At 39.2% G+C, this 72,089-nt stretch overlaps 2 protein-coding genes across 3 annotated transcripts; one reads left to right on the top strand and one right to left on the bottom strand.

The window, feature by feature from the left end:
• Positions 1 to 27,491: 27,491 nt before the first annotated feature.
• LOC113098322 (uncharacterized) lies at positions 27,492 to 32,780 on the top strand. The gene is made up of 7 exons (XM_026263350.1): positions 27,492 to 27,569; positions 29,217 to 29,268; positions 29,370 to 29,415; positions 29,913 to 29,959; positions 31,106 to 31,491; positions 31,946 to 32,077; positions 32,168 to 32,780. Exons 3-7 carry the CDS (start codon positions 29,405 to 29,407, stop codon positions 32,333 to 32,335), a joined length of 744 nt encoding a protein of 247 aa, XP_026119135.1. The 5' UTR covers positions 27,492 to 27,569; positions 29,217 to 29,268; positions 29,370 to 29,404; the 3' UTR covers positions 32,336 to 32,780.
• An 8,161-nt stretch (positions 32,781 to 40,941) lies between these two features.
• LOC113098323 (uncharacterized) lies at positions 40,942 to 45,475 on the bottom strand. Of its 2 annotated transcripts, none has more exons than XM_026263351.1 (7): positions 45,398 to 45,475; positions 44,654 to 44,697; positions 44,006 to 44,060; positions 43,789 to 43,835; positions 42,226 to 42,611; positions 41,640 to 41,771; positions 40,942 to 41,549 (listed from the first exon to the last, which is right to left on the bottom strand). In XM_026263351.1, exons 3-7 carry the CDS (start codon positions 44,014 to 44,016, stop codon positions 41,382 to 41,384), a joined length of 744 nt encoding a protein of 247 aa, XP_026119136.1. In that variant the 5' UTR covers positions 44,017 to 44,060; positions 44,654 to 44,697; positions 45,398 to 45,475; the 3' UTR covers positions 40,942 to 41,381. The 2 variants fall into 2 exon arrangements, with proteins under 2 accessions (XP_026119136.1, XP_026119137.1); XM_026263352.1 differs by having other exon boundaries at positions 44,006 to 44,055; positions 45,398 to 45,452.
• Between the last annotated feature and the right edge of the window lie 26,614 nt (positions 45,476 to 72,089).

Raw genomic sequence — 72,089 nt, 5'->3', positions numbered from 1 at the left:
TGCGAGATTTATCTGATAATCAGATGCATGAAAGTAGCGTTTGTTTCATTAGCAAACAGACATCTGGCGAGTTTTCAGAATCATTCGCTGATGGAGAGGAAAAGTTAAATAGAGATGAAGACGTTTTCACACTGAAAGAGAAGCGATCTCGCTCTCATAGACGTGCCAGGCTATATCTGCAGTTAAACTGAATAAAAGCAGAATGAACTGATGAAACTAAAACAAACCCACAAACAATTCATGAATGATGCAGTGGAGTTTGGTTTCTGAAGCACACTTTCCCATTTTGAAACCACTTGCACAGAAAGTGATGTCTTTCTTCATGAGCACATACACTTGTGAGTCAACATTTTCGAACATGAACACTATCAAGAGGAAACAGAGAAATCGACGGACCCTTGCTCATCTTGAATGTCTCACTGTGATTGCAACAACAAACTACAAATAAAACATGAAGAAAGTCAAGTACATGCATGCCAGCTTTCGCTCATCCCACTATTAAAGTAAATCTGGTCTTAAACGAAAATGTATTGGCTGTGTTATTTCTTTTTTGTGGGATGTCTAATTTATATGTAGAAATGCACATTTGCAAAGGTGACTTAGTATGTTGTCGTAAAAGTGGCTCGCCTTTTGATTGTGCTCTGCCAATGTGGCTCTTGTGAAAAAAAAATACTGAGGATCACTGCATTACACAATTCGTTTTCGTTTAAAAAAATTTCAAGCTTTCTGTAGATATATTTTTAATGCATGTGAGACACCACAATATCATGTTAATTAAAAAATTATACATTCATTAACATGTAATAATTAAAGTGATGAGACTGCACCTTCCTGTCATTAATGCACATGAATAATTTTTGCACAAACACTTGAATATGAGCGTTGTGGTTTTCAGCCATATAACTGCATATTCAGCAAGAATTCATGTTAAACATATTTAGCTTGATCAGAAGGTTGACTGCAAGAGTCGAGCGGGATGTTAAGAGTTTGTTTCTTTTACTGATTATTTTCGGGTTAAAGCATGATTTAAACAGATTCACACTCAATCGTTTTCGCAATAATGCATTCAAACAAATGTAATCTTACAGTGCTACTACATTATCAGCATGCTATCTGATTTTGAAATCTTGAAGAAGTTAATCAATCTGTTTAGATAAAATAACTGACAAAAATGTTATTTTCATCACAAACAAAATTTTCACAGCATATCCTCACAATTATATTCCTTCTTAGAGAAAAATGGTATATGTGAGGATTTCCAGTCAGGATTTAGACCGTATCATAGTACTGATACTGCGCTCCTTAGAGTTACAAATGATCTGCTCTTATCATCTGATCGTGGGTGTATCTCTCTATTAGTTTTATTGGATCTTAGTGCTGCGTTTGACACAATTGACCACAACATTCTTTTGCATAGACTTGATCACTTTGTTGGCATCAGTGGAGGTGCATTAGCATGGTTTAAATCGTACTTATATGACCGCCATCAGTTCGTAGCAGTGAATGAAGATGTATCATATCGATCACAAGTGCAGTATGGAGTACCTCAAGGCTCAGTACTAGGGCCGCTACTCTTCACACTTTATATGTTACCCTTGGGAGATATCATCAGGAAACATGGTGTTAGCTTTCACTGTTATGCTGATGATACTCAGCTCTATATTTCTACCAGAAAGACTCTGGAGATAAAATGATGTACGAAGCATACATTTATTGACAGCTCAGCAAGCACAATTATAAATTTTTTTGGCGGAAGGCCCCGTCCATGGTTCGTAATCTGAGGGTAGCGAATCTGCATTTCCTGCCTGAAGACGAAGGCAGGGGCGCAGCCGATCCCCCTGGAAGGTAAGGACAGGACCATCCTGGTGGTGGTGGGGAGGGTGGAGGTTGTTGTCGCGTCGGCATCTGCGAACTCAAACATGTGTAAGTACGATCTTTTATACAGGAGTATAAGGACGTGATTGGATAATGATGAAGGTAATTGGTGACGAAGTGATTGAGTCTTCCTGGCAGAACTTAGGCTAAAACTTCCATTTCTTCGAGGCCCGGTGAAACACACCAATTTGAAAAACTAATGGAATGCATAGTCGATATAAAAAATTGGATGACGAGTAATTTCTTACTGCTAAATTCAGAAAAAACAGAGGTGTTAATCATAGGACCTAAAAACTCTGCTTGTAATAACCTAGAACACTGTCTAAGACTTGATGGTTGCTCTGTCAATTCTCCATCATCAGTTAGGAACCTAGGTGTGCTATTTGATCACAATCTTCTTCCTTTCCTCTTTCCCTAGCATTTTTAAAACTGCATTTTTCCATTTCAAAAATATATCTAAATTACGGCCTATGCTCTCAATGTCAAATGCAGAAATGTTAATCAATGCATTTATGACCTCGATGTTAGATTATTGTAATGCTTTATTGGGTGGTTGTTCTGCACGCTTGGTAAACAAACTACAGCTAGTCCAAAATGCAGCAGCAAGAGTTCTTACTAGAACCAGGAAGTATGACCATATTAGCCCGGTCCTGTCCACACTGCACTGGCTCCCTATCAAACATCGTATAGATTTAAAAATATTGCTTATTACTTATAAAGCCCTGAATGGTTTAGCACCTCAGTATTTGAATGAGCTCCTTTTACATTATACTCCTCTACGTCCGCTACATTCTCAAAACTCAGGCAATTTGATAATACCTAGAATATCAAAATCAACTGCGGGCGGCAGATCCTTTTCCTATTTGGCGCCTAAACTCTGGAATAACCTACCTAACATTGTTCGGGAGGCAGACACACTCTTGCAGTTTAAATCTAGATTAAAGACCCATCTCTTTAACCTGGCATACACATAACATACTAATATGCTTTTAATATCCAAATCCGTTAAAGGATTTTTAGGCTGCATTAATTAGGTAAACCGGAACCGGAAACACTTCCCATAACACCCTATGTACTTGCTACATCATTAGAAGAATGGCATCTACGCTAATATTTGTCTGTTTCTCTCTTGTTCCGAGGTCACTGTGGCCACCAGATCCAGTCTGTATCCAGATCAGAGGGTCACTGCAGTCGCCCGGATCCAGTACGTATCCAGACCAGATGGTGGATCAGCACCTAGAAAGGATCTCTACTGCCCTGAAAGACAGCAGAGACCAGGACAACTAGAGCCCCAGATACAGATCCCCTGTAAAGACCTTGTCTCAGAGGAGCACCAGGACAAGACCACAGGAAACAGATGATTCTTCTGCACAATCTGACTTTGCTGCAGTCTGGAATTGAACTACTGGTTTCGTCTGGTCAGAGGAGAACTGGCCCCCAACTTAGTCTGGTTTCTCCCAAGGTTTTTTTCTCCATTCTGTCACCGATGGAGTTTCGGTTCCTTGCCGCTGTCGCCTCTGGCTTGCTTAGTTGGGGTCACTTCATCTACAGCCAGTGTTGGGGAGTAACTAGTTACATGTAACGGCGTTACGTAATTTAATTACAAAATTAATGTAACTGTAATTAGTTACAGTTACTGAGAAAAAAGGAGTAATTAAATTACAGTTACTTATGAAATTTTGAACGATTACAAAGGGGATTACATTTGAATATTTACACACATCCACATACAGATTTAACTGATTTCCCAAATTGCACTGACTATTCTGAGACATACGCCCTAATAATTTCTGGGATGCGGAAATACAGTCTGGTTAATAGAATCCAGTCATAAAAATGGAATGCCTAACGCGGACGGAATATGCCACATTTTGGATGACTAAATCAAAAGTAGGTCAGTACACTTGAATCAAAACATGATATGGACTAGTGTCTGTGAATATTAAGCCCCAAAAATGCAATATATGACTCCTGCACGTTCTGCGTGTCAGTTGAAATCAGGCGCGGACTGGACACCGGGAGAACCGGGACAATTCCCGGTGGCCTGGCAGCTTCCTCAGTCTTCCTCAATTTGGCCCTCTATTTTAATATCATTATTGTATAATTGCCTGCCGAATGTACTAAAGCGATCATTTGCGAATCCGCCATTTGATAATTAAATCTCGAATAAATCTGTTAATCGTGACTTGCGCGCTCTCCGCGCCTTCGCGCCTCGGCCAAACGGTTTGGATCAGACTCCGAGTAATCAATGCGAAAGAGAGAGAAAAGAGTGGACTGTGGAAGCGCACAGCTGGAACAGAGAAGCAGAACTACTGTTCAGGGTTTCAGGTCAGTTTCATCTGTAAAGATGCTTTTTTGTCTTAGTTTTTTCCTTTTTTTTTTTTAAATCAAGCAGCAGCACGTTGCTCATCAGTCATCACTCAAAATATATAAAGGACATCATTATCTGTTGTAATGTTACAGTAGTAATTTAGCTGAAAAATAATCAGAATTTTTGGGAAGCTGAGAAAATGGTTACTATTGTTTAACTGTGGTAACCAAAAATTTTAAGTTATTTTACAAATGTATTTATTTAAAAATAAATACAAATCCATTTGCAAAACAAAAAACAAAACAAGTTTATTGTACTTTTATATAGGCTAATAAAAGCATGGTAAATTTTTGTAAAGGAAAAACATGACTCGTGTACAGTATTAGGATTTTTCTATAAATATATTGTTGTATTGTAGAGTATTGTAAAGTATAGTTTTGTTCAATCTTGAGTATTAAAGTCATGAGAGAGATGGATAACAGGGCAAAATAAAGAGACTGAAGAGAAAAATGGAAGTGAAGGTGCAGTTCAGGAGAGAACTTTTAATTATTTGCATGTCCCCAATTTAAAGATTTAAACCTTTTTTATGTCATGGCCATACAAAAAATAGTATTGTCCATGAATTTGTTTGTATGAGTTTGAATTTTCCATTCTGAATTTTTTTCCCAGTCCGCCCCTCCTGTAAATTAATGGCAAAGACATGGTTTCATTTACTACACATAGGCCTACTGAAGCTTGCAGTGTTATCAACCTCTGCCATCTTAATATAGGAGTACACAAGCACATAAACATAATTTCTTGTAACGCCACGCCAGCAGAGGGAGCCCTCTCCCGAGTACTGACTGTGATCCGCTCCCTCTGCTTCACCTGTACTTCCTGTTTGTGCTATATATAAGCATGGCCGCCACCACTGTCACGTTGCGAAGTATTACCAGCCTGTCTGCCTTACCAAGCGTTTTCCCATTGCCATAGTTTGCCTTCTTGTGTATGATCTTTGCCTGGTTTCCCTGTCTCTGTCTTTGGATTTGCCCACTGTCTTGTTGTTTGGATTGGACTGCCTATCTGTGCATGATTCTCTGCCTCCTATGATTACGATTCCCTGCCTACTGTTTGGATTTGTCTGCTGTGGAAGTTATTAAACTGCACATGGATTCTAACGCTGCCTCCGCGTCATTACATTTCTAGAACTGCTCTGTCACTTCATGCGTTTTACTTATTTTGAGAAAACTATCATCATATCATATACAAAGAGACAGCAGTAAAAAAAAAACACCAATGTTTCAGGAGTTTATTATACAGAATATGACACATGCTTATTAGATAACTGTATTTGAGTTGATGTATATGCTTTTATTTATTATTATTTAATTTTCACAAATTTAGAAAAGTAATCAAAAAGTACTCAAAAGTAATTAGTTACACTATTTAAACTGAACAGAGATGACATCACTGAATTCAATGATGAACTGCCTTTAACTATCATTCTGCATTATTGACACACTGTTTTCCTAATGAATGTTGTTCAGTTGCTTTGACGCAATGTATTTTGTTTAAAGCGCTATATAAATAAAGGTGAAAGCAGAAAGCACTCTCCACTTTGAAACTCTCCTGTTATTTTATTTTATTATTATTATTTTCTATGCTATGCTATGAACATAACATTTCAAACATACTGAAATACTTTATTCACTGGGTGAAGGCGGAGCGTGTTTCTGGTATCAGTTCGCGCGGAGGGGAAGTTGTTGCTTCTCACAGACTCTGCTGCGAGTGAGAGAGATGTTTCACCTGACGAAACGAACATCCGCCAAAAATCAACCTGCAGCAATGCTCCTGCATCGACTCGCCAAACTTTACTTTTGTAGGTCGCATGGCAGTAAATAATTCGATAATATGACCATGCAGTCAATACAGATATTTAATAAAAACGTTAAAACAAGCAGGGCTGTAACATAAAACAATAAAAAACGCATGCCAGGTCTACACCGGTCTGGAGTGGAACGATCGAACCAAATACAGCAGAACACAGTGATGGATACACTGGACACGTTCCCCATCAGTGAACTGATGCTCGTTCTGTTTATGATGAAATGTTCTGACACTGTGTTCAGATGATTTGACACTATAGTGTGATGTCATCAAGTTTAGACACACTTTTCGCTGTGGGACACAGATGACAACTCTGGCTCCGGTGTAGACACAGACAGGGACTGCTCTATTTACAAATAAGTTCTATAAGAAAAAAAAAACTAAACCAGCGGCATAACGAGATGGAAATATAAACTAGAAAAAATATTAACAGGTCCTCCATCCATGACACTGACTCACTGCTGAGCTGCCAGTTTTAATCTGAACAGCTCTTAAAGCTGAGTGGATGAGTTAGATGCATGATGGGCTCATATTAAAAATAAATAAATAAATAAATAAAGGTCTTTCCAGCATTTAGGTATAACAGTACTGTTTTTTAAAATCATCTTGTTGCAGTTATGCATTTGAAAAATAAAAGTTCCATCTATATATCATTCAATATCTGAGAATCTTTTCTTTTGTTTTTCTTTCAGCCAACCTTGACCAAGATGCCGGTTGAGCAGGAGATGACATTGCCTTCCACAACACAGGTGATCATGCTAGGTATGAGAAATAATTATTGAGAATTCAATTACAAGAAACAATTTAGCTGAAGGTGCTTTTGTTTTAGGGAGTAGTCTGCTGTTTGCAACCCACTGGATGGTCAGCATTGAGGGGAAGGTCTTCTATGAAGCTAACCAACTTCATAACTTTGCCAGTGCTTTCGCTGTCTTTTTCGGCTCCTTTTATGTGTTTACTCCCACAGAGGGCGTCGCGTTTCCTGCTCATCCCTGTCAGTATCTGTGTCTGTGTCTGTGTCTGCATCTGTCCCTTCAACTGAGCCTTCTGCATCATCTTCCTCTTCTTCATCACTGTCTTCTCTCACTGGTTGAAACTCATCCTCATCTCTCTCGTCATCTGACAACTCTAAATCTAAATCTCCCTCGACTATTTTGTAAAGAATTATTTCTGCTTCAGTTCTGTTTCCTATAACAACGTGGAGTCATTATTTACATGAAGATAGTCCTGATGTCCACTATAATTGACATTCATAAAATGGCAAATTTTTCAAAAGATACATAATGTATTTGCTATCAGAACTAAATATATGATTCCTAACACCTTAATGAACAAGAAAATATATGATTATCATAGTAACAAAACCATAGAAAAACAATATTTTACTCACCTTTTATCTTTCCATAAAATGTGCTTGTTCCTATGCCGTCCATTTTGGAATGAAAGATTGAGGGGGTAACCGGCCTCCCAGCCAATCAGATAACATATCACTGAAAAGCCCAGGATGTCCTCTGTACAGTACAGCAGGAATTAAGAGACTTGCACAAAAGATTCCAAGGAGAGGGATGAAATTCAAATGTCCACTACAGTGGACATAAGTCAATGGGCTGGGTCTCAAGAGGGTAATACAAAAAGAAGATAATTTGAAGAATGTTGATATATATATCAGGTGCGACTTATTTATTAAAATTAATTTGACATGAACCGAGAGAGATGAACCAAGAGAAAACATTACCGTCTCCAGCAGTGAGAGGGCGCTCTATGCTGCTCAGTTCTCCTGTAGTCTACACTGAAGAAATAGAGCGCCCTTTCGCAGCTGGAGACGGTAATGTTTTCTCTTGCTGCTTGGGTCTAAATAAATAGGGGTAGTACCCCCCCACCTCCACAATGGTTGCATACGGGCACTGGAACAATCCTTCCTAAAATGCATTAAACTTTCGTTTACAAAGACTTGAAAGTCACCGAGTTGTCAGGGGTGTTCACTGATATGCTCACTGCATCTTTCGCACTGAATCACTGCAAAAGATGCTTTCCAACAGGTTTTATCGTAGTTTTTGTCCTACTCCATTGACTTGTATTGGATGTGCTATGAGGTACGGTATTACTCTGCCGCTGGAAATGGAAATGGGGTTGTTAGTATTCTTGGGCTGGAGTGTCTATTATTCCAGCTCTCAAATGAAGAATGTACGGGCATGAGGCGTTTGGAAAAATAGGTCCACAGTTTTACAACGAATGGTAAAACACTTGTTGGAAAGCATCTTTTGCAGTGATTTTTGTGTACACCCCTGACTACTCTTTGTAAACGAAAGTTTAATGCATTTTAGGAAGGATAGTTCCAGTGCACCTATGTAACCATTGTGGAGGTGGGGGGTACTACCACAGAAACCAAAATTACTCGGGCCAGCAGCATGTGTCCAAATTTCAATATTAACTATCTGAAAACAGGGCTTTTAGTGTAAAATACCGAACTTGTCCTTTAATGAATGTTAACTTGTTTTTAATTTATATTAGTTAGTAGTTTTAGTTGTGGTATCGAAATTGTAATTGAGAATTTCACTGGTATCTAAAATGTTGGTGTCATAACCTTGTTAATTACAATACAAACTTTTTTGTTATCAAAAACAATAACTATTCCATTAATTGATTACCTAAATAAAATGTTACGCACTACTTTATCTCTGTGTATGATTTAAAGTGGGCAGAATGCTGGATCTAACGTAACTGTCGAAAGTAACCTTCAATTTGTCCCTTCTGGTCAAATATGAAAAAAAAAAAAAAAGTGAAGTGACATTCAGCCAAGTATGGTGACCCATACTCAGAATTTGTGCTCTGCATTTAACCCATCCGAAATGCACACAAACAGAGCAGTGAACACACACACACACACTGTGAGCACACACCCGGAGCAGTGTTCATCATTTATGCTGCGGCGCCCGGGGAGCAGTTGGGGGTTCGATGCCTTGCTCAAGGGCACCTAAGTCGTGGTATTGAAGGTGGAGAGAGAACTGTACATGCACTCCCCCCACCCACAATTCCTGCCGGCCCGAGACTCGAACCCACAACCTTTAGATTGGGAGTCCGACTCTCTAACCATTAGGCCACGACTTCCCCTAAATATTGCGAACTTTCTGCAAACAGCAACAACAGTTTTAAGTTGTCAGTGCTGCCAAATGACCATGGTATAAGCGGGATTATCCATGGCTAGCTGTGCATTAAATGATTTAGAGTCATTTCGTTTTGGGTGGTTCTTTGCCTCCATGTCATTAAAATCAATAAATGCACAGGGCCGCTTTTAAAGATGACTACTGTATGTGTTAATATGAACATTTAAGACCTGTGTTTGTTTTTCGATTCTTTGTCAGGATCAATCCTGAAGAGGGCACAAAGTGCACTGCAAAATTCGGTACAAGCCGAAAGACAGGTGGAACTGTACAGAGAAAAGTTGCAGCCATCAACTCCCAGGTAGCAACATTCCTGCAGAGGCTTACGGAATTTGAATGGAAGACTGCAAATTAGGTAATTTTCTAATGCAGGGCTGGACTGGGATAAATATTTGGCCCAGACAGGCCACCACAATCAGCCAAACACCAGTACACAATCTTTGCAGTTCCATTAAATATTTGTCCCTACTGTACTCAGGGTGTCCGTGGATCCTTTAAAAGTCTTAATGTCTTAAATTTGTTAATGAAAAGATAAGGCCTTAATCAGCATTAAAATGTCTTAAATCCAGGTTTTCAAAGGTCTTAAAATGCAACCACAGAGAAGATTAACATTTTATTTGCATTTGTTGCTTTCTGAAATGTTAAATCCATGTCAATGCATTGCATGTCATGACTGCTTAAAGTTACTGATGCATTTGAGCGATAAAGAAATGTGGGTAAATGAGAAAAAGGCAAAATGCCAAAATGTGTGTAAGTTATTAAAATTCCAATAAACCATGCAAAATATCTGAATTAAGCACTTGCATACTGACAGGCAGCACTCTGTGCACACTCATTCGAAGAGTGAGCACACAGTCTGTCAGCACTCGAGCACCCATTTCAGTTCTGTGCTTTTACCGATCAAATACACATACGTATGTGTCTAAATGCATGACTTGACTAGTATTCAAGTAAGCCCAGAAATTGAATAGTCCACAATAATGTCTTAAGTGAACGTGAATAATAATAGGGAAAAAATTTGATACATGTCAGTAATTATTTCGGACTATAAGTCGCATTTGAGTATAACTCCTCAACTACAGTAGTGACCTGTTCCTTTGGAATGCTGATAAACAGTGTGTTATTAATGACAGCATAATTTTGACAGGAATATGAACGTGAACTTTCAAACTTTTGCACACAATGTACTACGGATACAAAAGGACTTTTTTTAATAAAAACTTTCTTTTTTATTCTTAAACAGTATAACCCAGTTAAATCAACAGCAATGCCTGGGAAGAGCTGAGAAGATATTAGTATATATACCATGAACTTTAACCCTTTAGAACCTAAAGCTAAAATAGGCCGTTTTCACTAATTCTGTTTTTTTTTTTTTTTTTTTTTTGAGTATAAAATTATAACACAATGTGGTAACTTCATGTGCAGGGTGTCATTTTTTCCAGAAAATTATTGACTTTCAGTGAATTACAGTTATTGTACATTATTGTGTGTTGTGTTTTAGTAAATATAATTTAATTAGCCAAAAAAAAAAAAAAGTGACAAAATTTTACTGCTTTTTATTTTAAAAAAATCTGAGAACTCATGAATGAAAGAATCTAATGCCTTAATATTGAAAAAGGCTATGAATTAACTATAATACACATATACAAGTCTTTTTAGGACACTAGATGGCACAGATTTTTTTGTTTTAATCCAGTTCTCCAGGCGTTTTTGGATGCTTCAGTCCGGTCATTTAGACGTGGTGCCCTCTGAAACAGTTCCTGTCTAACTGCAAACATGGTCCCACATCACATTCCTGCCTCTTCCATGGGGTGCTCCTTTTTCATCGTATGTAACTCTGTGAAAGGTCTTGAGTGTCAGTCACAGGAACAGGCAGATGATCGCATCTCTCTCTCTCTCGGGCTGCCATCCAGGGGAACACCTGTGAGCTGAGCAGCTAGCAGCTCCTGAAAGTTTTGCCGAGTCATGTGCTTGTCATGGTGGATGGCACACAATGCTTTGTTTAAAATTAAGCAGTTGGTCACTGCAATGTCCAGGAAGTGCTGGAAAATGGTTTTGTACCACTTCTGTGTTTTACAGTGCACTGACTTTGTTCTGAGCATGTTGTTGGAGGTGTCAGTTCCTCCCATGTACTTATTTTACAGCTCCAGCTGAGACCATGGCTCGTCTGAGATGGTGTTGTGTTCGATGTGGACGGTCCATGTGCTTCTTCCTAGGTAACTGGAGAAGACACATCGGGAAGAAAAATAGAGCATGTGTTACAAACTCACTATAAAGTCCTAAAAACACTTTTTATTATAAATCTAATTATTAGTAAGAGCAAAACTGTAAAAAAAAAAAAAAAAAAAGGTAGCTATAATAATAATACAATAACAATGAAATAACAATAAAAATATAGCCTGCAGTTGCTTACACACATATGCAAACACAAGAATATGCACACACACACATACATGCACATACACACATACACACCTTTACAAAAACATGCAGATATACTCATGCTTGCATAAATGAACGCATGTACACACACATACTGTACATAAATATCTTGTGTGCAAACACAAAAAAAGTTTGTGGTGAGAAATCTGGAGAGTAAGAGATTCTCATGGGCTGATGTATACCCTGAAGAAATAAATAAGTGACGTTATGTAGGTCTGCTTCTCTACATGGGTGTGATGGATCTGCCCAAAGTGAGGGACACTTTCTCAGCACTTCCTGGACATGGCAGTAACCAATAGTTTCATTTTACACAAAGACATGCATGTATACATGCAGACACATCTATATACACACGTACATACATACACAAATATACAGATATAAATGCATGCACGTACACACACATTCACATACACACCATCTACCGTATAAGATACACGCAGACATGCACACTCACCTTTACACACACACATATGGGTCATTCCTGGGATTCGGTAATATTTCCGTCCCCTAGATTTTTGAAAGTGGTGGTTCACCAAACTGAAATGTAAAAAGCTTTTCACAATACTTTGGTATGTCCCTTATAATGAATACAAATAATAATTGCATTTAAATAATTTGTATCATTTAAAAAAATATCTTATTTCTGTCTTACAGCAAGCATTTTGTCCCTGAGGTTCTTCGCTGAATTTATTACTTGGAAAATAATTTAAAAAATGTGTCTATAATTTTCAGCAATAATGCAAGTATTTATTTGTGTTATTTGCTTTTGAAAAGGAAAACATAAAGAAAAAGCAAGATATTTGGTAAAAAACAACTTATAAAGTTACATCCCTCAGTCTGAACTCAGCCCCCATAATAATTTAGACTCCACCCATATGTGACATCATTCACAGGAAGTTGGATCATTCAGCTCTCTTCAACAGCATGATTCAGAAGAAGCTGAGTGATATTACACTTTTTATTCATTTTTTGAGGTGTATTATAGAGAGTACTGTCAAGCTTAACAACTCAACACCAACACATACGATTAAATTGGAAAATGATTACTTTTCAAAATTTTGTTTTAATCCATAAAAATAGGAAATATACTTATTTAATTGGCTGCGATGTGGCCCACTCTTCTACACCACATTAAGAGCAGTGGCCATTTTGAGCAAAAAATTAAAACTCAACACCATCACATATGACATTGTTTCGGAGTTGTAAACTTTGTGACAGGGTTGAGTTATTCACTAAATTTAATCAATGATTTCAATTTTAAACATTTAATTTCATTATATAATATATTATTACCAAAATCATAACTCATATTTGTGTTATAGATAAAATATTTGATGTAATGTTTCCACTTCAACAGGCATTCTAGTCAGAAATGGCACCCACATCAACAGCAGAGAGGCAAAGACAGATTCGTGCACGCAGAGATGCTGACCCAGAAAAAAAGAGCACAGTACCTTGAGAGAGAGAGAGAGAGAAAGAGAGAGAGAGAGAGATGGAGAAGGAATGTTAAGACAAGAAAGAAAAAACTATCAGTGACCTAAGTGAGAGAGCACAGCGTCAGAGGCGTAAGAGTGGAGAGCAGCATACACAAGAAGCAAGGAAAGAAGAGAAGCGTTAAAGGGGGGGTGAAATGCTCGTTTTCACTCAATCTCCTGTTAATCTTGAGTACCTATAGAGTAGTACTGCATCCTTCATAACTCCAAAAAGTCTTTAGTTTTATTATATTCATAAGAGAAAGATAGTCTGTACCGATTTTTCCCCAAAAAACACGAGCGCCTGGAGGCGTGACGTGTGGGCGGAGCTAAAGAATCACGAGCGCCAGTAGGCTTTTGCGTTGAGAGCGTTTGGAAGCTGTGACATTACCGTGAGGAAAAACCATCATCCCAAACAAACCATAGCTTACAGTCAGATTCAGCCGTTTATTTATGATCCAGAATCAGATCCAGAGGCTGAAACTGAACGAGAGCAGCAGCAGCAACGACTCGCTCCGAGCGGGGCTCGAACCCGGGTCTCGGCATGGGAGGGGACGCACTAACAAGGAGGCAGAGATATTTGAAGCAGTTTTACTCACCGCCTGCGGTTCCAACACACGATCGTGACCCTTTTTCCTTGGGATTGCATCATCCTTAAGAAATAAACGATGTGCAAATCCGTCGTCAAACTGGGCCTTGTTTGTAAAACAAGCATCTTCGAAATGCAGGGAACAACCACAAACACTTGCACAACTCCGTTGATGCTCTGTAAAAATAAACTCCATCCACTGGTCCCTTAATGCTGTTTCTCTTTTGGTAATCTGTGCAGGGTCGTCTTGCCCTGGCAACCAAAAACACACTTCTTTTGTGACATTTCGTGACGCTCTCGCTCTGATCAGTGAAATGCCTATGCTCATTCCGCTCCATCTAACGTCACACAGAGCCATACTCGAAAAAAACTTTCCGAAACTTGTGACAAACCGGAAGGAGTATTTTGGGAACAAAAACATACAACTTAATTTTTGAAACTTTGTCCATGTTTAGCATGGGAATCCAACTCTTTAACAGTGTGAAAAACTCAGTATGCATGAAATAGCATTTCACCCCCCTTTAAGAAACATAAGCACTTCACCACAAAGTCCTGAACATATGCCAGAGCTGCCATGACAGCCATCATCAAGGTGAAGTGCAACAGGCAGAAGAATCATAAGTAGAGATTAGAAAATTTGTTTAGAGCATGTGTAATTGTCTAATGCAAGTTCCCCAAACTGTGGCTTTTAAACCCATGGGGTATGTGTATCTGTATCTGTCTGCCATGTGACTATTAACCAACATCAGAGAATCGGGGGGTTCTTCATATCAATATTTGAGGTCAAGGGGGTTCGGCTAACAAAAAAGTTTGTGAATCCCTGGTTTAATGTGCATTTTCATGCAATGTTGGACTGACTACTTCGATTGATTACTTGTTTTGCAGGCAAAGAGAAGAAGGCAAAAAACAATCACGAAAACAAAGAAAGAAGCTACATAATGAAATTAAACAGCTCCAGAAAGCCCTGGACAGGCAATAACAAGAGAGTCCAGCAACAGAAGAAGTCTTTCGAATCTCCTCAGTCAAAAGTGAAAACATTATTATTGAATTGCCCTGTAAAAGCCAGAATTAGGAAGACCGTGTTGTATCACGAAGCTCTTATTGCAGACATCAAACTCAAATATCATAATGCCAGAAAGTAAAAAAACAAATGCTGGAAACATCTGGAGAGTAAAAATATAACAGCCTTTGAAAGAAAAGCTGTTAACGACATTCCGATGACTTTAAAAGCAAAGTGAAGTCATTTTTTGTGAGAGATTACAACAGGGAAGAAACAAACAATCACAGTTCATAAGGTCAAGATGCAGAAAAGGTTTCTGCAGGACACCATGAAGAACCTTCACACAAGATTTTTGTCAGAGAACATTGGGAATATCTCTTATTCTCTGTAGTGGCTTCTTAGACCTTTTTGGGTTGTTCACCCATCTATGTCTGACCGAGACACATGCCAGTGTAAGCTCCATGAGAATCTGAGCTTTGTGGCTGACAAGCAGAATCAGCTGAAGGTGGTTGAGACTTCAAATGTAGAGCGATTGGCTGAGATGGTATCTTCTGATTCTTCTAGCAAGGCATGTATTTATGGGGAATGTGATTTATGCAAACAAAAGTGTGTCCCCCTCTCCAGTCAGTATGATGGGATGGCAAAAGCAGTGGGTCACTGAAGACAAGGCTTTAGAAAAAAAAGATCACATGAAGAAGAGTCCAACAGTAAAGATAACTGTCAAGAAAACTATTGAGGGTACACAATAGACTCTTACAGATTTGCTTCACAACAACCTTCTCAAGTTTAAGAAGCACCTGTTCAATATCAAACAGCAATATGCCTATGATCGTGAGCTAAAAAAAATCTGGCAATTGATGAGGCATTGATCCACATTGATTTTTCAGAGAACTGTGTCTGTAAATATGCATCAGAGATCCAAGCTGTTCACTTTGGGGCCTCACATAAGCAAGCCACTCTACACACTGCATGGGGTAATGCATGTAGAGCAACAAGAGCCCATGTGCTTCATCACAATCTCCCCTTCTAGATACAAAGGTCCTCCTGCTATCTGGAAATATCTTGATCCTGTGCTAGACCACCTTCAGGCTACTCATCCACAAGTTTCTGTCCTACAGTTTTGTAGTGATGGGTCTTGTACACAGTACAAACAGAAAGGAAATTTCATGCTTTTTACTACAGAAATTCACAAACGTGGATTTAAAGCTGGCACAAGGAACTTTCTTGAATCAAGCTGTGGGAAAGGGCCCCCGATGGTGTAAGAGGAGCATTAAAGAGAGCTACAGACAGGTTGGTGGCTAATGGCCATGACATCCAAGATGCACAGCAACTGTAGGAAGTCCTCAGAGAGACGAATACATCGGTGGAACTGTTTTTAGTGGAAAGCACTGAAATTGACAGTGCTGTAGAAATGATGTAGAGTCCTATAAAAGCAGTGCCCTCTTCAATGAGAATACATCAGGTTGTCACCCTTGCTCCTGGTGAGCTGATATGTTATGATGTCAGCTGGTTTTGTTCAAGAAAGAACTAAACTATACATGCTTTAACACACAGCCCTTCAGTTTTGGTCAGAATATACAAATGCATGCACAGCCACCAGACAATCAGAAAAATCCCCAACCCATGGAAGTGGAGAAATTAGTAAATCCAGATGTTGGGCAGTGTTGCATACTGAAATAAGATGATGACGTGTACCCAGGCATTGTCCTTGACACAGACGAAACAAGTGTACAAGTCAAGTGTAGTGCATCAAGTGTAAGTCAAGTGCATCGTGTTGGACCAAACAGATTTTTTTTGGCCTTCTCATGATCACATCCACAGGTACCAATTTGATGAAGTCATTGAGATGATTCCAGCTCCACAACATGTGACATCTCGCCATGTAGAGGTTCTGAAGGAGTTTTGGGCCAGACTCTCAAGATAAAAGTCTGAATAAAGTGCATCGGCCACACACTTTAGCTGGGAGCAGTTGGGGGTTCAGTGCCTTGCTTGAAGGCACCTCAGTCGTGGTATTGCCAGCCCGAGACTTGAACCCACAACCCTAGGATTAGGGATCATATTCTCTAACCATTAGGCCATGACTTCCCCAGACAGTTATACAGGTTCACTTTGAACTAAAACTGTGAACAACTGTAAAACATCAATTGCAAACCATCCCTATAGTGTGCATCTGAAAGTAATCTGTTCACAGTTAATGTAGAAATGAATGCCCACAGAAGATATTAAAAGCTTCGGAGATTTCGGGCAAATAACGTAATCCCCAATTTATTTTGCTGTTCTAAAATCCATGATGAATGACGTTGTATTCTCACATACATGAACTAGGAAAACTGCTTGCTGCTGCTGCTAAAGCCACTGCTGTTATATGAAAAAGACATGCTTAGTAATTACTCCTCATGCGAATAACCTGCGCAAAGTTTTACAACTTGTATGCTTTTTAGTTTTACAATGTAAATCTGACAAACACAATAATGCAAAGAAATCATAGTGAAAACCGCTTGCTAATATAGCTGTTGAGTTTTAGAGAATTCTGAAAGCACACTGCAGGAATCTCTACTAGTGATGGGAAGTTCTAATCTTTTTACAGACTCTGACTTTTGAGTGTCATGTTCTTTACCTGGGTCTTCAGTCTGTGATTAGCTCACCTCACCTCCTGTCTGACAAGTCTTCGGGTTCCATTTATTCCTTAATCACGTGACAGCCCCAATCGCTAAACCAATGCAGTCCGAGCTGGAAAGAGAATTGATTAGTTCATCTCATGAGTCTTCGGGTCGACATTTCTGTCACTGTGGTTTTGTTACTGTTTGTTCAGGATCTGTGGTGTGTTATTATTTTATAAATAAATAAAGCTCTGTTATAAATAAAATATTGATTAATTTATCTTCTTGACTGTCTATCAGTAAATACACTAGGCTATATACTAATATAATAATACAAGCCCACAATACAAAGTATTTATAGCCTAGTTATTTTCATTTTTAAACCAATTTTGAGTTTGCTGGTATAATAATTGCTTTTCCCAGGCAGACTTGACATTTTGGTCTAATATATGTACAAGAAGGTTGGTGAAAAAGGACATAACGTAATCATACAACAAGGTCATTTTTGAAGATTAGAATCCAATGTAAAAAAAAAAAAAAAAAAAAAAAAAACACCACATCTTTTCATCAAAGATAAACTAATCAATTCTCTTTCTGGCTCAATACTGCATTAGTTTAATGCTCTGGTTTAATGTATTGGGCTGTCACGTGATTAAGGACCGAGTCAAAAACCCGATAGACCCGAACTATGAACTAATCAATTCTTTTTCTGGATCAAGACTGCACTGACTGACAGGTGAATTACTACTAGCAGAACAGAACCTATAGAATATTGTGCATGCGCGACTGAACGAATCCCTCCCCGAGACGACTCGTTCTTCCAGAGTCACATTAACGATTCGTTCAAAATTAATAAATCGTTCAAAAACGACACATCTCTAATCTCTAGTGAATACTAGCCAGTCCTTTAAATTCAAGGCAGTAAGCTCATTGGCTGCTTGTTCCAAGTCTTTTAACTCTCTGAATATCTTCAGTTATATTATCACCCCATCAGCCAGCGCCATCTAGAGTTTCATGACTGTACTATATATTTAATGTGCAAGGTGATTGGAATCAAAGAATAACTTTTTTTCTCTCTCTCTCACTTCTGTCTTTACAAGTTTTTCGCTCTTTCCTCTTCTTTTTCTGTTGATTTACCTGCATCCATTACTCACTATTTGTATTTCCTTCACTAACATTACTCCAATCATCAAGCTCCTCCATCTCGTCTACATCGATCTCACTTCCTGGATTCATGTCACTTCCTGCTAATCTCAGATCACACCTCAGTCCTCCTGAATCTCACACCTCAGTCCCTCCAACACTGACACATTGTTTCCAAGGGCATTTGTACAGATCAGCGAAAGAGAGAAAAGAAAACCGTCAGCAAAACATGCAGTTTTTTTTAAAACAACCATTTTGCCTGCAATATATTCATTTATTTTTAGTTTCAAAGAATTAAATTCAGTTTCAATTTATGTTTTCAATTGTTCAATAATTACATTAATTTTTATTGGCACAAACATAATTCCATATAACTGTTTATTGTAGTGTTTGTTAAACCAAGAAAATAGAATATTTAGACATCAATAGACATGAATTTACATTTGATAAAAAAATTAGAATACCACTGCACACCACTGACATAAATTTAGATGGAGCTAAAATATGACTCAAAATAAAAAGTAATTGAGGTACTTTGCAGTCTTCTAAAAAACAAAAGCAAAAAAAATTTCCTCAGCCTCTGAAAAAAGTGAAGTGACATTCAGCCAAGTATGGTGACCCATACTCAGAATTCATGCTCTTCATTTAACCCATCCGAAATGCACACACACAGAGCAGTGAACACACACACACACACACACACTGTGAATACACACCCGGAGCAGTGTTCATCATTTATGCTGCGGCGCCCGGGGAGCAGTTGGGGGTTCGATGCCTTGCTCAAGGGCACCTAAGTCGTGGTATTGAAGGTTGAAGGCACTCCCCCCACCCACAATCCTGTCCGGCCCGAGACTAGAACTCACAACCCTTCGATTGGGAGTCCAACCCTCTAACCATTAGGCCACGACTTCCCACTGAAACAACCAGGAAGCACTGAAATCACACTGAAAATCCACTGTTATTTGTGTGTGGTTCAATAGCACACTCAGCTCAAATACATATTTTGGCACCTCTGTCAGCTGCAAAGAAGCCAAAAATATTATAATATATTCCTCATTTGTTAATAATACATAGCATGAATATGTGTCATATGCCGTAATATCATTCAATGATCGCAGAGCAGTCAAGAACAATTTAACATTTCCTGGATCTGTGCAATGACAGGCATATCACTGAACTGAAAAAAACCAACACCTATGAGGAAAAATCCCCAGGTGGGAAATAATCATACAGAAAACACTATGAGGAAGATAAGAGAGACTACCAGAATATAGTTGAGAGAGATGCTTGCTTTAAAACCTGCTCTCAGCAACTCAGTGATGAAAAATGAAGTCCTATGACTAAGCACGCTAAAGAAAATGATCCACATTTCTTGCATTGTATTCTTGTAGAAGTTTTGGTCACAGCTTTCTTGTCATGAGTCATAGAGTTTGGGCATACAATTGTCAGAACTGGAACCGGCTCTAACCGGTTTGTCGACTGTAGCCTTGACAACTTTTACATTTACTAATCACTTGCCTTGCAAATAAATGTTGACACACCTTGTTTTGTAGTTCTAGTTTTCTATTCTTTTTGGTTCTACTTCATGTGTATATTTCTCATTGTACAGAGAATGCTTTTTTTCATTTATGAAATAATTATGTATAAATAAACATTCTTAACTCTCTAAATGCTACACAGAACACTTTTATTTTTATTATTTATCTCAAATAAAGTTGATTCTTTAAAACAGCAAAAAAGAAATACAATTATTGGACATACAAGCCAATAAAATTAATCAAATTTGCCATATTTGTCTGCAATTAAACACATTTGGAGTTAGTAAATAAATTAGCTCTGTTCAAAAATTATAAATGCGTCCATGTTATCACTGAATGCGGATAAATAAAGGAGGGTGGAGCTGAAACAATGCAGCTGAAAATTTTGAAACACATTTCCTTGTTTTAGTCATTTTGTGCAAGATGATGGCTGCAAATAGAGTAAGAAGGTAAGAAGCTGATTTTTATCATTATTATTTTAACTAGCTATATTTTGTTTAGTTAATCTTTAAAAATGAAATATGCATGACATTTATATCAAATACAGTCTAGGATTCCATCACATAATAATGATAGTGATAATAATATATTATTATAAATTTCCTCAACCAGAAGAATGCCACCTGGGTTGGTGAATTTCCACGAGCTTAACAAGGAGAACTTGAAAACCTGTGGGCTCAAATTAATTAATCATGTAATGAAAGAATTTAAAAAAGAGCAAAACAAACTAAGAACTCATGTCAATGAGGTATGTAACATACACGGGGCATTGCTAATAGAGGGGAAGGGGTGACAAAGTGCACAGGGCCCAGGGCCCAGGGTTTTTTAAATTAAAGCACAAGAGAAATGAGGACATTGAAGGTTCTGTAGTGATGCTGCTGAAAACAGCCACGACAATGTGAACTGCATTACCAAGTAAACTGAGACACTCCAATAGCCTACACATTTAGCTTGTCCATTGAGCACCATCTTTTAACTTGCATTTATTAAAACTGTTTTTTGTAGTTTCTACAATTTTTATTATTTAATTATTTTTATTTTTAATTTTTTTACATTAGTACTTATTGTTTATTAAAATTACCGAAATTTGACAATAGATTTAATAGCTTCTTTCTCTTTAAATGTTTAGTTCTAAATAATTTTAACTGAAGTAAACTGTTGACTCAATAAGAGCCTGATTAAAGATACATATTAGTGTCTTATATAAATTAGGTCTTTACTATTTACAATGTTATAGTTTTTAAAGAGATAACTCACCCAAAAAATGAACATTGTCATAATTTTCTCAACATTATTTCATTCCAAGCCTGTGTGATTTTATTTATTTGTTCTTCTGTGGAACATAAAAGAAGATAATTTAAGAAATTCAAGACATTTTTGTTCATAAGGCAGAAATCAAGGGTAACCAAAATGGTGTGGTAACATAGGCCTACTACAAAATATATTTTGTGTTCCACAGAAGAAAGTAAGTCATACAGGTTTTGAGGGTGAGGAAATGATGACAGAGATTAATAGCAGTACATTTTCAGCATTCTAGCTTAAAATCAATGCTTTACTGTCAAGTGACAAGAATGCATTATTAAATTTCACCTAACCCAGCCAACACAGATTGCAAACCCAATTTTGAGGAAGCTCCATAGCAAATTTAGTTCACAGGGCCCAGAATTCCTAGCGACGGCCCTGCACATACACATACCAAGTAGCAATCACTAATTTCTTATATGGCAAAAACACTTTCTAAGTTTATAATATTTTCTAATAATTAATGGTTTATAATCTTTGTCTTCTTTTCAAGATTCTCCACAGCATCTTCTTTTTAGGGATCATTCATAAGGACCGTCTCACTCCTGAAGACATTTTACCTACAACGATTGCTGAGATTAGACAGGAATTTCCAGAACCGTTTAAGAAATACATGAGTCATCTACCTAAGCGGACACCTTTCTCAATACTGTTAGACATAGTAAGCAAGACTCATAGGTTATGCATTCAATGATTATTATTAATTTTGTTTTTGCGAATTAGTAGTATTTTTATTTATTAAATATGCCCTCAAAAAGTAACATTTATTGCAGCAATCATGAATAAATATATTGCAAATAAATGTTTAATTGTTTGTAGATGCAGCTTACATATGGCCCCAAGGACAATGTTCTGAAGGAACTGTGCATTCTTATGGAAGAGTTGAAATTCCCTTATCCTCTGGGCAGACCGGCAAACAAAAACCAGCGCTACTACACACTGGAGTCCACTGTTATTTGTGTGTGCTCTAATAGCCAACGCGCATCAAATGAATATTTTGGTGCTTCACTGGGTTGCAGGACAGGAGAGGCCAAAAGTATCATGATATATTCATCGTGTATTAATACATGGCACGAGCTGGTATCATATGCAGTAATGTCATTCGAACATCAGCAGGGTGACAGTTTGCAATTTCACGAGTCTATGCGATGCCAGGCATACTTCAGGGATTGGAAAGACAACACTTACAAGGAAAGACAGCCATGTATGAACTGTAAACAGCTTTTCAGTCTGTCAGCAGGTACAGAACAGGAACCTTATCCTTATGGCAATTGTGCAGAGACAGAGTGCTTGAGCAAACTCCTGTTTAACGATCAGTTCATGCATGAGAATATCCAAATCAGTCATTTTACTCCTGACAAAATGAAAATGTTAAAAAACAGTACCAAGGAACGCTTACAAAAACTGCTTGCACCTATACCTTCTCTCAGCAGTATGAATAATGATGACCTTCAATGTTTTAACCTGCAATATTAAATATTAAGTTACCAGTTAGCGCAAAATGGGTTTCCCAGACTGATTCCATCTTTTCCACAAATAACTTTGTATGACAGCTAATGCGTTAAGTTTAATAAAATAATGTGGACGATCATTTACATTATTATATTATTGTTATTTTGTTGATGGTGTGTGTTGGTTTTTGTCACACTTACATTTTGCATAAATAAACCATAATGCACTGCACAGTACTGTGTTGTTGTTTTTATAATAAATAATGTGGCAAAGAGAAAAACAGGAACTGAATTCACCGGAACAACTAGATCGGGCAGTACCTGACTGGCTGATGTCATAGTGACCTTCAGGGCCGCTGCTGGCCAAACAGGTGTCCTAATCAGGATTGTATTGTTGTGCCCACTTCCTCAAATATGATTATGGGACAAAAACTCCTACTATAGGGGTGAAAATAGAACTTCAACGGAGGCGGTCACATTTCTTTCCTCTCCTCCCCTGCCTTGCCTGCTTTGCCTGTCTCTTGTCTTGTCTACTTTGAGAGACTCTCTCTGCACTGCTTTTCTAAACTAAAAACATGGATTTGATAAATTGGTCTCTCAACGTAGTTAACACCATCTTCTCGACGAGAAGCTTGGGTTCGGGGGAACCTGTTTGCCCTGCCGGGACATTTGCAGCTGGCTACACGATGGACGCGTGGGCAAATTGGCTGGTCGTGTGTCTGGCGGCTCTTTCCGTGGAGGACATTGAAGACATCTACCTATTCAGAACCATGATAACAGGTCTTCTGCTGATTGGATTAGGCTTTGCCCTGGGTTATCGAAAAATTCAGATGACGGGAACAGCTGTCCAAAGCCTCACAAGGCTGCCCGTCATGATTGAAGCAGTGGGCAGAGCGGTCAGCATTGAGACTGAGACTATTAACCGCAATATGGATAACATCGCGGTGAAGCTCGCGGCTTTGGAAAGTAAATTGGAGGATTTGGAGACCAAAAAAGACAATCATAGTGACCGTTAAATTGGAATGCGGCTACTAGACCAAAACAACTGGTATCTTATCATCTTTCGGCTCCACTCCCAGCTTGGCCTTGGCTGGATAGCAAATTGTCCCCTTGGAAAGCATGGCGACTAGAAGCTCTGCATCCCTCAACCCGTATCCCACAGACACCGGGATTGTTGTTGACTCTGTCTAGGACCTGACCAAGGCTGTCTCCATGGCAACTTGCTGTGACGCTGTATAATCTGCAGACTGAGACATCTAGAGAGAATTGCATCTCTCCAGGCCTACTAATACACAAACTCTTACACATATACAGATATGCACTCACCTCCCCACCCGCGTCCCTCACCTTCGCCGCTTTGTACCGCCAGTCTGTCCAGCGGGTCCATGACCAGCGCTTTCTAGCTGCAGGGTAGGACGACTGCTGCCTGCACTGGATTACCTCGACCCCCCCAATTTCCATCCCCAGTTGCAAAGTCGTGTGTTTATGGTGTATGTGCTTTTGTTGCTGAGGTGTTTTTTCATATCCTATACTGTACTCCCAAAAGGAGCATAGAGTGGGTGTTGTTTTTTTTCCTCCTCACTTTCCCAATTTTATGCTGTATTTCTTCCTCAGTTCCCTGTCTTCCTGTTCTGTCTACCCCGTTGTATGTATGTTGTGTATGTATGGACAGGTTGATGGCTAATTTCCCTGGTACTTGTGACTAGTGACAATAAAGGGCTTCTACTACTATGAATTGTGGTGATATTGTTAAAACCATGGGTCATTTTCGTAAGAGAACCTGAAAAAAACGTTCACAGGAATGTGCCTGAAAGAGATAAAAGGGCCTTGTTTTTACCTAAATGATTTATAATATATTTTAATAAATATAACGAATGTATAAGGTATGAATTGTAGCTGACACCTAAATGAACACATTACAATTGTTTTATGACTGCAAGTCTTTCTCCTCAAATGCTATTGAGCTTCAAATTTATGTTTGAGCCCATGTGAAAAAGTAGTATAATTTACATATGATTTACAGTTTATTTTAATAAATATCAAACATTCAATTCAATTGTGCTTTATAGCTGACACCTAGATGAACAATTACAGTTGTTTTTATGACTGTAAGTCATTCTCCTCAAATGCTACTGACGTTAGAAAAGTGTATACCAATATCACATGTAACTTTAGAGACGGTCCCTAAATTTGAGACACTCAGACATCCAACGTCAAGCCAACTTTATGCCTGTTTTGTTTTCAGTTTTTTTGTATTTTCTTACTCTTTACCAGTTACTCTTTAGTCTTATTTTCTTATTTTAACAGGTCTACCTGAGTGTCCCCAAAGCATCTGTCTGGTGACTATCTCAGGACGGAGTCACCATTCTCCTGGAATGGCAGGCTGACGTGAGAACTCATCGGCTGCACGACTGAGCTCACCTGGGATGTGAATGGCATGAAGTGGCCTCAGATGCATCTGATTCCAAAGGAGGAGATGGTGGGCGAGTTGCGACATGCAACGGGAGCGTAGACTGCCCTGGTGGTTGATGTACACAAAATGCTTGTTGCGTAGCCTTGATTTGAAGCAGCGCAGAGCAAGCCATACTGCCAGCAACTCGAGGCAATTGACATGACACTGCAGACAAGGCCCTATCCAGGTGCAACTCGAGGAGTACAACTCCGTACCGAGAAAATAGATCTTCTGCACAGGTGAGAGTTTGCTCTTTTTCCAGATAACCCAAAGCCCCAACAGGCTGAGATGGCTAAGTACCATGTCCGTGTGTTCACTTAACTGAGTTCTGGACTGGGCCAATATGAGTCTGTCATCGAGTTAGTTGAGAACATGAATGTCTCCTTCCCTCTGATTGGCGTGCGGCACCCCAAGGAACCAATCATCCAGCCTTGAGCATTTGGGAGATAGAGGTGCCTTCCTTCCATCCTCATCAACATCAGGTCATCTGCTGGTGGCCTGGATGAAGTGCTTGGCCCCGCCCTGTCTGTGGCACAAACATCCGCATCCCAGTACACCAGAGGATACGATGCGCTGGAGGAGTGAGGGGCCTTTGGAGACTTGCTCGGTGGGGAAGCTCTCACTGTGACCCTCAGATCATCCTGGCCATGAGCCGAAGTAGTCCTCCTCTGGGTGGAGGAACTAGAACGGGGCAAGGGGAGGGGGACTCCTCCTCATTTGACAAAGAGGAGCCGTGATCGCAACATCACAGTGGTCATATTCCCACAAGGAGAACATGGCTCATCCACGAATCCTGCCTCTGAGTGCTTGAGGCACAGGCACACGATGCAGCGGTCGTGACCATCAGATGTAGTCAAGCCACCACATCCAGAAATGCAAGAGTGGAAAGACATCTTTAAAAAGACACCTCGTCCCTTGCGGAGCTCTGTTAGTTAATGCTTTTTTTTAAATAAAACACCAGAGCGGGAAGCTGCAGCATGCCGAGATCAAGAAGAAGCACTGGCAACCCCCACTGACGCACCCTAACACAACACTCGTCTGTCAACAGGCTGTCTTGATGACACTCTTGCTCGGTAGCTGAAAGGCTTGGCTCCGAAGTGAATAGCTGCGGAGTGGGGTGTGCAATGCAAATCTTGCATGTCAACATTCACTGGCTTGTTTTGTTAACACTCGAAGGCGATTCATCTCTCTAGCAAGATCCCAATTCCTCAGTCACTGAAGTAACATCAAACGTGACTGATTGAAAGGGAATGGTGGTGTTTTCCTTTAACAAATACAACTTTTGATCTTAAAAATTTATTATTAATTATTGAAATTTACTATTAATAAGTGCTATAGAAGTTTGTTAATTGTTAGTTCATGTTAAATAATATTGATAATGGGTATGTATAAGTTTAATTATTTCAAAAGATCACAAGTACTTGAATGTTGCCATTTTATCTAAAACAGTGCAGTATACCACTGTGACATTAAATTATAATCATCTACTGTGAGTGAACAAGTTTCACTGGTATAACAAGGTTCAGTCAGAATTCCCACCTTCCTCATTGCTAGTATGGTACGTGATGTTCATTTTGATCCTGACAACAGAGCACAGCACAAGGCACACCCTGTTTTATGACTAAACATGAATGCCTTTCCATATCTTTTGATCACTGGATATTCTAAGATGTTCTCTGCAATTGCTTAAATGAATGTTATTGCAAACAAAAGATACATTTTTATTTAGTTTATATGTGTGTGTGTGTGTGTGTGTATTTTATAGCAGAGAACTAATAGGAAAGTGGAGGAAGGGAATTAGATCAGTGCATGACTAAAATCCTTCAAGTCAATCTGCATCACCCACTTCATTAATAATATCAAGGCACGACATGCCCAAATTAAATTTTGACAAATTGTCAAATCTTGTAATTTATGAATTACATATGCTAATATCAAACCAAACACTATGCATTGCTGTCTTATGAACAGAAATCATTTATTTATTGTTGGTTGCTGTCTTTGGACATATTCTTCTTTGCCTTAATAAATAATGTATTTGAATGTCAAGAAACATTGTAAATCTAATGTGGCCATACTTCTCAACAAAAACAGAATAGCTACAATAGCTACAATAGTTGCGGGAGATGGCTTTCTCACCTGTTCACCTGACATCTGGTGATGTCAATTAAATTTAGCACGAGTTGCTGTTGGAAAAATACTAACACATGCGCACAAGTGCCACTGCCAGTGCTTTGTCACCTGTCACAAGCTCCACCTATGTAAACCTGCTTGGAAAACAACCTCTAGGTGTTTTTCCATGTAACCACTTATAGACTTTGTATTGCAAGGCCAACCACTAAAAGATTGCCCAGTGACAGAAGTTGGGTAAGTAAATATTTTTAAATGTTAAAACATTTGAGTAATCTTTTGAAGTTAAATTGAAAATTATAGTAGTTGGGAACCAAGTACAACTGCCTATACTGTAAAATGTACTAATATAGTTTTTACTTAAAGGAACTATTTATGTCTGATATGACTCTAATCACAATGTGTTGATTAACCTAATGGAACTGATTGATTCATAATAATATTAAATCATATTTTTGTCTTGAATAAAACCAGTTATTTTAACTGTTGACACATAAACAGTTTTACATGTAAGTCTATAATATTTGTTTGTCTTTATTTGTAAATATTCAACATATTATTTTATGAAAACCTTTATAAACGCTGAAAGAAAAATCTGAAAAATTATTTACCATTTTAGGCAACCTTCAAGTGTAGTTGTAAAAAATAGAATAGTATGTAACAGTGTTCACATTGTCCCTAGAGACCAGTCTATGAGGAAAAACCGGTTATGATGTTTGCTGGGAAACTGCAGAGAGAGAGCGAGAGAGTAAAAACAATAGTCTGATATAGTTTATATTTGTTAATATATATTTGACTTACCAAAGTGACTTACAATTGTGGAATACAATAAGTAATTCTTCATAAAGAGGTGCAAGTGCTCATAATACAATGTTTTAGAGTTCAGATTACTACAAGATTACACATTTGTTTAATATTCTATTAATTTGATACATTTACTTCATAGCTCCTTCTCTGATATATTCTGCTCTCTGTTTGCTATGTTGTCTGTGTTTCTTTGTCGCAAGCACTGTATTGTGGTATTGGAGCATTTTAATGAGTACAAGTACAGGACATAAGACTGTAAAAAAGATGGACAACGCTCCTTCACTCTCTTCAGTGTCTCAATACGGCACTGACGTCTTGTGCTGATTCGAGACCTGAGTCTGCGCAGTAGTGACTAGTGAGCCACCACCACGCCCCATCAAGGCCCCACCCACACTCCTGCAGAGCCACACACACACGGTCCTGAACCTTTTTAAGTAGATTGGCTGCTAAACAGATATGGAAAGTCTAGAAATAAAAATTCCAATCGCCCCCAAAAAACCAAAAAACTTCTGTTAGCGCTCCAGTGAATACTTTGCTCAGAGAAACTGTCAGTCACAGCTGTCAATCATGACGCAACCCAAGTTCCTATGGCTCAGCAGTAGAGCATTGTGTTAACAGTGCAAAAGGTTGATGGTTCAACCCCCAGGAAACACTCATACTGGTAAAACATTCATAGCCTGAATGCACTGTAAGTCCCTTTTTGGATAAAAACATCTGCTAAATGTATAGCATTAAATAAAGCTTTAAAGTTTATTTATGAAACGAACACTTGAACTTACATCAACATGATAAAAGCTACAGTAAATAACAGTAACCATCTTTGGAAAAAAAAATATTTGTAGTATAATTTCATTGTTAATTTGTCTCAGGTCCCATTACATTACATAGAGAGTGTGGGGTTTATGACCTATCCATGGACCCGCCACTGGGATCCATATCAGTGCATCTCTATTTTATGTTAACAAGATTATTCACAACATGTGAACATTAAAAATAATGTTGTTAGATTTCATGACTTATGTAAAACAGTAAATGTGGTTATGTAAGATTTTGTTGCTGTTGTTTCTATTATTGCAGGACTGTGCCCATCTTTCCTGTTCACTGTGTCCATCCTCACACTCTTGGCCAGGTAAAGGACATATTTCAAATTATTTGTAGTCTGATATAACTCGAGGCATTTTGTTTAATGTTGATCATGTTGAATAGTTGCTAAATAAATTGTATATGCAGCTCAATTTTTCAGATTTGAAAACACAAGCTGAACTATGATAACCAAGTAAGTGTATTTTATAAATGCCTCACAAAACACTATTCTTAACACATCACTATTGATTTGAAGGACAAGAGAACACAAGCTAACTCAAATCACTGTTTAAAGACAGTTTATTTGTTTGCTATTAGCATCTCATTGCACATAATTGATATATTTGTAGAATTGATGCAAAATTTATGAAGAAGTGTCCTGGAGGTAATAGAGTAGGAAATTATTTCAGAAGCATGTTTTTTTTTTAATGATAACCAACCAATTAATTACCTTGTAACACACAGGCCTAATTATTAATTTCTTAATTTAGTAAAACACACAATTTTCTATAATGAGATGGTTTTTGGGTTATGGAATTCATAAGTAGAATACCTTCTTTGTTCTCTTATTGTTTTAATTTTATGGCTATAACTTGCAATTCAAAATAAAAAAAGTTAATAAAAATACTACAGTATATCATGAATATTTAAATATGACTGTTATAAAATTCCATACCACCTTTTCTCTAGAAGATCCCCAGAAAGAATCGAGGAATTTCTGTCATTCATTAAAGAAGGTAAGAATTTACAAAGTTAAAAATGTTTCAACAAAGAATCAGCTTGGATAAACTCTCATGCCCTCTAATTGTTCTTTGAACATGTCCTGAGTTGAATTCTGAGTTGAAAAATGTGACACTTTTAAGAAGGCTGTAATTGCAAGCTGCCACTGTCCTCATTGTCTGAAGCTGTAACAGATTGTCTGCTGTTCACTGACAGACATTCTGCGTTAAAGAAAGAATCGGCCGTCATCGACTACAATTTCATGTTTTGGAGACTCCCATTTTGTGGTAATGGGACTGTGTAGGGCATGTGTGCAAATACCAAAAGCAGATCTTAACCAGTACAAGATCTGCAATGTTTGCACTGCACCTCTATACAGAGTATTACTGTAAAGTGTGAGAGACGCCAAAACATGAGACTCAAATGCTGTTCAGTCAGATGTGTGAAGTGGATCAATCAATGAATATCAGAAAAAGAATCTCAAACTGGAGAGCAAGAATAGAATCCGTCTCTGCTGATGGTGAGGAAAATGCTGGAGTGCCATGCATCTGGACATCTCATCGATACAGCTTGCAGGTGAATTCTGGACCTGTTTCTGCAGGATTTGAAAACATTCAATTGTCAGAAAGTTTCCTGGATTCCAGTTTAGTCACAGTCTCCATAAATACTTCTTCAACTGAAGCACCGCAGAGAATTATCGAGAATCACTGACATCACAGACTGATATTGCTCAGATTGTGTGAGTAGTGCTGGAGACGTTCAGAAAAGCCTTTCCTGGAGTTACATGTTCACTGATACAAGATATTTATTCCATGCAGCACGGATGAGAAAATGATCACCATTCGAGCAAGAGTCTGAACAAAGAATCACAATCAAGACAACTAGTGTGAGACGATTTATGAATTTCATGTCATCAGCCTTACCAGTATCCCCACTCCTGTCCTTTTGCTTACTGGAATGTTACTTCTATTCCTGGACATTAAAGAAAGAAAAACAAAATAATTAATACACAAATGCATATGCACGCACAAGAGTAAGAAATAAAGAAACTTTCGATTGCAGACGTATTGCATGCTATTAAATTATATGGATGCCTCTGTGTGAATATGATACTTTATTTCTAATAAGCTAATAACGATGATTGTAATAATGATTTGCTTTAGATGCTGTGGACCTCTGTGGAATCGCACATTTTGTAAAGTATAATCGTGACTTGGCGATTCCTCTCGTGAAACCAAGAGGTTCAACTCTGAGAATCTGTGGGCAGGATGGAACGGTGTATGAAGGGGATGAAGAACAGCTTGAAGCCTGGAAGGATTATTACCTGCCAGAAAGGATGGAAATGGAGGTGATTGGTGCCATTGATGACTTCCCATGTGACGCATTTGGTCTGCAGTTGGTGCTTTTGTTGGGTGAAGATGGACGGGTCTTTGCCTATGAGGACGAGCTTTTGCACCTCGTAGCCTTGAATTTGAGGGACCTGTTCCAATGCGGGATGGTTTTCCCTGGAAAGGAGACCTTCAAGCTTGGAGAATGTTTTGAAGAGCCGGTGAGGTCATACTCCTACAAACATTTATACATTTTTGTTCTCTATAACATTTCAGTGAAGAAGAGGTTTGTATTGAGTGAAAATGTTGGCCAATAATGTGTCTATTTTATGCTGTCAAACAAAGCCAAAGAAGGATCGATTGTCACAACTTCGAGCATCACGAATTTGAATTCATATTGAATGAGTCCCATAAAAAAGTAATTTGATGCTAAAAAGATTGACAAAGCACAAATAAAAACAATGATAATGTCATGACACAAACACTGAACTGGCCCAGTGCTGTTACTGGACCAGTCAATCAAATTCAAGAATCAAGAGATCATGAAATCATAATAATGAACATTCTGAATATTCGTTCCAGATGTTTTATGGCAGTTAGATAGTAAATATCGATGTTTATATATCCTGTTGATTATATTAAGATTTCATGCATATTCATATGTTGGTTTTACAGACTGAAGAAGAATACCAGGAAATGATGGAAAGCGATGAGGTCAAAAAAATGAAGAAATTACACCTGGAGTTCAGACAATCTCTGGAGAATGAATTGCGAAACACCATGAAAGATATTGCACAGAGCCCTAATGTATGATTATCGATTGTTCTTAATGTTTGTTCTCTAATAATAATAATAATAATAATAATAATAATTCCTTTTTTATTTTTTGGAAAACAGGTTGATATGCAAAAGCAAGTGGGTTCAGAAGATTTCACTTCAAGCATAAAGCAAAGAATTCAAGAACAATCTTTAATATGCCGTTGCAAGATGGAGAATGGAGACAAACTTGAGTGTCCTTACAGGGGTCTTCACCAAGCAAACCATGGGCTTATTTTGTCCAGTTAAATCAATCCATAATCCATAATATTCATTCTCCTGTCTTTTCATGTTTTAATTCACCTTTTAAATGTAATTGTAAAGTGTATTGATATGAAAGAATACACACTTCTTCCTTTAGCTGAAGAGATTTCACAGTTTTCCTGTGACACCGTTACTGCAGCAAATCCACATTATCCTACTAACAATGACCTTCTGACATTTCTGCTTTACTGCTTAACTGTGAATACTGAAGCCATTAAAGTGTTACTCCACCCCAAAATGACAATTTTGCCATCAATCGCTTAACCCCATGTCATTACAAACCCGTAAAATCTCTGTTTATCTCCGGAGCACAATTTAAGATATTTTGGATGAAAACCTGGAGAAAATAACAGTGTCAAGGTCCATAAAAGGTATAAATAATTGTCGTCAGAATACTCCATCTGCCATCAGACATGCAATCTGGGTTATAAGAAGCGACTGGAACACTTTTTGTACTTTTTATACCTTTTATGGACCTTGACACTGTCATTTACTTGGCAGTCTATGGGACAGTCTCAAGCCTCCAGGTTTTCATCCAAAATATCTTAAATTGTGTTCCTAAGAAGACCGGAGCTTTTACGGGTTTAAAATGACATGGGGTTAAGTGATTAATGCCAAAATGTAAATTTTTCTCTTTGTAGAACTCATAAATGTGTCACATTCAAAAAATAAACACATAATAATAATAAAAAATAAAAAGTTCAAATGGACCAATGAAAAGTAAATGGTTTCTGTAGATCACAGTGTTTTCCTCTGATCTTTACATTATAGACAACTTATTTGTATTATATATTTTTTACTTCTTTACTCATTGTAAATGAATGCACTTAAAGTATGTTCAGAAGTTTTTTCTCTTTTTTTAAAAAATATCACCTATAATATTTATACAAACAGATGTAATTTAATGGTACCTCGTATCATTGCTACTTTTTTTGTAATAAACTTACATTGTGTTCACAGTTTACATTCATTGTAAAATATCCAGAAAATCAATTTTGTTGCCAAAAATAAAAAGCAGCCTATTGGAAAAAACACGATCCATTAGGCTTACATGATCAAGACAACACAGCCAACATATTAACGGTACAACTGTGTTTTTGTAGCTAAATGGAACCTTATTGTAAAGTGTTACCAAAAAAGTTTTTCCCAATCCTAAGATAACAGTCAAATATTAGTATAAATTGGTTTATTGTCTAGACTGAGAATAGCTATTCAAGGATACGAGTGGGTAGAGATGTGGGCTGAAAGCTGTCAGTCCTTCCTGAACGATGGCATGGCCGCTCAAAGAGGATACATTTCTTTTTATTTAGCTATTTATTTATTCATACATGTATGTATTAACTGAATTTTTGTGTATAGCAAACATGAAGACTTGTGAATTGTCTTATAAAACTTTTTTTCCCAGGAAAATGCTTCTTCAGTATCAGAAGTCGCCTGAATCCGACAGTGATCGTTTAAAGGGTTAGTTCACCCAAATAGCAAATTTATGTCATTAATAACTCACCCTCATGTCGTTCCAAACCTGTGAGTCCTCCGTTTATCTTCAGAACACAGTTTAAGATATTTTAGATTTAGTCCGAGAGCTCTCAGTCCCTCCATTTAAGCTGTGTGTACGGTATACTGTCCATGTCCAGAAAGGTAAGAAGAACACCATCAAAGTAGTCCATGTGACATCAGAGGGTCAGCCAAAATATTTTGAAGCATCGAATATACATTTTGGTCCAAAAATAGCAAAAACTATGACTTTATTCAGCATGGTCTTCTCTTCTGTGTCTATGTGAGAGAGAGTTCAAATCAAAGCAGTCTGGATATCCAGTTCGTTTAAAAGTTAACAGCTTAAGTCATTTGTGGATTAATGCGTATTGGAGATGCGAACCATTTAAAACGATTCAGTTTGATTTGGTGAACTGGTTCAAAAAGATCCGGTTACATCGAATGATTAGTTGGCGAACCGGATATCACAAACTGCTTTGATTTGAACTCTCTCACAACCGACACAGAAGAGAAGACAATGCTGAATAAAGTCATAGTTTTTGCTATTTTTGGACCAAAATGTATATTCGATGCTTCAAAATATTTTGGCTGACCCTCTGATGTCACATGGACTACTTTGATGATGTTTTTCTTACCTTTCTGGACATGGACAGTATACCGTACACACAGCTTCAATGGAGGGACTGAGAGCTCTCGGACTAAATCTAAAATATCTTAAACTGTGTTCTGAAGATAAACGGAGATCTTACAGGTTTGGAACGACATGAGGGGGAGTTATTAATGACATAATTTTGCTATCTGGGCGAACTAACCCTTTAAAAGAATGTGAACTCCATCCGATTTCTCATATAATGAAAGAATTTAATAAAGATCGAAGCAGACTTAAAACAATTGTTTGCTTACCTGAAGACTTCCCATTCACGGGGTCATGATACACAGCAAGAGCGGCAACCTGGACTTTGAGGGTGGAGGGAGCCAGCCTTCGCTCCCACACTGGCTGCAGAAAAGAAAGCACGACCGCAATCTGGCATTTACAAGGATCCTATCAGCAAGAAGAACACCACATGAACAGGTTCCACTTCAAGGCATAAGCTTGTCTCAAAGATGGTGCTCTTGCCAAAGTGATTGTGTCCCAGAATGAGCCCCAGATTGCGGCAGCAGCAATGGGACTCTGCCCCCCTGAAGGTAGCAGAGCCTGGTTCGCAGCTCCGAAATGGTCATCTTTCCGCAGAGGGAAAATGAATCATCCACAAAGGCCACCTCAGTGTGCTTGATGCCCATACATGTGAGGCAGCGATCGTGACCATCACCCGTTGTCAGGTAACGACCACACCCAGAAAAGCACAAGTGAATCGACATCCTTATAAGGGTGATCCGTCGCCTTTACAAAGGTGCACCTGTGAAGCTCTTTTAGAGAAATTTGCTCTTTAGGAAATGCTCTTTTAGTGCTGAGGTGCACAGGGGAATTGGCCGCTTGCAATACAACAGGGGGTAGTGCAGCCTGAAGTGTGCAATCCACTAGACACTGGAATGACCGCAGCTGAAGCACCGTCTCTCCAACACATGAAGCTTCCGAGAGAGTGCTGAACTCATAGTTCACAGCAGACACAGTTGAGCAGAACGATACTAACGCTCGACTCCGATGCAAAAAAGCTGGTATGTATTGCACCTGCTGCCTTCTTATACTCACGCTGTGATCAGCGGCAGCTTGATGCAATAATTGCATGCCAATGTGCATTGGCTCGTTTAGTTAACATTCGAAGTAGATTGGTCTATTGAAGTGATATCCCATATTCGTCGGTAACCGATGTAGAGTCTCTGTTCCCTCCTTCAGGGAACGAGGGTTACCATACGTAACCGAGATGTTTCTTTTAAGCCTAAATAAAATTGATTTGGCTTGTCGTTTATGTTGCTATAAAAAAATTCTTATTTTTTATTCTTGATTTTTTTTTTTTAATAGGCTACTGTTAATTGAAAGGATTTGTTGTGGAGTGAGGGGAACTAAAATATTCTAGCTATGTTTCCTGTGTTTATTATAATGTTTGTAAACAATTCGCATCGGTATTAGGCCTATTTCTAAACTGAAATAAGAAAATGTACTTGTAGCGAAGCCTATTTTAACTTTGCAGCAAACCTTTTAAAATATTTACTTAAATTATTGAAATTAAATAAATATATGACTTTTTAAACCATTAAACTGATTGTATTAATCAGTCAAAATTCTTAATGGTTGGTTAACGGATAAGCAGTTAAAATGAACATCCCTAGTCAAGAGTGTGTTGCATTTTCAAATGCTTTTCAAATCCACATTGACTTTATATTCATCACAAGCTATTTAATGAAAATGCAATTGAAACATCTCATATGTAAGTGTCAATGCACTTAAGCAGGCACGTGCAGGGGGGGGGGGGGGGGTTGTTGGGTACTTGAGCATCTGCCCCTTTGCCCTTTGGTGCCCAAAGTGCCCTTTTGTCAAAGCAAAATTTCCTCTTTTTTTTTTTTTGTCATAACGTTTCCTTTTGTGAATGCCTGCTCATGCCCAATCTAAATATTAGTAAAATTTTGAATAATAATTTAGCCGTCAATAAGATGACCAACATGACCTTTGACCTGACGACGATGACCTCTTCATCCAACCGGGATGATTCGTCACGCTGCACGCGCATTTTTTAATTGCCAGAGGATATTATTTTCAACATAGCGGAAGCTGGTAAGTGGTGTTTCATTCTCAGCGAAGTGATTTTGATATTTATTTACTTATTATTATTTTACAAGAATGACGTGATGTGAGAATATGCAGATATGTTGTTTATATTGAGGTGTGTAGCCTGTAGTGTAGAGTAACGTTAGCGTGCTGTTTGAGGGAGAAACGTTTCACAGGCATCGAGGGCAGAGGCGTCATGCCCATTCAAAGATTTCTGAGCCAAGTTGATTTAAATGCAGCTTCCAAACGACAAAAAACAAAAAAAACAGCAGAATAATATTTTTTATATATTTGATATAATCACACTGTTGTGATTAGATCGTTCAGTGCAGCATCAGCTGCTAAATTCAAATCTGTGTTCGCTGGCTGGCGCTGAGCCAGAGACGCTACAACGCTTCATGATGATAACCAATCAACGGTTCTGTTGCGCGGGTGCAATGGCCAATCAGAGACGTGCAGAAGAGTCATCATGAAACGCGCTGTTTTTGTTCACTTGCTCGCTGACTGAATTATTTAGCGAATTCTTTCTTCAGAGAGAGAGAGAGAAAAAACTAAAAAACAATCCTGATGTGCATAATGTAATGTAAAGTGCTTCAGTGATTGTAATGGTAGTTTTTGAGAGTGCCTGAACTCTGGCTAAACTGAATGAAAATGTTATTTGATAATGTAAATGTTCTTTACTCTCTGAAAAATGAAAGTGTTAAAATAAGTAACTTACAATATTGTTATTAAAATTTACATTAAATGCAAATTTAGTCGTATTAAAAATATTTTATTACATGATATGGCACTTAAGTAAAAAGTCGGGGTTTTATGTGTAGTTAATAGATTACACTACCTTTCCATTTATTGATCAAATAACAATCTATAAAGGTGCAGAACGCGTTTACTTACACGTTTGAGAATCGAGATATTTCCTGATATATTAAGCATGTTTGGAATTGTTTTGAATAAAAAGGAAAAATAAATAAAACATAAGCCTATTTAAGTTATACAGTGCTTTCATAGCATGACTCAGTTGTTTATTGTTTTGTATCAATATTTAAGGTGGACTTATTGATTAGGTGCAAGAGTAGTAGTGATGGTTAAAATAATAGATTGATAATGAAATAGTAGATTGTGCCTTGTTCCTAGATGGACAGATACTGGAAAGTAATAGATCAGATGAGGAGATGGAGATAGAGGAAGAAAAAGAGGCAAATGTAGACGCACAAGTGACAGAAAGAGCAGGTAAGCAAGCCAGGAGACAGAGGCTGGTGAGAAAGAGGAAAATGTAGAGTCACAAGCGTTTTCTGTAGTTTTTACTATAACAGCTGTACTTAATTATTCTGTAGAACAGAGAAGAAAAAGCCATCAGGTTGGGACAATTTAAGACATTTCAGTTTCTAATCCCAGAGTTATTATTAGGTGGAAATAATTATTATTATAATTTTTTTTTACTTTTAAACTTAAAATTGTCTCTTCTAATCTGTTTCTTTTTCAAAAGTGCATCACAGCATTTGCTGCCGTATCAATACATAATCATCCATATCAATACGCAAATCGGCAAGGAATGCTTCACAATATATTGCTGTATTGCTATTTTGAACCGCGCTATTTAAAGCCTTGTTCCATGTGCCCTTTTTATACTTTGAGCACCTGCCCCTCCAAAGGTCTCTGCACGGCCCTGCACTTAAGAAGAATAACAGAAATTTAAACCACCATTTTGCTATCTTTTTGCTGTACCTTTGGCTCAGAATGCATTCTGAAATTCTCACTGCATTTTGCTACAGTTATCACGTGGTATTATGATGAAAACACAATCCCAAGTGTTATACACCTAAGTCAAAATACATTTAGGAAAAACAGCATTTAAATGATAATTTAACTTTTAAAAGTTTTTATTTTGCATATTAAAACCAGTGTAGGACATGGCACATGTAAACTATATAATAGATTTTTAATTTTAATTTTGCACTAAATATTGCACATATTTATGGGAAATTTAAATACAGAAATACATTTCCATTTTACATATTGCATTGCCATTTTGCATATTACATTTCTAATTGAATTTTGCCACCCATATGCTTTCATAAATAAAAACAAGCCAGGCAGCAGCTAAGTTAACATTACAGTATGTATATATATATTATATATATTATATATATTTATAAAATAATTTACAATGGAAGTGTAAGAACTGTTCACCAAACCGGAAATCTGACTTTAAAAAGAAATTTTGACCGAGGCTATCTCTAATGGCGCCTGCTCAAGCACTGTTTTCACTGATTGTCAACTGAGCTTCTTGTTAATTAAAGCGTAATTAAAAAATATAGAAAAACTGTAATAAGAAAACACTGCAAATTCCTTTAAATTATTACAGTATATTGTACATAATTTTAACTGACTTTTTTTTTTTACAGTGCAGGGATGCACTTACCTCATTAACAATTGTTTTAAGTCTGCTTCGGTCTTTATTAAATTCTTTCATTATATGAGAAATCGGATGGAGTTCACATTCTTTTAAAGGGTTAGTTCGCCCAGATAGCAAAATTATGTCATTAATAACTCCCCCTCATGTCGTTCCAAACCCGTGAGACCTCCTTTTATCTTCAGAACACAGTTTAAGATATTTTAGATTTAGTCCGAGAGCTCTCAGTCCCTCCATTGAAGCTGTGTGTACGGTATACTGTCCATGTCCAGAAAGGTAAGAAAAACATCATCAAAGTAGTCCATGTGACATCAGAGGGTCAGCCAAAATATTTTGAAGCATCGAATATACATTTTGGTCCAAAAATAGCAAAAACTATGACTTTATTCAGCATTGTCTTCTCTTCTGTGTCGGTTGTGAGAGAGTTCAAATCAAAGCAGTTTGTGATATCCGGTTCGCCAACTAATCATTCGATGTAACCGGATCTTTTTGAACCAGTTCACCAAATCAAACTGAATCGTTTTAAATGGTTCGCATCTCCAATACGCATTAATCCACAAATGACTTAAGCTGTTAACTTTTAAACGAACTGGATATCCAGACTGCTTTGATTTGAACTCTCTCTCACATAGACACAGAAGAGAAGACCATGCTGAATAAAGTCATAGTTTTTGCTATTTTTGGACCAAAATGTATATTCGATGCTTCAAAATATTTTGGCTGACCCTCTGATGTCACATGGACTACTTTGATGGTGTTCTTCTTACCTTTCTGGACATGGACAGTATACCGTACACACAGCTTAAATGGAGGGACTGAGAGCTCTCGGACTAAATCTAAAATATCTTAAACTGTGTTCTGAAGATAAACGGAGGACTCACAGGTTTGGAACGACATGAGGGTGAGTTATTAATGACATAAATTTGCTATTTGGGTGAACTAACCCTTTAAACGATCACTGTCGGATTCAGGCGACTTCTGATACTGAAGAAGCATTTTCCTGGGAAAAAAAGTTTTATAAGACAATTCACAAGTCTTCATGTTTGCTATACACAAAAATTCAGTTAATACATACATGTATGAATAAATAAATAGCTAAATAAAAAGAAATGTATCCTCTTTGAGCGGCCATGCCATCGTTCAGGAAGGACTGACAGCTTTCAGCCCACATCACTACCCACTCGTATCCTTGAATAGCTATTCTCAGTCTAGACAATAAACCAATTTATACTAATATTTGACTGTTATCTTAGGATTGGGAAAAACTTTTTTGGTAACACTTTACAATAAGGTTCCATTTAGCTACAAAAACACAGTTGTACCGTTAATATGTTGGCTGTGTTGTCTTGATCATGTAAGCCTAATGGATCGTGTTTTTTCCAATAGGCTGCTTTTTATTTTTGGCAACAAAATTGATTTTCTGGATATTTTACAATGAATGTAAACTGTGAACACAATGTAAGTTTATTACAAAAAAAGTAGCAATGATACGAGGTACCATTAAATTACATCTGTTTGTATAAATATTATAGGTGATATTTTTTAAAAAAAGAGAAAAAACTTCTGAACATACTTTAAGTGCATTCATTTACAATGAGTAAAGAAGTAAAAAATATATAATACAAATAAGTTGTCTATAATGTAAAGATCAGAGGAAAACACTGTGATCTACAGAAACCATTTACTTTTCATTGGTCCATTTGAACTTTTTATTTTTTATTATTATTATGTGTTTATTTTTTGAATGTGACACATTTATGAGTTCTACAAAGAGAAAAATTTACATTTTGGCATTAATCACTTAACCCCATGTCATTTTAAACCCGTAAAAGCTCCGGTCTTCTTAGGAACACAATTTAAGATATTTTGGATGAAAACCTGGAGGCTTGAGACTGTCCCATAGACTGCCAAGTAAATGACAGTGTCAAGGTCCATAAAAGGTATAAAAAGTACAAAAAGTGTTCCAGTCGCTTCTTATAACCCAGATTGCATGTCTGATGGCAGATGGAGTATTCTGACGACAATTATTTATACCTTTTATGGACCTTGACACTGTTATTTTCTCCAGGTTTTCATCCAAAATATCTTAAATTGTGCTCCGGAGATAAACAGAGATTTTACGGGTTTGTAATGACATGGGGTTAAGCGATTGATGGCAAAATTGTCATTTTGGGGTGGAGTAACACTTTAATGGCTTCAGTATTCACAGTTAAGCAGTAAAGCAGAAATGTCAGAAGGTCATTGTTAGTAGGATAATGTGGATTTGCTGCAGTAACGGTGTCACAGGAAAACTGTGAAATCTCTTCAGCTAAAGGAAGAAGTGTGTATTCTTTCATATCAATACACTTTACAATTACATTTAAAAGGTGAATTAAAACATGAAAAGACAGGAGAATGAATATTATGGATTATGGATTGATTTAACTGGACAAAATAAGCCCATGGTTTGCTTGGTGAAGACCCCTGTAAGGACACTCAAGTTTGTCTCCATTCTCCATCTTGCAACGGCATATTAAAGATTGTTCTTGAATTCTTTGCTTTATGCTTGAAGTGAAATCTTCTGAACCCACTTGCTTTTGCATATCAACCTGTTTTCCAAAAAATAAAAAAGGAATTATTATTATTATTATTATTATTATTATTAGAGAACAAACATTAAGAACAATCGATAATCATACATTAGGGCTCTGTGCAATATCTTTCATGGTGTTTCGCAATTCATTCTCCAGAGATTGTCTGAACTCCAGGTGTAATTTCTTCATTTTTTTGACCTCATCGCTTTCCATCATTTCCTGGTATTCTTCTTCAGTCTGTAAAACCAACATATGAATATGCATGAAATCTTAATATAATCAACAGGATATATAAACATCGATATTTACTATCTAACTGCCATAAAACATCTGGAACGAATATTCAGAATGTTCATTATTATGATTTCATGATCTCTTGATTCTTGAATTTGATTGACTGGTCCAGTAACAGCACTGGGCCAGTTCAGTGTTTGTGTCATGACATTATCATTGTTTTTATTTGTGCTTTGTCAATCTTTTTAGCATCAAATTACTTTTTTATGGGACTCATTCAATATGAATTCAAATTCGTGATGCTCGAAGTTGTGACAATCGATCCTTCTTTGGCTTTGTTTGACAGCATAAAATAGACACATTATTGGCCAACATTTTCACTCAATACAAACCTCTTCTTCACTGAAATGTTATAGAGAACAAAAATGTATAAATGTTTGTAGGAGTATGACCTCACCGGCTCTTCAAAACATTCTCCAAGCTTGAAGGTCTCCTTTCCAGGGAAAACCATCCCGCATTGGAACAGGTCCCTCAAATTCAAGGCTACGAGGTGCAAAAGCTCGTCCTCATAGGCAAAGACCCGTCCATCTTCACCCAACAAAAGCACCAACTGCAGACCAAATGCGTCACATGGGAAGTCATCAATGGCACCAATCACCTCCATTTCCATCCTTTCTGGCAGGTAATAATCCTTCCAGGCTTCAAGCTGTTCTTCATCCCCTTCATACACCGTTCCATCCTGCCCACAGATTCTCAGAGTTGAACCTCTTGGTTTCACGAGAGGAATCGCCAAGTCACGATTATACTTTACAAAATGTGCGATTCCACAGAGGTCCACAGCATCTAAAGCAAATCATTATTACAATCATCGTTATTAGCTTATTAGAAATAAAGTATCATATTCACACAGAGGCATCCATATAATTTAATAGCATGCAATACGTCTGCAATCGAAAGTTTCTTTATTTCTTACTCTTGTGCGTGCATATGCATTTGTGTATTAATTATTTTGTTTTTCTTTCTTTAATGTCCAGGAATAGAAGTAACATTCCAGTAAGCAAAAGGACAGGAGTGGGGATACTGGTAAGGCTGATGACATGAAATTCATAAATCGTCTCACACTAGTTGTCTTGATTGTGATTCTTTGTTCAGACTCTTGCTCGAATGGTGATCATTTTCTCATCCGTGCTGCATGGAATAAATATCTTGTATCAGTGAACATGTAACTCCAGGAAAGGCTTTTCTGAACGTCTCCAGCACTACTCACACAATCTGAGCAATATCAGTCTGTGATGTCAGTGATTCTCGATAATTCTCTGCGGTGCTTCAGTTGAAGAAGTATTTATGGAGACTGTGACTAAACTGGAATCCAGGAAACTTTCTGACAATTGAATGTTTTCAAATCCTGCAGAAACAGGTCCAGAATTCACCTGCAAGCTGTATCGATGAGATGTCCAGATGCATGGCACTCCAGCATTTTCCTCACCATCAGCAGAGACGGATTCTATTCTTGCTCTCCAGTTTGAGATTCTTTTTCTGATATTCATTGATTGATCCACTTCACACATCTGACTGAACAGCATTTGAGTCTCATGTTTTGGCGTCTCTCACACTTTACAGTAATACTCTGTATAGAGGTGCAGTGCAAACATTGCAGATCTTGTACTGGTTAAGATCTGCTTTTGGTATTTGCACACATGCCCTACACAGTCCCATTACCACAAAATGGGAGTCTCCAAAACATGAAATTGTAGTCGATGACGGCCGATTCTTTCTTTAACGCAGAATGTCTGTCAGTGAACAGCAGACAATCTGTTACAGCTTCAGACAATGAGGACAGTGGCAGCTTGCAATTACAGCCTTCTTAAAAGTGTCACATTTGCAGCGAGTTTAATGCATATATTGTCTTTCCTTAGACTATGTTTGGCACATTATTTTAATGATATTTTCAAAGGAACATTATGACGGTGAAGCAAAGGGCATTTCCAAGCACAAACAATTTTAAGTTGTGCTTTCTTACCTTCTTTAATGAATGAGAGAAATTTATTCTTGAATCTTTTTGGGGACCTAATAAAAAAAAAAAAAGGTGGGATGACATTTTATAATTGTCATATTACAAATATTACCACAGAATAAGGACAAAGTATTTCACATCTAATAAGTCAAAAAGTATACAGTGTGAATAACTACTAATAGCAAAAATGAAAATTAAATAATCAGCAGAATTCTACACTTACGTGGTTGTCATGCTTCAAGCGGTGTTCTCAAGGTCGAAGACTTCTTAAAGCTGTACTACATTGTTAAAAATAATAATAGTAATTAAAAAAATCTAACTATCAAATGATGATTTATTAGAATAATATTAGAATTGTAATATTTTTAGAGACAAGAAATTAAGGTATTATTGTGTATGCAACATATTTTGTGGGCTCTCAGAAAAAAAGACTAATAAATGGTATTTGGATTTGAATGACTACATAACTTTTATTTAAACTATTTTCTGTGACTCATATCTGGTTCAGGCCGGGTGTTGTAGAAGTAGTCCTAGATTGCATTAATAGTTATAAAAATTGATAGTAACATTTCGAAAATATCAATTAATCTTATTTTAAGCCTATTGCCGTGTGTGGTTACTGCTAGTTTTTAGATTTGACCTTATTTCAAACTATTTGTTAGTTATATAAAGGAAGAACAATGATTTTGTACAGTTCTTGTAAAATAATACATTTGACATGAAGAAAGTTTTAACTTGAAATCAAACTAAAACTTTATATTGCATTCACAATATGGTTTCTATAGCAACTATTTAAAATGACAATTCTAATGTACATTACTAAATGTTTAGAGTTGCATAGGAGTGTAAATCATTCGAAATAAACACAAACCTGCCAGAGAAGTTGAGAATGTGCACAGTGGACTGGACACAGTCCTGCAATAAAAGAAAACAATGTAAAAATGAAACCAACAATATAATAATAATAATAATAATAATAACACACATACTGTATACTTCTTTTACATACAGTACATCACTCTGATATCTTATTCTGATGTTGGACTAGATATATAATTAATATTTCTTTTTCATTTGGGAAACTACAATGAAAACTACCACTGCTTGAAGACCTAAATGTACAACTCTGCTATTTCAGGAAAGATCATTCAAAACCGGTTCTGCCTGATGGACAAGTCACAAGGAACAGTGTGAGCACCATGTTCTCTTTCTCTTTTTTAATTACAAGTTGCCTAACATTAACTTTTCCAGAATCTCTATACTATGTCAGTATTAATGAATTAGTTTTTTTTATATAAGAATACATGAAAAAATGCAGAAACAAAAACAAAAAATGTTTTGACAGGTATCCTAAAATGAGTTTTATGTGGCAACATTAAATCTGTTAATTAGATTACTGTTTGTATTCAAGACAAAAATAAAATTTTAATGTGACTAACCTGACTCCATTACACCACCAACATTTACATATGTTTAAGGGTAAGATCAGGAAGAGCAACTATATGCTGCTCAAAACTACAAATAATAATAAGTATGTGTCTTGTTTGGTTTATTATAGAGTAGACAAAGGAGTAAACAAAATATGTAAAATCTATTGAAAAATGTAAAAACTTACCCTACTTTTCTTGCTGGACTATGTTTTGGTTGTTTGTTGTATACACTACACGATCTACAGGAAGTTACAATAAAAAAGATCCTCAGAGGTGTGGTTGTTTTCCAACTAGATTTCATGAAGGTGGAGCTCCAAAAAGGTGAGGTGAGTATGTGTTGGTATTTTTCCATCCAGAAACATGCAAATTTACGTTGACGTCACCTGTTGCTCTAGATTCATGTATCTGAACAGTACAGGAAGAATTCTGTACTCTCAGAATAATGTATGGCTATATCTTACTTGACATGAAACATTTGCCAACCAAAAGTCAATATGTTTAAAGACATCAGCTGTAAAGGTTGTTGTCTAATCAAGTGTATCTATTAATTTTTTTTCATAATGTTGTAGATGTCACATGAAGTTGTCTCATAAATCTGTGACAGTAAGGTTTTGAGTCAAAACATGTTTTCGTTTGTATTGTCTAAAAAATGCACGTTATTTCATTATTTAAATTAAAACGTTTGTCAAAATAATAGTTTTTTTATATTTGCTGATTATATTAGAGCGGTTGACTCTAGGACAGGTGTGAATTTAGTGTGTGTCGATCCATCACTTTCTCTCACCTGTTAAACTATTAAAAAATAAGGCAATTGTATAAATTAAACAAAATATTCTCTTTAGTTTACAGTAACATTTTATTTTCACAGTTATGCAATTGATCTTAGATTATTTTTCTGCACAATGTATATACAGTATGAGGGCTGAAATGAAAGGGAATGACATTCAGGCATTCAGTTTAACAAGCAAACCTAGGTGTGGCTTGTACTGTAACACAATGACAAGGCAGACTAAGAAGAATCTATGGTAATCGTGGTTACAATGTTAGTCTGTCACTGAAATCAGGCTTGTGTTCTGTGTTTGTGGTTATTAATGATTGATATAAATAATTATTTCGCTTAAGAAGGTTGGAGACCCCACTACCAACCCAAAATTATACCATTTATCGTTATATTTAGTTATTTTCGTTTTTTTTTTTTACTATCCTTTGAAACTAAAAAGTGCTTTTAACCCACTTACTTTAATATGTACAAATATTTTTTCAGCCACAGATGGTAAAAAATAGCTATCTTTTATTTTTTAAATGTCTGAATATCTATCTGAAATACAATTTTCTTCAAGTTTTGTGACTTTCTCATGTAGGGTCATGAACAAGCATTCACAGTTTCAACATGCTGATGTGCTGTGAAATCTACATAAATAATTTTGTATACGTTTTTTGTTCGCGGATCAATTCGACCTGCGTAGGCAGCCATTCAAAAGCAACTGAAAATAACAAAATGACAACAAATTCCTTTGTTTGTCAGAGCTGCTCAACTCTAGTCCTGAAGTGCCTCTTTCCGCCAGTTCTACCAGAAAGACTCGGGAGATAGAAGGTAGTACGAAGCATACATTTATTGACAGCTCAGCGAGCACAATTATAAATTTCTTTGGCGGAAGGCCCCGTCCATGGTTCGTAATCCGAGGGTAGCGAATCTGCATTTCCTGCCTGAAGACGAAGGCAGGGGCGCAGCAGACCCCCAAAAGTAGGTGGATTATGGGACCTCCAGACGGGGCCAGCCTTCCCCCAAAAAAAGTAGATGAAGTATACCCACCAGTTGTGAATCCTAAGGTTCCTGGAAGATATAGAAAGAGAGTTAGCATGACCAGTATAAATGACGTTAGATTAAACTTCTTATAAGTCCAACAGAAATAGCCACAATAGGCCAGACGCAGACAGGCCTCAATAGACCGTACAGAAATAGCCACGATAGGCCAGACACAGACAGCCACAATAGGCAGACACGGGACAGGCCTCGATAGACCGTACAGAAATAGCCACAAAGGCCAGACATATATAGGCCTTGATAGACCATACAGATATAGTAACACCACCACCAGTAATTGCATGAATTTACCCGATTAGTTACAGGAGAGCTTGCTGAGCTTCGAGAATGGTTTGAATCAGGTCTGATGTACGATTCAAAAGCTGAGGAAGACCATCTGCCCATGATCTTAACAGCTGATGTAGAGATCCCTCGTTCAGCTGCTGAAGTAGCTGCCCCAATTCTGAATGAATGGCCAGTAGATAGACTGCAGCTTTGAGAACAGTGGTTAAGCGAGTTCTAAACAGCCTTGGAAAGGGGGCTCCGTTAGGTAAAATAGAGCTGGTGCGTTCTAGAAGTTCTAGGTCGGATTTTAAGAAATTTCACCATGCAGAGAAGGGACAGAATTTATTGATTTTAGAATTGTTAAGGTGACACCAGAAACTTGCACATCGGTTTTTGAGTGCTTGAGGAGAGTGTGAAGAATTTTGGTCAGAATCATAGATCTGAAGGAAATGCCACGAGCAGGATCAAATTGATTAGTTTGAAGTGAATTCCCCTGGAAGCATAACCTGTAGAAGGCAGATAAACACTGCCTCGAGAAGAATATTGAGGTACTTCGAAGGAAGGCCGTAGCAGATGGAAGTAATTAATTTTGCAATATGGGCAGGGTAATAGGCAGACATTTGTCTTTAATTTGTTGGAAGATTTAGCTAACCCCTTAAGTAGTAATAGAACTGAATAACCAAAGGCTTGAAAATTAGGATAAAATGTTAGCGTAGATTAGATGCTGGCAAGGAGTCTGCAATGGAGAAATTTTAAGAATGCGATTTTTTTTTTTTTTCAGTTTGACAGCATGAGCAGAACCTCCTTAACGCGCCCCTCCAGCCGTTAGCTATGAGTGATGGGCGGTCACACTGCACTTTTCTCTCCATTGACTTCCATTCAGGCCCGTCGTCAAGGGGGGGCATCGGGGGGCAGTGCCCCCCCAAATGACTTTTTGTGCCCCCCTAAACGTAACGCACAGAACAATTAACCAAACTTGCATTACTGTGCATTCACACCGCCGGCGTCGAGAGCGTCAAAGTGGCCGGAAGTCATTCATTTTCAATGTAAGCCGGCGTCGAGCAGAGGAGCGGCGCGACTTGGCCTTTGAGAGCGTCGAGCAGAGTTTAAATCAAGGCAACTTTATGGTAATGCGCTATGACGCGGTTGGGCAGCAACCAATCGGAACGTAGAAGTCAACCGCTTGAGAGGATTCCAGAGGACGCAGCTCCGATCACATTAGTTCCCAAGCAAAATAGAGGACAGGTTGATTACTGCTGTTTCGCGTTTGCAGTAATCTATGATGTGTCCCTGTTTGCGTACAGGGACATAAAAAAATAATTACAAGTTATACGTGGACCAAGGTGTCTGAGATCGTTCATTTTAAGTAAAGGATCTTAATATTTCGTCCACAACAACATTTAATGAGATTAATTTATAACGTTAACCTCCTTGTGGTTAGTCCGCATAAGATCATCAAGTCTGTCTGCTTTGCGGCCACTTTTATTAAGCATTCAGTCTACGTGACTACGTCAGAGCATCTGAGCGCTCACGAACCTTTCTGCAGCGTCGTGAGCAGAGCGGCAAGAGCGATGTTTGACGCTCCCGACGCCGCCGGTGTGAACGCGCAGTTAAACGTTTGATATTGATTATCAATTTTTATCATTGCACTAATAACATTGTTTCAGCAGAACTTGGCTCACAGGAACAGTAATCACTACAACGGTAACAATAGAAATGCATAACACATTACCTTCAGAAATAATTCAGACGATTCATTATTCAACGCATTATTACACAGAACATAATTTTAAATATAATTATATTCATAAATGACTGTTAAAACATCCCAAACAGCACCCAAACCTTGCAAAGACCTACCTCATTAATTATTCAAATACAACAGCCAATGGCAAGTCTCCAGCAGCAGACCTTTCAATATGTTATTTTTGTGTTAGTAGTTTTAAATAATTCAAATTACAATATGCAGTTTGTGTGTAAGTATATGTATATGTATATATAAATCATGCAATTCATTTAGTTTAGCATACAGTATTGTATATACGCAATTCCTTTGCGCAGCTGAGCTGCGCATTGCATGCGATCTCAGAATAAATTTTTGGCGGTTTTGGAAATGTTAAGAGACAATAAACAGACGTTGAGATCAAACGGTGAAGTATTTTATTTGAATAATTGAACAAAACAAGACTATTGTGGTCTATTTTAGTTATAACCTAATATGGGTTTATGTTATGGTCTGTCTCAGATCATTAAAAAAAAAGTGTGCCCCCCTATGAAAATTAAATGCCCCCCCATTTGGTTTGTTCTGGCGACGGCCCTGCTTCCATTCATACGCATGCGAATGAGTCGGACCGGAAACGCAAGCTTATGCGAAAATTTCGCTGCGTTCCAAAGTTCAAGTTTGGCGAACTCTGACCTGGGAATTTGCATAACGTGAGGATGTGGACCAGTAGAGAGCGATACATTGCTGCATGACCTCTCTGTACAAAAATTCAAAAAGGAAGGAAGCGCTATATAACTTTAGCTGTTGCGCAGCGTCCTATTTTATAATACATTAAAAGATTTATAAAATAAAAGAAAAGCTGCATGGTTTGTAGTGTCGACGGGAACAGATGATACATTGGAATGATGACGTTTTTATATATATATATATATATATATATTTTTTTTTTTTTCTCCCCCCCTTAGGGTGTATATATTTATAGAGAGAGATACAGAGTAACGTTACAATATAATAAAACGCTTTCGACGCCGTCGCAAAAGACACAGTGCTAGCAAGCACATATTAATCCATCTTGTGATAATTGAGGGGAGACTGTTTTATCTTGCTCCCGCCCATGTTCGCAGTGGCGTTCGAAATAATTTTGCATGTTTAAAGTCTAGTGTGACCGCGCCTTGAGACGGAGACCAGGAGTGCAAACAAACCATGCCTGCTAATTAATATTCGGTTTAACTGGAGATATGTCACTACTCTGAAATAAGGTCAGCAGCAACTCGTGTCACGTGGAGTTATATGCCTGCTGACTGAGCATTGAGCCGAATCTTACCTACGACTCAAAATAAAGGGTCCATATACGCTTCAGCTTGGTAGATCCAGTGTTCATAATGCGCTAGCCCAAGAGTAAGCCATGTAAAGATGAGGTGAGAGCAGCGGTTCCCTGCATCTGCAACCATAGAATCCCATTAGAGTATGAACTTTTCAGGAATAACGCAAATGAAAAAGACTGAATAAACAAAGATTAAAGCATAGGATTAAAACAGCGAATCTCAAGTGTGCTAGACAGAGCCCTTTTTTTTCAGAAATGCGAAAAATCTTTATCAGTATAAAAGATAGTAGCGTCTATGATGAGCCTTAAAGTGTCTCATTACGAAGAAGTTACTCAGAAAATTGCATGCACTATCAACATCTTAATTATGCTGTGCAAGTCTGCTAGATAAACAAGCACGAAACGCCCAGTGCTTTATTTGAACGTGTGAGTATAAATCCTTGCAGAGAATAAATTAATGCCCAGGCACCGCAAGTGCATAGAACGAAATTATACTTATAATGCTGTAGACTTGTGAAGTGATGGAGGCGAGATGCCGAAGAGACCGGCAGCCTTAATTCTGTCTGCTGGTCCGGAGAGACTTAATTCGTGCAGGTTCACGTGAGCGTACAGATGAATATTTGTTGATGGAGACCAAAGTCTTTTCAGGTGTTGAGACCCAAGCAGCACTGACGCGACATCTCGGAAAGCACCAGCGTTGCCAAGACCGTTTTTTTTTTTTTGTGGGTTGCCATTTCTGTCCTGGGTTTGAGGTGACCCCAATAGTGTCATATATAGCCCCTAGAATGCGAATTCTACCGATAAATCACTTTTGAACGCAATTGGGCTATTTTTTATTTTTTTTAATATAGTAGTAACTGGCGGTTTTGAGAACCTGGCAACCCTGGCCTGGAAGCACACGGAACTCCGCCAATGTTCATATCCTCTGCCGAGAAAAGCTTGTAAATCATCCAACACAAACGACTGCAGATAATCACCGCGACACGGAGCTAAGCCAACGATCCCGTGTGCATCTTAGAGGAACGTCAAACTCTAGATAGTTTGCGGGGCACAAACTTAATTACAGCAAGTAGATGAATAAACACAACAGCTTGAGCAAGTACAATCGCGTCGGAATCTGCGGTTGTTGTCGCGTCAGCATCTGCGAACTAAAACATGTGTAAGTACGATCTTTTATACAGGAGTATAAAGACGTGATTGGATAATGATGAAGGTAATTAATGACGAAGTGATTGAGTCTTCCTGGCAGAACTTAGGCTAAAGCTTCCATTTTCAAAGTCTGTGAAAACAAAACTGCTTAACCTTTTAACTGTAAGTCCCACTTTTTGAGTATAGACTTGAAAATTACTTTTGCAGCTAAAATTGTTAGAAATCTTGAATAGTTTGGAGCACGGACTTAACGACTTCATGGACTGAGCACTGCTGTAGTTTATTTAACAACACTCTCCAATATAGCAGATTGATACTGATACTGATACTGATAGTCTGATCCGTAGTCAAATTAGAATGATATCTTAGTTTTACCAGCTATATATATTTGTATGTACTGTATTTTTATATACTACTGTAATATTTATACAAGTTAGATTTGGTACATTGTTATGGTAGAAAACAATTTTTCATTCATTTTGATCTCTTTACTCAACATCCTGAATTATAGGGAATATTGTAGTGAACTATACTGTAGTTCCTGCGAGGAATTTTTCAGCATGTAGTTGACTGTGAGAGCCATGGACTGTGGTTCAAATTCATCCCTAGACATATCCAGCCCATGAGTTCCCCCAATATACATTCTGCAAGGTTATAGGGCCTTCAATTGGAGTAAATAAATGAATAAATAAAACAGGACAGAAAATAATAATGATAGATATTGTCAGATAGAGATGCACTTGATAGTAAAGCAATGATTTTGAGCTAGAATGCCAAAAATAGACCTAATTTCTAATGGATTCCCTCATCCTTTACTCACCCTTAAGTGATCGCAAACCTGTATGACTTACTTTCTTCTGTGGAACACAAAAGAAGATTTCTTTACATTTTTTCAAATTATATACTTTTAATGTTCCACAGCAGAAATAAATTCATACAGGTTTTGAATGACAATGTTGAGTAAATGGTTATTTTCATATTTGGAACATCATTATTTGTAAATAAAACAAACCTAATTTATAAAAGACACTGATATATTTAATCAGGCTCTTACATAATTAACCTTTTACTTCTATTAAATTTAATTCTAATTAAACATCTAAAGAGAGAAGTTATTGCTTATAATTAGATGGCCTGTTAGTAAGATGGTGGTCACTAGAAGTAAAATCATGGTAAATTGCTATGATGATGAATTGACAAGCTTATGTAGGTCTGTTGGCGTTTTCCAGTTGACCTCTTCATGCAGTTTCCATTATAATGGCTGTTTTCAGCCAACATCACTACAGAACCTTTAATGTTCTCATATATATCACAAAACAAAACTATAACAATAATTCTGCTCTCGCTGCAGCGGACACGCATAGAGCTGTAGTCAAGTCCAGCTTTGTCAAGTCCAAGTCCAGGACTAGTCAAGACCGAGTCCAAATGAGAGAAAAATAATCTTCTTCAAGACCACATACTTAACTACTGATAATGTATGTGATGTAAGAGACAGCATTCTAAGAAAATAATTGTACATTATTATTTGTAATGATCAAAAAGCATGTGCAAAGTAACAACTCTGTAGGACAGGGGTCTCCAAACTACATCCTGGAGGGCCAATGCCCTGAAAAGTTTAGCTCCAGCTGGCCTTAACACACCTATCTGAAAGATTAGTATGTCTAGTAAGAGCTTGATTAGCTGGTTCAAGTGTGTATAATTAGGGTTGAAGCTAACAGGGGCGTTACACAAGATCCCGGGCCCTATGCATAGGCAGTCCTGATGTGCCCCCATTCACCCCACCCATGAAAATATCCAGGTAAAATAAAATATATTTCAGATTCATACTTTTCAAGGGCCCTCTCTTCCTTTGGGGCCCTGGTAATCAGTGCTGGTTTTACCCCCAGTCCGACCCTGGGAGCTAAACTATAAAGGACACTGGCCCTCTAGTTCTGCCTAAGTACTCGACTGTAGCTGACACAGTCTGATGATTTCTAGATAACAGTTGAGTCAGGGGATCAGCGCAATATTATACACAGACCTCTAAAGTCATGAGTGTGAAGTGAATGAATGTAAACTTTATGAATGAAAAGAGCGTAAATCAAACACATCATTGCTGTTCCTCTTTCCTTGCATTTCTCAGTAATATCACCTATAATCAGTACCGTCGCTCCCCACATGCAGAGTACGCAGTCTGCGTAGGGCACCAACTACCAGAGGGGGCACCATCCCAGGTGCTGAAAAAAAAATGTGAAGCTCAATAGCATTTGGAGGAGAAAGACTTGCAATCATAAAACAATTGTAATGTGTTCATTAAGGTGTCAGCACAATGCACACCTTATACATTTGTTATATATATATTAAAATAAATTATAAATCTTTTAGGTAAAAACAAGGCCCGTTTATCACTTTCAGGCACATTCCTGTGCAAGTTTTTTTTTTTTCAGGTTCCCTTATGAAAATTACACATGATTTAAACAATAACACCACAAATCATCATGGTAACTGCAAATTATGCATGCTTTTGATACTTCAAATAATAATTGACAAAGAAATATTAATATACTCTAATATTTTTTGTTGTTGTTGTTGTTGCTATTAAAACAGACCTAAGCCATCAATAGCCTTTAAAATGACTTAAAATGCACTATATAAAAAAACAATGAGGCAATAATCACAACCCTTACAAAAATAAACCATGGTTTTATCATAATAAAACTGCTTAATTTCCTTTTGCATGATTTCTGAATGCTCTAGACTATAAAATAAATTGGAGTCATAATAAAGTTCTAGCCACAGGTAAATGTCGAGAGCTAAAATTGTAATTTGTAAATAATACAAAGTTCTATTTTCACCCCTATAGTAGTTTTTTTTTTTCATCATCATATTTGAGGAAGGGGGGAACAACAATACAATCCTGCTTAGGATGCACATTTGGCCAGCAGTGGACCTGCCTATAATAATAAATCATAAACGTTATATTATTTGTAAATATTTAAAAGGCAATGATTTAAAGCGTAGGCTATGATATGATACGAATGAATGAATGGAATAAGCACAGCGCGCTCACCAATCAAACAGCCACTGCGCGTCAGTCTCTCAAAAACCAAACCAGTTCTCTCTCAAGAGTAGGCTAATAATCAGCTTAGATACGGATACATTTTCTACTCGTACTACATGTTTGCATCTTTATCTTTTGCTGGTTTGCGTGGCATTTTAAGTTCACTAAACATTAAGACTCGCTTAAAGAATTAATGTAATGAAAATATGCGCATTGATGGATTCGGTCTTGTTCAAATGATCACTAAACGTTTCTCATGACATCTCTGCTTGCATGATAAATATTATTTTAGAAATTAATAATTATTTTAATATAACATGACATACTTGTTCAGTGATAACTTCAGTGAAAAAAAATTAAATATATATATATATGTAACAACAATGAGTTTTACATAAGTTACATTTAATTTTATTGATTATGAAAAATAGCTCAATTGTCTATACCAATAACTAATTACAGGGCACTGTAACTTACTCATTAATATGTCAATATTCCATTCTTCATATCAATTATTGTGATATCTCTTACTGTAAATTACTGCAAATCAAACAGTGGTTTGTCCAGCAAACCAGATTGACCTATCAATTTTCAATAAAGTTATCACTCCTTATAATTCAAGGAAAAATATTCTCTGGCCATGAAAACATTATCCTATACCTTATGATAAATTTAGTTTGTAAATTTAAAGCTTGTAGCTAAAGATCAGACCTTTCAGTGACTCGTAATGTGAGTGGGGTGGAGTCCAAGCCAATCATGTTATATATGGGTTTTTAATAATTCAACTAGTAATACATCAAACTACAAATCACACTGAGTAAATATGCGTACGAAAATACAGACCGTAAACTTTACAAGACATAACGGAATCCAAATAAAAGAGAGAGAGAGAGAGAGAGAGAGAGAGAGAGAAAGCGAGCGAGCGAGAGAGAGAGAAAATGGAGAAAGCGAGAGAGATCACAGAATGAGCTCAGGTATGAAAATCAGTCAGTAACCTTTTTGCAAGCCAACAACAATCAGATCATAGCAACACTTTAAAGCAGCATTTAAATCTCCATAGAAAAGTGATACTTGCATGGCCCATCGTGCGAGCATGGTCTTTTTGTAATGCTTTTTGTGCGCTTGTCCTTTTGAAAACAGCGTGCGTGTGCAAGCTGCACTGGATCTTGGCATGAGCGTGGAGCACGTGGTCCTTTGTTCTGTCTTCGCGCGGTATTTGAAAGGTTCAAGAAACAATGTTCCAGAATTCGTCTTCCTTGTGTGGAGAGGCGAATAGTCGAATAAACTTAGTAAAGAAAACAAAACAAAACAACGAAAACGAAAGCTTCCGAAGGAGCCGTGATAATGGCTTCCCCCTCTCAGTCCCTGTGCTGAGGGGGGACGGCGTTATGACCGCGGCCCAAGGCCGCGCCGAGGGTCGCACAGGAGAGTGTGTCCGAGAACCAAGAACGAGAAGAAGAGAAGAGAGCGCGGCCCAAGGCCGTGCCGATGGGCTCGCGGCAGCGACCTGGGTCGATGCAGGAGGGAAGGGAGTCAGCATAAGAAGAGAAGGCGGACCTTGTTCGGTCGACTTTTATAGCTTGAGATGATTCACGCCTCTTTTCGAGGGAACAGCCAACGAACGTCCGCGATCTGAAGCGGAGGGAAAAGTTCCTTTGTCTCTGTGGAGACAACCCCCTGATGATTTAGGGCTTCTCCGATTTCATCAGGGATATTCTAGCAAGTTCGTAATTCCAGATTAAATACATTTTTCATTACTTTGCTCTAGATAAATGGGTCTGTCAGAGCATGACGATTAGAAAAATACTAAACATAATATATGTAAATGATCAAAACATGAAGTTACATTCAAATGCAGAATTACACACATTTAAAGATTTGATTAACACATGATAGCACTGCAGATAGTTCCAATTTATATGGGAAACCTCTAATGCACCGCAAAAACAATAATATACACATTAAGACTACATTTGAGTACATTTTACCATTCTTTTGTAAGGATTAGATTTCCTGTCCTGTGTAGTCCTGTGTGGTCGTAAAATTTTATGAGCTGCAAGGGATTGGGGGTTGCAGCACATGGCTTTCTTTGAGAAAGTTGGAGAGGAGAAACAATTCCAATTTATACACTAGTAAAATTATAATCCTCACATAACAAGGATTAACCATTGTACACACAAAACATATTAAAAAAACATATTATTAATAAAATGATAAAAGTATGGAACTTCTACGAAAGGTTTCCTTTGTGTTCAGGAATTTGGTTGGGGGTTTTCATTTCTCCTTTGAGGCTCGCACGGGTATCGTAAAATAATTTTTGTGAGTTTGGCTGTAGAGGTTTGCATCTCGTTGAGTATCCTGTATAGGATGAAGGTCACGCCAAGAGTCAGGGTGGGACCAATGACGGTGGAGATGCACCGTGCAGTGTCGGCAGCAGTCCAGGCTAGGACCGCAGATGACTGGTTCAGAATGGGCTGTCGAGACAGTGCTTGGAGGACTGTGTCGACAGGAGTAATGTCAATGTGTTGGGTGGTACCTTTCAGTACTTGGTCCAGCAGGTTGGCACGGGTGGCAGTGTCATGCTGGTCGTAGGTCAGCGTAGCTGAGCGCACAGGAGTGTTGACTAGCCATCTGTTACCCACAATCTCTGCTTGCGTTTCTGTGACTTGTGTACGAGGCTTGGCTTCAGCAGGGCAGCGCGTATCGCTGACTCAGGGTTGCAGCTCGCAGATTCCTTCAGAGTCGTGTCTGAGGAAGGGTTTGCTAAGGCAGAGATAATGAATGTCTTTGGACAAAGTACACATGTGCATGTTTGGGGCCAGGTACAGCTGTGTGTCGCTGTCGTGGTAGGCCACCACATTTGGAATGTGTGTATGGGTGTTGCTTTTCCACATCCTGACACTGACAATGTCTTTAGGTCTTTAGACTTGGCTTGACTCGCTGATGGGTTGGTTCAGGAGCACGTTCACTTCTCTCTGTTTGGGGTTGACGTGCCGTAGGAAGGCGCTATCCAGAGAGTTGGCCAGGTGTATTTGTAGCAGGTCAGCTGGCATGGCGATGGCATAAGACAGCACAGTTAACACAAGGCTTAAGGGTGTCATGTATGGTGGGGTTTTACTCGTGGTTAGGCTATCATTGGAGGAGCTAACCTCCCACAGCATGTCTGTTGTTAACGCTGTAAACAGCTGAGTCTGGGTAAAGTCCTTCTGGAAGACAGTAACAGTGGTTTCAAGGAGTTTACGGTCTGGTTCGCTGCATTGACACTGGACATAACAATGTTAAACATTCTGGCGGCAGCAGCGGCTCTAAGCAAAGCTCCCGGGAAATGTTTGGAGCGGTGGTGGTGTCCACTTAACTCCATTTGTGTTGGCTGAACATGTGTTTGACATCGGCCTCAGTGTGAGTGAGGGATTCCTCTCTCCATCGGAACCTTGTACAGCTGTATTCGGTTACAGTGCTGGGGTAGTGTGCCCTGTCATCGTTGGTCAGGTGTCTCAGCGGTTTTCTCGGTGGCAGCTGTCCTCTCTTTGGCTGACAGCCCGCCACGGCAAACCACAGCAGCATCCTGGTACAGATAATAGGGAGAGAGAGCCCTATATTATGCCTCTATCTGGCATAATGGACTATTTTATAAAATCATTCAAAGTGGCATGGGGGTAAAATATATGACTTAATTAAAAACATGTATAACCAAAATAAATGTGCAGTAAAAATTGGGCAGCAAAGGACAGAGTATTTTCCTCAACAGCGAGGAGTGAGACAGGGCTGCTGCCTCAGCCCGACCTTATTTAACATCTATATCAATGAACTGGCAGATCTTCTGGACCAGTCAAACAGTCCAGGACTACAATTACATGACACAGAGGTCAAATATCTACTGTATGCAGACGACTTACTAATTCTGTCTAAAACACCAGAAGATCTCCAGAACAACCTCGACATTTTAACTAAATACTGCCAGGAATGGGCCTTAGACATCAACATCCCAAAAACTAAGATTATGATATTTCAGAAAAAGCCCAGAAATCTAGAACATAAACATCTATTCACATTAAACAACACCACACTTCAACATACTTTACAATATACTTATCTTGATCTGGTTTTAACTCCCACTGGAAATTTCAAATTGGCAATTAAAACATTACTTATAAAAGCCCGCAGGGCACTACACACTATACGAATGAAATTATTTAAAATAAACATCCCCATCAGAATCTGGACAAAGATCTTTGATAGTGTGATTCTGCCCATTGCCCTGTATGGAAGCGAGATCTGGGGTCCAGCGAGTAACTCCAGCCATAAAGACTGGAACAAACACCCTTTAGAAGCTCTGCATGTGGAGTTCTGCAGAAGCATCCTTCACGTGCACAGAAACACTCCTAATAACGCCTGCAGAGCCGAGTTAGGCCGTCTTCCCCTAAACCTCATCATTAAAAAAAGAGTTTTAAAGTTCTGGATCCACTTAAACTCTAGTTCAGAAGATTCTCTTCATTATAAAGCATTAAAAACACAAAAAAAGAGTGCTCAAAGTAATCTTTGTGTAATGGTATCAGAGCTAACTAACAAAGCACTCGATATCACCAATCCTGAAAAACATAGAAGAATCAAAGAGATTATGAATGAAGAGAAGGAGACATACATACAGTATTGGAAAGAACAAACCAAAGAGCAAAGTCGCCTCCAGTGTTATCTGAAACTCAACAGAGAGTACAGTATGCTCTCAGTCAGGAATATAACACACAGACAGTTACTGACCAAGTACAGACTGAGTGACCACCAGCTGGCCATAGAGAGAGGACGACACAGAAAGAGCTGGTTACCCAGAGAAGAGCGAGTCTGTGACGAGTGTAGATCAGGATCAGTCGAGACGGAGGAGCACTTCCTCCTCCACTGTGACAAATACACATCTCTGAGAGACTCACTGTACAGGCAAATACAGCACAACACTCCTGAGCTCCAGTCACTCAGTGAACATGACAAATTAAAAATATTACTGGGTGAAGGACCTGCTTCCTCTGTGGTAGCACATTATATTTACAAATGCCACAAACTAAGAGGTAAAGAGTGAACACATCTACATTAGAAGTACCATCAATGTTTATGAAAATGTATATAGATTTATTTTGCATGTATTTTATTCTATTTTTTTTTTTCTTATGGATATATATGAATTTTTGTTTTGTTTGTTTCTATTCTGCTATGTACAATGCTTTGGCAATATGTACCTTTGTATGTCATGCCAATAAAGCAATATGAATTGAATTGAATTGAATTGAATTGAATTGAGAGAAAGGGGAGAAAGAAACAAACGAGGGCTATCTTTGGTTGGACAGGGCAGCCTCTTTGCTTAGTGGGCGGCAACTGGGTTTAGCTCGCCCTCGCCCATGTTTTGCCACATCTTGCTGCTGGCATGACGCTTGCCTCAGTGTTTTGTCAGTGGCTCTGGTGCTGCGTGGTGCAGCACATGCTGCGTCATGGAAATATATTGGCATTATCCCCCTTTTGCTCCGTGGCATTACAAGCCCTGGCATTGTGATGTCAGACGGTGCACAACCCACAATATTGTTCTGTGCACGCAGCATGATTTGTGTATCATGCAGTGGTCTGGGGCTTTGGTTGTCAGTGACTGTAGACTGGTTGCCAGGGTGGATGGAGGGGTCTTAGAGGTGGTAAAGCAAAGTCATTATCGAGGTTTCAGAAGCACGCATGTCCGCTATGTTGGTCTGTGTAGACAACGGAGCCAGTGTAAGCGATTCTGAGGTAGGCAGTTTAGCTAGTAAAGTTCTTATGCTGTGTGTAATCACTTCAACCTTGAATGTGGGTGGGTGGGTTGGGAGTGACCACAGAATGTTGTTTAGTGTGCCAGTTTTGGCAAGGGTGTCAGAGTGATCTTTAAAGTCCTTGTCTAGACTTGGTAACTTCGAGTGTCCTTTTACCTTCTTCCAGTACACGATCACTGTGACAAATCTGTCTTATTGTCACCGCTGAGGGAGCAGCACTGGCACGCACATATAAACATATTTGCATACATACCCCATTCACTCTTCATTCCCGTCCTCACCTGTTGTTTCTCCATCGGCAACGCGGGTGCACACGCTGGTCCGATGGATCACGGACATTTCTCCACACCACATTACCCCTTCAGTCCATAAGCATACCCGATCATTTCATACACACACACACACACATCGTCCGTGTCTTGTGTTTTGTTCACGTGTCTTTGTACGCTCATTTGTTTGTTGTATTATGCGTAGTCGGGCTTTGGCGGGTAAACGTTGTGTCGGCCAAACCGAGCAGACGAAGAGCGGATACTTGTGGCATAACAGGGGGGGTCGCGCCTGCGCAGTGCCGCCAAAGCCGGTGAAACCATTGTCTTGTGATTAAGAGGGGATTATATGTGATTTAAGTGTTTGGTATTTATGTGTTTCGGTGTTGTTAATAATGATGCATTATTACAATGTATTTATTTGATAATTACCAGTGAGAAATGCAGATTAATAAACATTTTGGGTGGGTATAATATAACTGGTAAGAATTTAAATATTATATCTATACCTCTCAATGGGTGTTCTCAAAGAAGGCGGAGTCTGGCCTATAAAAAGGGAGGCCAGACACATAATCAGGACTTGTTAACCAAGTCAGAGCGAGAGTGCAACTGCGGTGCCTCAAGCAAACCGTTTACTGTGGATACGTTTTGGGAAGTTTTCATCTTTGTTTATTTTTATTTATTTTGGTACTTTTTAGGTTTTTGTGTTTACGTGTATATATATATATATATATATATATATATATATATATATATATATATATATATATATATATATATATATATTTCACTGTGGATCGTCTGTGTTTTTGGCACTGTAAATAAATTACACCTTGCACGAGAGTGCTCTGCGAGTAAGCCATCACTTATTTACATCCACACGGACCCAAGTTACCTTTAATTCCCTTCACCAGAAGCGAGCAGTGGCGTCGCTTCATCACATTTGGTGGCAGCGGTGGGATGGCTACTCGCAAGACAGCGCCAAAAGGCAGAAAACCCAGGGCGGGGTTGAGGTCACAGAGGAAGATATCAACGATGGAGGATGAGGCGTGGAATTCAGCTGAGACTTCAGAGGAAGAGGACGTGATGGCAGAGCTTCCTGATACCTCGAAAAAGTCCAGGTCACCACAGACGGAGCCAATAACTCCAGTTGCTACAGCGGGTGAGGGAATGGTTTCCCTAATGCGTCAGTTCCTAGATGCCCAGCAGCAGAGAAGAGAGATATATGCAGGAGCTCCGGGGTCTTCGTGAGTCTATCCGGCAGTCAACTCGGCCTGCTGAACCAGTGTCTGACAATGACAGCTTGCGAATGGATCTACCAACACCAGCTACACAAAGGGTATCCTCACAACGCAGGGCAGCACATGACGGAGGCTCCATAAGTTTTCCGGTACAGAGAGAGCCGATGCATCGAGCTGAACTGAAGATGCCAATCTTTCAGCAAGGGGAAGACATTGAGAATTATCTTCGGCGGTTCGAGCGGCTAGCCAGGACCTGGAGGTGGCCTGAGGAGGAGTGGAGCTATCATCTGGTTCCATTACTGACGGGGCAAGCATTGGAGGCGTACCTGGCGATGGATGAGGAGCAGGCAGAGGTGTACGCTGATCTGAAGGAGGCATTGCTGGAGAAATTCAACATCTCACCAGAAACATATCGGCAGAGGTTCCGAACACCTACAGTTCCAGCTGGAGAGTCGCCATCCGAGACTTATCGCCTAAAGAACCTATATCAGCGATGGGTACGACCGAGGGAGCATTCCAAGGATGAGATTGGTGAAGCCATTATCCTTGAGCAACTACTCCGGGTTCTTCCGTATGATGCTCGCACCTGGGTAAGAGAGCATGAGCCAACTTCAGGACTGGCGGCGGCTAAGCTGGCTCAGCAATACCAGAACGCTCATCGCGGGGGTCCACGCACTCAACCATCTAAAGGTACTGTCCGCACGCACTTTGGGGCTGAGAGGGGTCGTGCTGAACTGTCAGACAATGTGCAAAAACCAAAGTCAGCAGGGGGGAAAGAACTGGTATGCTTTTACTGTCAGCAGCCGGGGCACAAAGCAGCAGTATGTCCTGCGCGTAAAGCTAAGCTGACAGGGTACTGTTATGTGCCAAGAGAGGGAGACTTTGAACTAGATTCTGTGAGGGAGAATCTAACAATGTGCAAAGTGACTATTAATGGACATTCCGTACATGCATTATTGGACACTGGATGCTCTATGTCAATGTTAAAATCCTGTTATGTAACAAATGTTGACTATCTAAATACTGCCTCTATTCAATGTGTACATGGAGATGTGAAGCAGTACCCCAGAGCTGAGGTATTGGTGGAAGTACAAGATCAAGTGTACCTGTTGAATGTTGCTATAGTTGACAGTTTGCCTACAGACATGATTCTGGGACAAGACTTACCAGTGTTGAATGAACTGTTACAAGCCACTGTTAAAGTCTCTGGAAAAGCCATTGTAAACCCGGTAGAAGTCTCTTGTTCCGCCATTACTCGGTCGCAAGCCAGGGCAGGTCTTCAGCCACTGCCAGATCTTGATTGTAGTCTGTTGCAGGGCGGGACTAAGGGCCCGAAAAAGTCACGCCGACAAAGAAGGCTTGAGAAGTACCTCGGTACCCCAGTCTCTGAGCCTTCTGTGGAGGGTCTCGATGTTAGTGGCTGGCAGGTACCAGGGAATATTGCTGAGTTACAAAGAAATAATGAGACGTTGAAACCTTTGTTTGAGAAAACTGCTCTGGATAAACCATCGAATCTGTGTAATGAGAGGTATGAGCTGTTGAATAATGTGTTGTATTTGCAAGTCAATGATGTGACTCATCTTGTTGTACCAACTTGTTGTCGTCCACTTGTCTTGCACTTAGCACACACAGTTCCGTGGGCTGGGCATCTAGGCCAACAAAAGACATATGCACGCATCAGCTCACGGTTTCACTGGCCAACATTATATACTGATGTACTGACACACTGCAACACATGCACTATATGTCAAAAAACCAGTGCTGTGACCCGGCGGAGCAAAGCACCCTTGCAACCTCTCCCTGTGATTTCTGAACCTTTCAGGCGGATTGCTATGGACATTGTGGGGCCACTGGAGAGAAGCAGTACAGGTCACCAGTACATCCTGGTAATCAGTGACTATGCAACAAGGTATCCAGAGGCTTTCCCACTCCGTACCATCACCACACCAAAAATTGTCCATTGCCTTGTACAACTCTTCTCCAGGGTAGGAATACCAGAGGAGATCTTGACGGACCAAGGGACAAACTTTACGTCAAAGCTCATGGGGCAACTGAACCGACAGTTGGGCATTACCGCTATTAGAACAAGCCCATACCACCCACAGACCGATGGCCTGGTGGAGAGGTTCAACCAGACCCTCAAAAATATGCTGCGGAAGTTTGTTGCAGACACGGGGCGAAATTGGGACAGGTGGCTACCTTTTGTCCTTTTTGTTTACAGAGAAGTTCCTCAAGCGTCAACAGGTTTCTCACCGTTTGAGCTACTTTATGGTTGGCAAGTGCAAGGACCGCTGGACCTCCTGCGAAAGAGCTGGGAGGAGAGTCCTGCAGCCAAAACCAAGGAGAAAGGCATTGTACAGTATGTGTTGGAGATGAGAGACCATCTAGAGCAGTACCGGGAACAAGCTAAAGAAAACCTGCAGGCGAAACAACAAGCACAAAAGCGGTGGTATGATCAGCATGCAAGACTACGGCAGTTCCAACCAGGTCAAAAGGTATTACTCTTACTACCAACCTCAACACACAAGCTACTGGCGAAATGGCAAGGGCCATACACTGTGGTCCGTAAGATGGGGCCAGTGACTTACGAGATCCACCATCCCGACAAGGGGAAGTCCAAGCAAACCTACCACCTTAACCTGTTAAGAGAATGGAAGGAATCACCAGGGAAAAAACCTGAGTCAGCGTTGATGGTATGGATGGTGGAAGATGTGGAGGAGGAAGATGGGTCTGAGGTTGCAGAGAGGCAAGCATCTGTGGTGAGTCTAACTCACTTAGAGGACATCAAGCGCCAAGAATTGCAGAACCTACTAGACCAGTTCCCCACTCTGTTTTGTCAGAGGCCTGGACAGACAGAGATAATACACCACACCATACACCTTACCGACTCCACCCCATCTCGACAGAGACCTTATCGTGTACCTGAGAGACTGGTGGAACCCCTAAGGAAGGAAATTGAGATGATGAAAGAGCTGGGAGTGATTGAGCCATCGTTGAGTGACTGGTGCAGTCCCATGGTTATCGTCCCAAAGAAGGATGGATCTTTACGTGTCTGCATCGACTTCTGTAAGCTCAATGCCCAATCCAAATTTGATGCATACCCAATGCCACAAATAGATGATCTGCTGGAGAGAATAGGAAAAGCCAAGTACATCACTACCCTAGATCTCTGCAAAGGATATTGGCAAGTACCCCTAGAGCCAACTTCCAGACCCTACACCGCTTTCAAGACTCCGTTGGGGCTCTTCCATTTTACTGTTCTTCCTTTCGGACTGCATGGAGCTCCAGCAACGTTTCAGAGGTTAATGGACAGAGTCTTGCAAGGATGTGAGGAGTGGTCTGCAGCGTATCTGGATGATGTAGTCATACACAGCAACTCCTGAGAGGAGCACTTACAGCACATGAGACAGACCTTGGAAAGGATAACAGAAGCGGGATTAACATTAAATGTGACAAAATGTGAGTGGGCAAAACAAGAGGCAAACTATCTGGGTTATCATCTGGGCAATGGGCAACTACGTCCTCAAGTTGACAAGATGGAGGCCATCCGGCAAAGTCCCAAACCAAATACTAAGAAGGAAGTGAGGTCATTTCTAGGACTGGTGGGCTGGTACCGACGGTTCGTCCCGAATTTCGCCTCTGTTGCCGCACCCCTGACCAACCTGCTGATCAAAGGCATAGCAAATCCGGTCCCGTGGACCAAAGACTGTGAGATGGCATTTCAAGCTTTGAAGGAGAAGATGTGCTCCAGTCCGGTCCTGCAAAGTCCTGACTTTACGCAAAGGTTCCTAGTCCAGGTAGATGCCTCCGCTACAGGACTTGGGGCAGTCCTGGTGCAGGGAACCCGGGAAAATGAGAGGCCAGTTGTATACCTCAGCCGTAAGCTTTTGCCAAGGGAGACTCGCTACTCAGCAGTTGAAAAGGAGTGCCTCGTTATTAAATGGGCCCTGGAAAGCTTAAGGTATTACCTCCTCGGAAGAGAGTTTGACCTGGAGACAGATCATCGAGCCCTGACCTGGATACATTCGATGAAAGATCACAATGCCAGAGTCATGAGATGGTACCTTCATTGCAGCCCTTTAACTTTAAGATCCGGCACAGACCTGGAAGGCTAAACGTGGTTGCCGACTATCTGTCCAGGTTTCCGGCCAGTACTCGGCTTGAAGAGGGGGAAGGTAATGTGACAAATCTGTCTTATTGTCACCGCTGAGGGAGCAGCACTGGCACGCACATATAAACATATTTGCATACATACCCCATTCACTCTTCATTCCCGTCCTCACCTGTTGTTTCTCCATCGGCAACGCGGGTGCACACGCTGGTCCGATGGATCACGGACATTTCTCCACACCACATTACCCCTTCAGTCCATAAGCATACCCGATCATTTCATACACACACACACACACACACATCGTCCGTGTCTTGTGTTTTGTTCACGTGTCTTTGTACGTTCATTTGTTTGTTGTATTATGCGTAGTCGGGCTTTGGCGGGTAAACGTTGTGTCGGCCAAACCGAGCAGACGAAGAGCGGATACTTGTGGCATAACAGGGGGGGGTCGCGCCTGCGCAGTGCCGCCAAAGCCGGTGAAACCATTGTCTTGTGATTAAGAGGGGATTATATGTGATTTAAGTGTTTGGTATTTATGTGTTTCGGTGTTGTTAATAATGATGCATTATTACAATGTATTTATTTGATAATTACCAGTGAGAAATGCAGATTAATAAACATTTTGGGTGGGTATAATATAACTGGTAAGAATTTAAATATTATATCTATACCTCTCAATGGGTGTTCTCAAAGAAGGCGGAGTCTGGCCTATAAAAAGGGAGGCCAGACACATAATCAGGACTTATTAAACAAGTCAGAGCGAGAGTGCAACTGCGGTGCCTCAAGCAAACCGTTTACTGTGGATACGTTTTGGGAAGTTTTCATCTTTGTTTATTTTTATTTATTTTGGTACTTTTTAGGTTTTTGTGTTCACCTGTATATATATATATATATCTATATATTTCACTGTGGATCGTCTGTGTTTTTGGCACTGTAAATAAATTACACCTTGCACGAGAGTGCTCTGCGAGTAAGCCATCACTTATTTACATCCACACGGACCCAAGTTACCTTTAATTCCCTTCACCAGAAGCGAGCAGTGGCGTCGCTTCATCACAATCACATTGTGTGTTTTTGTGATGTTATCACATTGCTGGAACAGGTGTTTGTGTTTGACATGCTTGTTGTTTGCAAATGTGAGTCCGAGTTCCACACATTCAGGTGAGGATTGGAAGAAACCCAGCGTGTGGTGTAAGGTTTGACCACATTGCAGGTTGAGCTGAACAGCGACCCCTTTGGTGTAAGCTGGTACCACCGTACCCTGTTTGTTGACTAAGGTACAGAGGCTTGAACTTGGGCCTGTCGTTAGGGCGTTGTACTCATGGCTGGCTGCTGGGGTTCCCGTGACCTCTGTGACCTGACCGTCTGGCTCTGTGGGAGTTCCCGTGACCTCTGCGACCTGACAGTCTGGCTCTAGCAACCTGTGTGGCTGGAGAGAAAGAGGTTCTGGCACTTGAGCAAAGTCTTTTAGCTGTTTGAAGTTCAGTAAAGGGTCAAAGTGTTCTAGCAGGTCTTTGTCGATGAGAGATGTATGAGTGTTCATTGGTGAGACAAACATGGGATGTACTAGACCCATCAGAACGAATGTCAGGTGAATGGAAACAACCTGTTCAAACTGGATGTCATTCTGTCTGTACACCTGTACATTCAGTTCATAAGTTTGAGGTGTAGGAGTTCGATCTTGTCTCTTAGCTTCAAATTGGAGTCTTTTGAAAAGGTGAGATGAGGTCACCGTCAGGTTTAATCCTGTGTCGATCAGGTCTTCCCTGCTGACTCCTTTTCGACCCACCCCCTTTTTGACAAGGCTGCCCAGGAATGTTGGCATCAGGGCAGGTGTGACGATCGGTGGGTGGTGAGGACCAGTCTTTTGTAGCTCGCTGCGAAGGCAGGTAGTCAAAACAGCATTTTCTGGTACCTTGTGTTTGTGGTACCTGGTGTGAGGACCTGTGCTGTCTCGGTCAGGGTGTGCAGCTGTTGGCTGTGGAGCTTTGTGTCCTGGATGGTGGGAATCACTCACTCTGGTGCGTTGGATGAGCACCACCACAATTGTGTTGCCATCTGCTGGCTTGGAACGGTATTGACTCTCTGTAAAAATGTGTGTGACTGTGGTGTTGTAGAGCGCCATCTAGCGTTAACTCCAAGCAGTGCTCAGAGACGGAGACTTTGGGGTTTTTCACAGTCTTTCCACAAATAGTCTTTTGCTTGGTGCAAGCTTTGTGGGCTAAGTTCCGTAACTCTTGTGTAGTCCTGTTACGTGGACACGCTGGGACTCTGAGATGAAAACTCCAACTGGCATGTAGGTTTAGGAGGAACAGAGTTTTTAAGTTGACATCCTGTTCCATACCTGGTTCATGGCATGCTCCGACGTAGGCTTTTCGTAGCTGACTACAGAAAGTCTGTGGGTTTTCAAATCTGCCCTGTTTGAGGTCCCTAGCAATAAGGAGCCCATGGTCTGAGTTTGGATTAGAGAATTCAAGAATCAAAGTCTGTAGCAGTTGCTGGTAGTACGCTTTGACAGTCTCTGGTTGACGATCCAGAAAGCAATGCACATCACGGCTGGACGTGATTTTTAACAGGTACAATGTGTTCACATCTGTCACGTTGGCGACAGTTTGCAAATGAAAGTCAATGGCTTGTGAAAGAAGCATGAACGTCATGTCCTCCTGCAGGATCTGGATTGAATGTAGAGATGCTTCTGGCTAGCTTGTGAAGTTCTCTGTGAGCAGTGCAGGGTTTGGTGACATGCGTTCTCTGGAAGGGTTCTCTCCCCTCCGTTGTTGACGGGTGATCTTGTAAGCTGGCTGGTGATTTCTTGAGTCGTGATCTTACACCCCCTTTTTCAGCTCTGGGTTCTTGGCTGAAAGGGTTGGAGTGGCGGGCCGTGAGAAACTTTGTGGTGTGCGTTTCTCCGATGCAGCCACTCTGTAATCTGTGAGATTGTCTCAGTTCTGTGTGAACAGTGTCAAGTTAATCTTGGAGCTTGTCTCTCTGCAAAGTAAGCTTGTTGAATTTAGCTCGGGCCGCTTGCAAGTGTGTTTTGCAGGCCCAGGTTTTATAGTCTCTTTCTTTCAGTTCAGTCACTGCTCTCTTTAGGAGAGCGTCACCTTGCTGGAGTTTTTTGTTGAGTTCTTTTCTGGCTTCTCTCTCCAGCTGTTCTTTTTGGTCTGTGTCGAGGCGAAGATCTTGCAGGGCATGTTGAAGTCTTTCAACTCCTTTCTGTAGCTCTGGATCTGTGTCGTCCTCTTTCTCGCTCTGGTTCTGGGTCTCGAGGAGAAGCTGATCAAGATGACTCTGGGTTGGGGCCTGGTCCTTCCAGGCCTCCTCCGCGGTGTTGCTCCATTCACTGAGCCGTGCCTGGGCGACGAGAATGTGAACTAGGCTTCCGAAGATCCTGGCGAGTTCTTTGTAGTAGTCGCTTTGGTTTGGATCGCAGGCCATCAGTTCCTCTAGCTCGGTGTCCAGTTGCTCTGGGTGCTGCAGGTTACTGGCATCCTTGGGCAGGAAGGGGGTCGTCACTGCTTTCAACCATGTCGAGAGGTGGCCCCCGTGGACTGCTGGACTGGATGCCTGGAACATCCTGATTCTCTGTCGGTGAGAGAAGCACAGCACACACACACAAAAAGACCAATGCAAGTTCGTTCTACGTTTAACAAGCTATATTCATACGGGCTGTGCCGTTTATGAGAATTTTGGGGCTAACTGATGCAAACAGTCAGACAGTTAAGTAGCCAATTAACTTGGGTCAACGAAGGACCTGAAATGGAGATTTGACAGGCAGTAGCCTAGCGGGTCGTGTGATGACACCGGCTGCTGGTGGTTGCTCTACTATTTAACTTTGTTGGTGGCTCACAGGTTACTGTCTCCATGTGAAATGAAAGAAACAAATCACAACAGAAAAGAGGGTAGAAAAAGATCAAAGTGAAACAACACTTGAAATGAGATAAAAACAATAGAAACACCAATGTGTTAGTGAGAATAAGGAGGCCTAAGCCTACTGCTAGGTTTTAAGATAGGGCCAACAGGTGAGTGGGCTATCTGGGCAGGAAACCTAGAAATATGGTGTGGCTTAAAGAAGCAAAAGGGTCAAACACTTAAAATATATCCAGGGGAATATCTAATATTCTTAAATAAGTACTGCTTCTCTGTCTTTAACCTGCTGAGCAGAAAACTTAATTCAAATTAAAAATTCAAAACTGGTTTAAATCAAAATTTAAAATAAGCATGTAAGAATTAAAAGGAAAGTCTGAATAATATCCTATAATAACCCATGATAGCTTGTAAGTTATCATTAATAATTATGAAATTAATCAAACAGGGTGAGATTAATCAAAAAAGGTAAAAGTGGACATGCAATTCAAAACATAATGGAAAAGACAGAGGTCTGTTAGTCGATTTAACAGGAGACTGCCACTAGATGGCTTACCTTCTAAGTGGGTCAATCAGTAGTTGACCTGAAACATCTAGATTTCCACTATTAAACCATTACATTTTAATTCAAATCATGTTTGAACCAAACTCAAAGTAAATGTAAACAGTCAAAGGCAGGGAAAATTCTTTTGTTTCCCTGTAATAATATTCGCACGAGCAAAGCTGTAAATGCAAATAATTATCGAGAATTTAAACATCTAATTCAAATACATCACAGGGGATTAGAAATTAGCAATCAGAGCGCATTATCTGAAACGGCCACAGGATGGTGACTTTGCACTCATGCAAGCTGGAATCAGAAAGCAGGGCGTAACCTGAAATTTCTGCACCACGAATTCCCTCTGGTGTTTAGACAGCGGAATTACAATTTCAATAGGACTTAGAAATTATCTGATCTTTTGTCAGGCTGATTTTCTGCATCAAAAATCACAAGTAACGAACAGAAAGTTTTGATTTTTTCTGTGGTGCTATATTAAACATAGGGAGAAGGAAGGATCCGTTCACTTCCACAACACAAATGTAACAAAACAGGAATTTTCCATCTGTTGACTCCAATAGACATTTATCAAAATAGCACTTATGATTTAAATGTTTTATGTTAAAAAATCGGGTAGTTAAGGCAATTTTAGACCAGGAGTTGTTATCGTTTATTTTGTATTTTTGAATATCATGTGGTTCACCACAAATTCAATAACGATATTTAATAAGCAAGGCCTTTTTAACTGAATCAGAGGAACATCGCTCATGTTCAGATTTACATGTTGCAACTAATAAAAGATTTCTTCATCTTTTAATTATTCATATTAAAAATGTTCTCACTGTAAAAAGATCTTGATCTTTCTTAACAGGATACTTTTTAACATTATACTGCAGTTTACTTTCATTAAAAATAACAGTGACTATACTGTTAAGTTTCTACAAATACCTAGCGCGCTGACTGACCAGCTTTTTGCCTCAGTCAGTTGAGTGAGTTCGCGTCTTGCGACTTATCTCACAAGTAACGTTACATAATTTCATAGCGCACATGCAGAAATTATTAAAAACCATATACACAGATTGATTGCTCACAAAACGATGTTTGAAATTCCCGCATTCTCCACCAAAATGTAACAACAATGAGTTTTACATAGTAATTAACTCAAATGATATATAGGGAATTTGAATAATTAATCAGGAATATGATTAATATACATTTCAGATGACAGTTACATTTACAAGACATAACGGAATCCAAATAAAAGAGAGAGAGAGAGAGAGAGAGAGAGAGAAAGAGAGCGAGCGAGCGAGAGAGAGAGAAAATGGAGAAAGCGAGAGAGATCACAGAATGAGCTCAGGTATGAAAATCAGTCAGTAAAATTTTTGGAAGCCAACAACAATCAGATCATAGCAACACTTTAAAGCAGCATTTAAATCTCCATAGAAAAGTGATACTTGCATGGCCCATCGTGCGAGCGTGGTCTTTTTGTGACGCTTTGTGCGCTTGTCCTTTTGAAAACAGCGTGCGTGTGCCGGAGGCCATGTGACGCGCGTGCAAGCTGCACTGGATCTTGGCATGAGCAAGACGATTAGAAAAATACTAAACATAATATATGTAAATTATCAAAACATGAAGTTACATTCAAATGCAGAATTACACACATTTAAAGATTTGATTAACACATGATAACACTGCAGATAGTCCCAATTTATATGGGAAACCTCTAATGCACCGCAAAAACAATAA

The sequence above is a fragment of the Carassius auratus genome, unplaced genomic scaffold (genome assembly GCF_003368295.1).
Source record: "Carassius auratus strain Wakin unplaced genomic scaffold, ASM336829v1 scaf_tig00216514, whole genome shotgun sequence".
In the NCBI taxonomy this organism is placed as follows: domain Eukaryota; kingdom Metazoa; phylum Chordata; class Actinopteri; order Cypriniformes; family Cyprinidae; genus Carassius; species Carassius auratus.
Note: the sequence above shows the minus strand (reverse complement) of the source record. Positions and strands in the feature narration are given on the sequence as shown.

What these genes read in the sequence shown, in the direction of transcription:
- LOC113098322 (XM_026263350.1), top strand. An exon ending in GAGAATGTTTTGAAGAGCCG is followed by an intron (nt 31,492 to 31,945) that starts GTGAGGTCATAC and finishes TTGGTTTTACAG; the next exon opens with ACTGAAGAAGAATACCAGGA. An exon ending in ATATTGCACAGAGCCCTAAT is followed by an intron (nt 32,078 to 32,167) that starts GTATGATTATCG and finishes TTTGGAAAACAG; the next exon opens with GTTGATATGCAAAAGCAAGT.
- LOC113098323 (XM_026263351.1), bottom strand. An exon ending in TCTCTCATTCATTAAAGAAG is followed by an intron (nt 42,612 to 43,788) that starts GTAAGAAAGCAC and finishes GATTTGCTTTAG; the next exon opens with ATGCTGTGGACCTCTGTGGA. An exon ending in ATATTGCACAGAGCCCTAAT is followed by an intron (nt 41,550 to 41,639) that starts GTATGATTATCG and finishes TTTGGAAAACAG; the next exon opens with GTTGATATGCAAAAGCAAGT.